The sequence below is a fragment of the Acipenser ruthenus genome, chromosome 44 (genome assembly GCF_902713425.1).
Source record: "Acipenser ruthenus chromosome 44, fAciRut3.2 maternal haplotype, whole genome shotgun sequence".
NCBI classification, from domain to species: domain Eukaryota; kingdom Metazoa; phylum Chordata; class Actinopteri; order Acipenseriformes; family Acipenseridae; genus Acipenser; species Acipenser ruthenus.
Genome location: NC_081232.1, coordinates 7,628,913 through 7,689,860, shown reverse-complemented (window position 1 = coordinate 7,689,860; position 60,948 = coordinate 7,628,913). Strand labels below are relative to the sequence as shown.

The 60,948-nt window shown below is 40.4% G+C and overlaps 2 protein-coding genes across 5 annotated transcripts; both read right to left on the bottom strand.

The window, feature by feature from the left end:
• Positions 1-14,036: 14,036 nt before the first annotated feature.
• Positions 14,037-27,781, bottom strand: LOC117967118 (uncharacterized). The gene is made up of 3 exons (XM_034914365.2): positions 27,638-27,781; positions 15,765-15,846; positions 14,037-15,309 (listed from the first exon to the last, which is right to left on the bottom strand). The coding sequence occupies exons 2-3, from the start codon at positions 15,818-15,820 to the stop codon at positions 14,202-14,204; spliced, it is 1,164 nt and encodes a 387-aa protein (XP_034770256.1). The 5' UTR covers positions 15,821-15,846; positions 27,638-27,781; the 3' UTR covers positions 14,037-14,201.
• Positions 27,782-33,532: 5,751 nt separating this feature from the next.
• LOC117398782 (erythroid membrane-associated protein-like) lies at positions 33,533-55,804 on the bottom strand. 4 transcript variants are annotated; one of them, XM_059012305.1, is made up of 27 exons: positions 55,391-55,803; positions 52,908-52,974; positions 50,970-51,011; positions 50,215-50,304; positions 48,390-48,425; positions 47,985-48,026; positions 47,546-47,572; positions 47,411-47,446; positions 45,944-46,027; positions 44,718-44,753; positions 44,462-44,488; positions 44,317-44,358; positions 43,555-43,644; positions 41,802-41,837; positions 41,367-41,393; positions 41,232-41,267; positions 39,745-39,822; positions 37,729-37,782; positions 36,504-36,539; positions 36,249-36,275; positions 36,102-36,137; positions 35,710-35,736; positions 35,559-35,594; positions 35,316-35,342; positions 34,911-34,937; positions 34,787-34,813; positions 33,533-34,480 (listed from the first exon to the last, which is right to left on the bottom strand). In XM_059012305.1, exons 2-27 carry the CDS (start codon positions 52,927-52,929, stop codon positions 33,975-33,977), a joined length of 1,554 nt encoding a protein of 517 aa, XP_058868288.1. In that variant the 5' UTR covers positions 52,930-52,974; positions 55,391-55,803; the 3' UTR covers positions 33,533-33,974. The 4 variants fall into 4 exon arrangements, with proteins under 4 accessions (XP_058868288.1, XP_058868289.1, XP_058868290.1 ...); XM_059012306.1 differs by having other exon boundaries at positions 44,317-44,352; XM_059012307.1 differs by lacking the exon at positions 37,729-37,782 and having other exon boundaries at positions 55,391-55,804.
• Between the last annotated feature and the right edge of the window lie 5,144 nt (positions 55,805-60,948).

Genomic DNA, 60,948 nt, shown 5'->3' with positions numbered 1-60,948 from the left:
TTTTGACGCACCTGCGTGTGCGTGTGTGTGCAGTAAGCATTGGCTTCTTATTTAGTGTCTGAGTTTCTAAAAGGTATAGACACTGTCGACCCAGGGGACTTTTTCGACCTGAAAAAAGAAACAAGGACCAAGGGTCACAAATGGAGATTAGATAAAGGGACATTCAGAACAGAAAATAGGAGGCACTTTTTTACACAGAGAATTGTGAGGGTCTGGAACCAACTCCCCAGTAATGCTGTTGAAGCTGACACCCTGGGATCCTTCAAGAAGCTGCTTGATGAGATTCTGGGATCAATAAGCTACTAACAACCAAACAAGCAAGATGGGCTGAATGGCCTCCTCTCGTTAGTAAACTTTCTTATGTTCTTATGTTCTTATTACCCTGTCTTCAAAGAATGAAAGGCAACATAAAGACAAAAATAAATATATACATACATATATACATACATTAACAAATATAACAAGACAAAGCATTGCCTTTGCAAACCCTAAAAACACAACTTAATACACTTTATCTTCAGTTTGCCCACAGTGTTCACTCAGCCGACTTTCTGTGGTCTGTATTTTCTAGTGTGGAACTCCACTTCAAGATCAGCTAATATTCCGGCGTCCTGACAGCACGAGATACGATTTCATTGGTCATGCTGCGTTCTTTACCAGAGGAGTGTCGGAGGCGCACCCCGCTCGGTATTTGGTTATTTCTAACCTCGAGGTATGACAGCCGTAGCACAAATAAATAACACTACAAAGTGTATTTGGGGAATCATCAGATGACTCCCCATCCCTGGCTCTCCTCTGCGCTCCGCTCGGCAAGAATCACACTGCGATCTGCTGAAAAGAAATGGAAGGGAACCAAACTCCCTGCTGCCCTAGACCTTTACCGCACTCTCCTCTCCTCCTTCTCCTCTACTCTCTCCTCTGCTAAATGTGCTTATTTCCAATCTGTAATCCAAGCCTCCACTAACAACCCACGTAAACTATTCTCTACCTTCTCCTCCCTCCTCTATCTCCCCTGATGACTTTGCCTCCTTCTTCTCTTCTAAAATCTCAGATATCCGCAAACTCTTTAACACCTCTCCCTCCCCCGCACCCCCTCCTGCTCCAACCCCTACACCCACTACATCCCCTACTTACTCGCCCTCCTTCTCCACCTTCTTGCCCCTCTCAGACTCTGACCTCTCCTCCCTGCTCCAGGGTCACAAACCCACCATGTGTGCCTTGGACCCCCTCCCCACTTACCTCTTTCAAGCTGCTGCTCCTGCTCTACTCCCCTTCATCTCCTCCTTTCTCAACACCTCTCTACTTTCTGGTATCTTTCCCTCTGCCTTCAAAAAAGCCTCTATCACTCCCCTCCTCAAAAAACCTACCCTCGACCCCACCTCCCTCCAGAGCTACCGTCCTGTCTCCCTCCTACCCTTCCTCTCCAAAACCCTCGAGCGGACTGTACACCGCCAGCTCTCTGCTTTCCTGTCCAACCACTGTCTGCTTGACCCTCTCCAATCTGGCTTCCGCTCTGCTCACTCCACTGAAACTGCCCTCCTGTCTGTCACCAACTCACTTAAGTGTGCCCGAGCTGCCTCTCTCTCCTCTGTCCTAATTCTCCTCGACCTCTCTGCTGCCTTTGACACTGTTGATCACTCTATTCTACTATCATCTCTTGCTGACCTGGGGATCTCTGGCCCTGCTCTGGCCTGGTTCTCCTCCTACCTCTCCAACCGCACTTACCAGGTAACCTGGCGTGGAGCAACCTCCACACCTCACCCTCTCTTAACTGGAGTCCCCCAAGGGTCAGTCTTGGGTCCTCTCCTGTTCTCTCTCTACACCTGCTCCCTGGGCCCCCTCATCGCATCCTATGGTTTCTCATACCATTTCTATGCTGATGATGCTCAGATTTTCCTCTCCTTCCCCTCCTCTGACTCCACCATCTCCTCCCGTATCTCTACCTGTCTGTCTGCTATTTCCTCCTGGATGCACTCGCATCACCTCAAACTCAACCTCTCTAAATCTGACCTCCTTTTCTTTTCCTCCTCCTCCCCCTCCTCTGATCTCTCTATCTCTGTTCCTCTGGAATCTACCACACTCTCTCCCTCTTCCTCAGCTAAGAACCTTGGAGTCACCCTGGACCCCTGCCTCTCTTATTCCCAGCACATCTCCACTCTGGCATGCACTTGCCGATTCTTTCTGAGCAACATCCGAAGAATCCGACCCTTCCTCACCAACTATGCTACCCAGCTCCTGGTCCAGGCCCTGGTACTCTCCCGCCTAGACTACTGCAACTCCCTCCTGGCTGGCCTCCCTGCGTCCGCCACCCGTCCGCTCCAGCTCATCCAGAACTCTGCTGCCCGCCTGGTGTTCTCTCTGCCTCGCTTCGCCCACGCTACTCCACTACTCCGCTCGCTCCACTGGCTCCCGATCACCGCTCGCATCCAGTTCAAGACTCTTGTACTAGCCTACAGATGCCTTGACCAGACTGCACCCAGCTACCTCCAGACCCTCATCTCTCCCTACACCCCCACTCGACCTCTCCGCTCTGCCTGCACTAGAAGACTAGCTCTACCTCCGCTACGCTCCCCTGCCTCCAGAGCCCGCTCCTTCTCCACCCTTGCTCCGCAGTGGTGGAACGACCTTCCTACAGATGTCAGGACTGCCCAGTCCCTGACCACATTCCGGCGCCTCCTTAAGACTCACCTCTTCAAACAGCACCTGTAGAACTCCTCTGTTTGTATCCTGGGACACTATCACCCTTCATTTAAATGCGCTTTATTTACTCTTATCTGCCCCCTATTTTACTGCATTTAATCCTGTACTTCAGAATACTGTAATCTGCCAAGTGTTTAACCTGTAGTACTTTGTATTTAATCACATCCTGATGTAACTATCACTATTTAATCATATCCTGATGTAACTATCACTATTATCTGCTGTATTATTGAATTTTGGTTTGTCACACTTGTACTTTGCTTGAACAAAAGTTATTGTATTTCTTGCTCCTATTGTATTACTTGTATTGTAACACTTGAAATGTATTTGCTTACGATTGTAAGTCGCCCTGGATAAGGGCGTCTGCTAAGAAATAAATAATAATAATAAGATGACTAAGGCATTTTCCAAGCACGCCCACCTTTCACTTCCGCTGCTCGCACTCTCTCCGGCACCTACCCTAACCTCAAGTAACCCCAGCCCTAAGGCATACTGCGGTGAAGTGAGAAAACTTTTCAAGTATTTGGATTGCGGCATGACATCACACGAGGTACATTAACATTTTACAATAAGATTATGAACCCGTTTTCTGCACTCACTGCTTTGTTTGTTTGTTTGTTTGTTTGTTTGTTTCGGCTGTTATTTCACGCACTCGGGACAGCGGCTTCTTGTTTTTTTCCCAGGCAGAGATCACACCCTGCAGCTGCTGAAACGTACCCCGAGGATCCCCTTTGATATTCCTTTTGGTGTCATAAAATTAAAGATTGTTTCGTGGGGAGATATTGGGTGGAGTAGTTACCCCTTTAAACCAGTTACCCCCCGCGCCCCCGTGCACGTCACACTGCCCCCCTCTTAAATCCTTTTGTCCCCAAAAGCTACCCAGCCCAGCCCCGTACTTTTCCATGAAATCGCTTTACTAACTGTGTGCAGATTTTTATCCAAATCTGAGACGTATGGTGACATTTTCACAGAATGTTGGTTCATATGACGTGGAATGACCCAAGTATGTGAAATCTGAGCGGTCAGCTCCTAATAGTTTCTGAGATGTGACTGTTTACACATAGGCGGGGGTACCACCACTTTTTCGGTCAGCCGATAAAATGCAAAAAACACCCACAGTGCTTTTAAAAGCTAATAACTTTTGAAATGAGTAAGCTAGAGCTGCCAAAATTCACACCAAGGTAGATGTTGTCATAAAATCCAAATATAGCTTTAAAGAATTGTAAAACATACCTTTCACGGCAGCAGTGTGGAGTAGTGGTTAGGGCTCTGGACTCGTGGGTTCAATCCCAGGTGGGGGACACTGCTGCTGTACCCTTGAGCAAGGTACTTTACCTAGATTGCTCCAGTAAAAACCCAACTGTATAAATGGGGAATTGTATGTAAAAATAATGTGTAAAATATAATGTAATTGTATGTAAAAATAATGTGATATCTTGTAACAATTGAAAGTCGCCCTGGATAAGGGCGTCTGCTAAGAAATAAATAATAATGGCTAAATGGAGGCTCAGGGGTTCATCAAGGTTTTTTTTTTTTTTTTTTTTTTTTTTAACAGATCACAAGGTCCACAAATGATATGCAATTAACACACAACAAAGACATTATTATTTTATTATTTATTTCTTAGCAGACGCTTTTATCCAGGGCGACTTACAATCATAAACAAATACATTTCAAGAATCACAGTACAAGTATTAATACAATTAAGTGCAAGATAAATACAATGACTTTGGTTCTAGCAAGTACAAGTATGACAAAATACGATTCAATAACGGAGCAGATAACAGCGTCAGTGATAGTTACATCAGGATATAATTAAATACAAAATACTACAGATTAAATAACACTTGACAGATTACAGTACTCTAAAGTACAGGATTAAATGCAGTAAAATAGGGGGCAGATAAGAGCAAGTAAAGCGCATTTAAGGAAGAGTGGTAAGTGTCCAGAGGGAAAAAAAGAGGAGTTCTACAGGTGCTGTCTGGAGAGGTGAGTCTTGAGGAGGCGCCGGAAGGTGGTCAGGGACTGGGCAGTCCTGACATCTGTAGGAAGGTCATTCCACCACTGCGGGGGCGAGGGTGGAGAAGGAGCAAGCTCTGGAGGCAGTGGAGCGTAGAGGAGGTAGAGCCAGTCTTCTAGTGCAGACGGAGCGGAGAGGTCGAGTGGGGGTGTAGGGAGAGATGAGGGTCTGGAGGTAGCTGCGTGCAGTCTGGTCAAGGCATCTGTAGGCTAGTACAAGAGTCTTGAACTGGATGAGAGCGGTGATTGCGAGCCAGTGGAGTGAGCGGAGCAGTGGAGTTGCGTGGGAGAAGCGAGGCAGAGAGAACACCAGGCGGGCAGCGGAGTTCTGGATGAGCTGGAGCGGACGGGTGGCAGACGCAGGGAGGCCAGCCAGGAGGGAGTTGCAGTAGTCTAGGTGGTAGAGTACCAAGGCCTGGACCAGGAGCTGGGTGGCGTAGTTGTTGAGGAAGGGTTAGATTCCTCGTATGTTGCTCAGGAAGAATCGGCAAGTGCGTGCCAGAGTGGAGATGTGCTGAGAATAAGAGAGGCAAGGGTCCAGGGTGACTCCGAGGCTCTTAGCTGAGGAGGAGGGAGAGAGTGTGGTAGATTCCAGAGGAACAGAGATAGAGAGATCAGAGGGGGAGGAGGAGGAGGAGGGAAAGAAAAGGAGGTCAGATTTAGAGTTTGAGGTGATGCGAGTGCATCCAGGAGGAGATAGCAGACAGACAGGTAGAGATACAGGAGGGGCTGGTGGAGTCAGAGGTGGGGAAGGAGAGGAAAATCTGAGCATCATCAGCATAGAAATGGTATGAGAAACCATAGGATGCGATGAGGGGGCCCAGGGAGCGGATGTAGAGAGAGTACAGGAGAGGACCCAAGACTGACCCTTGGGGGACTCCTGTTGAGAGAGGGCGAGGTGTGGAGGTTGTTCCACGCCAGGTTACCTGGTAAGTGCGGTTGGAGATGTAGGAGGAGAACCAGGCCAGAGCAGTGCCAGAGAGTCCCAGGTCACTGAGAGAGTATAGTAGAATAGAGTGATCGACAGTGTCAAAAGCAGCAGAGAGGTCGAGGAGAATTAGGACAGAGGAGAGAGAGGCAGCTCGGTCAGAGTTTAGTGAGTTGGTGACAGACAGGAGGGTGGTTTCAGTGGAGTGAGCAGAGCGGAAGCCGGATTGGAGAGGGTCGAGCAGAGAGTGGTTGGACAGGAAAGCAGAGAGCTGGCGGTGTACAGTCCACTCAAGGGTTTTGGAGAGGAAGGGTAGGAGGGAGACAGGACGGTAGCTCTGGAGGGAGGTGGGGTCGAGGGTAGGTTTTTTGAGGAGGGGAGTGATAGAGGCTTGTTTGAAGGCAGAGGGAAAGAGACCAGAAAGGAGAGAGGTGTTGAGAAGGGAGGAGATGAAGGGAAGTAGAGCAGGAGCAGCAGCTTGAAAGAGGTGAGTGGGGAGGGGGTCCAGGGCACACGTGGTGGGTTTGAAACCCTGGAGCAGGGAGAAGAGGTCAGAGTTTGAGAGGGGCGAGAAGGTTGAGAAGAGGGTGAGTTAGTAGGCAATGCAGTGGGTGTAGGGGTTGGAGCAGGAGGGGGTGCAGGGGAGGGAGAGGTGTTAAAGAGTTTGCGGATATCTGAGATTTTATTATTATTTTTATTATTATTATTTATTTCTTAGCAGACGCCCTTATCCAGGGCGACTTACAATCGCAAGCAAATACAAATACATTCAAGTGTTACAATATAAGTCATACAATAAGAACAAGAAATACAATAATTCTCAAGTGTGACAAACCACAATTCAATAATACAGCAGATAATAGTGAAAGTTACATCAGGATATGATTAAGTACAAAATACTACAGATTAAACACTTGGGAGATTACAATATTCTGAGGTACAGGATTAAATGCAGTAAAATAGGGGGCAGATAAGAGCAAAATAAAGCATATTTAAATGAAGGGTGATAGTGTCCCAGGATACAACAGAGGAGTTCTACAGGTGCTGTTTGAAGAGGTGAGTCTTAAGGAGGCGCCGGAATGTGGTCAGGGACTGGGCAGTCCTGACATCTGTAGGAAGGTCGTTCCACCACTGCGGAGCAAGGGTGGAGAAGGAGCGGGCTCGGGAGGCAGGGGAGCGTAGCGGAGGTAGAGCCAGTCTTCTAGTGCAGGCGGAGCGGAGAGGTCGAGTGGGGGTGTAGGGAGAGATGAGGGTCTGGAGGTAGCTGGGTGCAGTCTGATCAAGGCATCTGTAGGCTAGTACAAGAGTCTTGAACTGGATGCGAGCGGTGATCGGGAGCCATTTTAGAAGAGAAGGAGGCAAAGTCATCAGAGGAGATAGAGGAGGGAGGAGGAGGGGGGAGGGTTTAGGAGGGAGGAGAAGGTAGAGAATAGTTTACATGGATTGTTAGTGGAGGCTTGGATTACAGATAGGAAATAAGTACATTTAGCAGAGGAGAGAGAAGAGGAGAAGGAGGATAGGAGAGCGCAGTAGAGGTCTAGCGCAACAGGGAGTTTGGTTCTCTTCCATTTCTTTTCAGCAGATCGCAGTGTGGTTCTTGCTGAGCAGAGCGCAGAGGAGAGCCAGGGTTGGGGAGGGGAGGAGCGAGCAGGTCAGGAGGTGAGGGGACAGAGGGAGTTGAGGGAGGAGATGAGGGTGGAGGTAGCAGAGTCTATAGAGAGTTGTGAGAAGGAGTTGATAGGAGGGAGGTGAGAGAGATCAGTGGAGGCAAGGACAGAGGTGGAGAGAGAGAGGAGGTTACGGCGAGAGGTGACAGTGGGGGTAGGAGGAGCAGGGAGAGAGGGGAGAGACAGAGAAAAAGAGATGAAATAGTGATCAGAGAGGGAGGAGGGGCAGCATGCCCTGAAGGAGGTGAGGTCCAGTTGACGGCCAGCTTTGTGGGTAGGAGGGGATGGAGAGAGACAAAAGTCGAAGGAGTGAAGGAGAGGGAGGAATCCGGCAGAGTGGCTGGGGTTGGAGAGATGGATATTGAAGTCACCTAACAGGACAGTTGGGGTAGACAAAGAGGGGAGGGAGGAGAGTAGATAGTGGAGTTCATCTAGAAAGTGAGCGAGAGGCCCAGGGGGGCGGTACAGTACAATTAGCAGGAGTTGACAGGGAGAGGTTAGTTGGACTGCATGAAATTCAAAGGTATTAACAGAGAGTGAGGAGAGGTCGGAGGGGACAGAAAAGAGTAAGGAGGGAGAGAGGAGAAGACCAGTCCCACCTCCCCGTCCAGTGAGACGCGGGGTATGGGACAGGACGTAGAGAGAGGACAGGGCAGCAGGAGTAACAGTGTTATCAGGGGACAGCCAGGTTTCAGTGTATCCACACAGAAATATATATATATATACATACAACAGAGCAAGTGTATATCCACACAGAAATATATATAAAAGCTGAACAAAATGAATCCAGCACAAGAAAAATGAGTGAATTGTCTTGATCTCCCCCAGCGTTCAGGAAGCGGTGCAGCCGCAGAACCACCTGGGTTTGGAAAAATCCTTCCAACAAAAACCATTTCCAAATGGAAAGGCAGCTCGGAGAAATGATCCTTCTCAATCCCAGGGTGAAGCAGGAACAGCTTGGTGAGACAGTGGCCAGGAATCCACAGCCTGGATATAAAGACTTCAACAAATCTCTATTAATATTCACAAAGGTGAATTTCAAACTCTGCTAAAGGAGATGATTGTAGAATTGATTCTGATTTTTTTTATATAGATTTCTTTCCTGAGTTGTGTTCCCCCCCCCGAGCAGCAGTAGATTGAAAATACTTTTTTTTTCTAACAAGCCCACACAACAACCACACCCTTCTCTCTCCTTCTCTACACAAAAACTGACTCTCTAAGAGTCAGGTGCCTTATACTGTACCGACAAAAATACTTACTGATATGGCGTCTGTTATTTTTTTTAATTATTATTTCATAACTACATTCATAGTTATAATTAAGACTAAACTGATAAAAACCACAATCGCAAATCCTCAATAGGTGGCAACGAAGCAGTCAGTGTATTTAAAAGACGTATGGAGTTTTTTTTTTTTTTTCACTGATCACAATATACATGATTAACCAAGATGTGCAATATAATTAGCTTATGTGTAACATACATGATTAACCATTTGCGGTCCTATGTCGGACCCTGTCCGACATCATCAAAAAGACGCAAAAAACAGGTCTCGGGTCGTTTTTTTCTCCGGAAAAAGCCGAGAAAAACATTCAATGGCCGAGTGAGACCGATAAGAGCCGAGAAAAGCCGAAAAAAGGGCGGGCGTATCTGATGAATACAGATAGCCCCGACACCACAGAGATAACACAGACATAAACAAACGAGATAGCTGCTTCTGCATCCAGCACTCAAAGAATATCACAGACATTTACAGAGTTTTTTGAGATGTTATAGTAATAAAATAATGACTTGGATCGCTTTATTGAGGAGTTTGGTGATAAAACGAGTGATCAAGAGATGATTGATCGGTATGTACTATTATTGAGTTTTTTGAAAAATACAGCAAACAAGGAGGAGTGGGGCGGGGCTGGAGATGCAGTATTATTTATTTATTTATTTATTTATTTATTAACAGACGCCCTTATCCAGGGCGACTTACAATCATAAGCAAATACATTTCAAGTGTCACAGTACAAGTAATACAGTAAGAGCAAGATAAATACAATGATTTTTGTTCAAGCAGAGTACAAGTGTGACAAAATACAATAATACCGCAGATAATGGTGATAGTTACATCAGGATATGATTAAATAGTGATAGTTACATCAGGATATGATTAACTACAAAATACTACAGATTAAACACTTGGCAGATTACAGTACTCTGAAGTACAGGGTTAAATGCAGTAAAATAGGGGGCAGATAAGAGCAAGTAAAGCGCATTTAAGGAAGGGTGATAGTGTCCAGTGTAATCAGTTTATCAAGTGTGCAATATGATGTTTTTGATTCAGCCAGATATGTTTGTTGGGCCAGATGGTTAACTATTGAGTGCTATCATATAACTTTGGATGTGATTTATTATGAAATAATTTGTTCTGTATTTGAGCCAACTCTCCAAAAGGTCTATTACCTGCAGAGCACAATAAATGCTCCATTTCTACTGTCTCTCTGGGTTCTGTTCCAGCTTCTCTGCTCTGTCCTGTTTATAATTCCTCGGTATAGGATTCGAGTGGTGTTACTCATGAATCGTGCACATGTTATGTCCTAGTAGCGTTTGCTGACAATTACATATGGTGAATTGTGTATTTGCCAAGCACCCCTGATAGCTAATCGTTACACTATTATCACTTTCTATTGCTTAAAAAATGCACATTAAATGATAGAGGCATTAAAATATACAAAAACCAATACATGCTGTAGACTTTATTTTATATTGCAAAATTAAGAATAGGGCATCACACGCTCACAGACACGCACACACGCTCTCACACACACATGCACACACGCACACGCTCACACACACATGCACACGCTCACACACACGCTCACACACACATGCACACACGCATGCACACACACTCACACACGCACACAAACTCAGACAAAGAACGATCTGGAATTTTGAAGAATGTTAGCCTCTTATATGCATTATTTTCAAAGTCTATATGACTGCATACTATTTAGAATTTTGTGTGCACCCAAATAAAATTTAAATTGCCTACTAACCAATAATTCCAATATATGTGCCAAAATTGACACAGTTATCACAGTTGTGATAACGCTTCATTTATAATAACCAAGCCGCTAAAATTTCAGGATAACTGCTTGGAAGCCGTAAAGTTGCTCGCAACTCTAGTTATTATTATTATTTTTCTGCACAAACATCATCGCAGAGTTTTGAAAACGCATACGTAAGTAGATGCCTATGGCTGGACAACCAGACTGGCCGAATGAAAAATGTCATCGCCAGTGATCTCTGACCTCTCCTTAAGGTCAAACGGTGATGCATGACATCATCAACATACGCAACTGGCTATAAAACTGCCTATAATTTCTTATCAGCTGCACCAAAATGCACAAAATTTGACACAGATGTAGAGGACTATGGGATGTTGTGCCATGGTCAATATGGCGGCCTTTGGTCACATGGTGTGGCAGCCATCTTGGATTTAATGACAATTAAGCAATTTCCAAAAGTCTTCTTCTAATGAACGGTAAATACCACAGCTGTGAAATGTTGTGCATACTGAGCTAACCAATGCATTTAAATTTCACGATAACTGCTTGGAAGCCTTTATAGTTGCTACCAACTCTAGTTTGATTTTTTTGTCAATTGCACACTTTTGTATTATGTTTACAGTCTTTTAGAAAAACGTGTATTTTCAAAACTCAACATACAAGCATTGTCAGCGCAGGTAGAGAGACAGAAAGTGTTATCTTTAAGGGTTCCCGAGGAACCTTAGAGTCTTATATATGTTTTTCCATTTTAAAGGCCTTGGAGGGTCTTAAATATGACAGCTTTGCAGCTGCAGAGCATTTCTCTCTCCCTCCTCTTTGTTCTATATGCATGGTGACTGACTTGTGAATACTTTCTAGCTAAAGCATTTAACTGTAGTAATTTCTTAAAAGCCACGACTAATTTGGTGTTATATACTGCCCCTGGTAAACGTTACATAAAAGCAGTTTAGTAATACTACTTTTATATTGCAGTATATGTCAGTGGTACAATGCAGTAGACTTATGAAGCTTTGTATAATAGTAGAGGACTATGAGAAGTTGATGTTTTGGCCACATTTTGCACGTTTCATAACATGAACAGCGGTGCACATAAACACTTCAAATTATACAGGGTTGTAAAACTCTACGTGAAGTAATGCCCACAGTTGAATGAAGATGATTGATCGTATTGATTTCACGATAACTGCTTGGAAGCCGTAAAGTTGCTCGCAACTCTAGTTCTTCTTCTTCTTCTTCTTCTTCTTCTTCTTATTAATAATGCTGCATACAGTCAGTGTTATGGGTGTGTGTATTTGGCTTGGTGTGTTTAGTTATGCATACTGTTATTGTGTCTATTAAAATGCTCATCATTCATTAATGTATAGCTTTTGTTGTGCTAGTATTACAGTGTGTATTAGGCTGTGTGTATTGCTGTGTTTAGCTATCCAGGTATCTCAAATGCAACTTACACTCATCAAGGCTATAGTAATATTAACTACTGTCATTCCCTGCCACGCAGCGGCCAATGTACTGAATTGTTTGAATTTCTTCACAGAACGGATTTAAATCTAACAATCAAAGGTAAAGATAAGTGCCTCGTCTCTAAGCCTATCTCAGTGTAAAAGGAATGGTAGCTAATGTGTGTGTCTCTTCACAGCCATTATTATTATTATTATTATTATTATTAATGCTGCATACACTCCAAGTTGTTTTTTTATAACCACACATTGACATTCCTAAAAGCTGAAACACTACATCATTCATCACCCCCTTTATTTATTTTCAAAACTGTACTTGCCTGTTGAATAAATTGTAATTTAAAAATAATTAATGTATAGGTCAGAAAATATCTAGGAGATGAGCTTAATCAGCTTTGTTCTTCAGAGTAATAAGTAGTAACATGTAAGTTGTATTCCAGTTGTGAACAATGGAAGGAAGCCCTGCCTTCAGAAGGGTGCCAGGGTCCCAGGACCTGCTCCTCCAGCCCTCACCCCCTGCCTTCAGAAGGGTGCCAGGGTCCCGGGACCTGCTCCTCCAGCCCTCACCCCCTGCCTTCAGAAGGGTGCCAGGGTCCCAGGGTCCCAGGACCTGCTCCTCCAGCCCTCACCCCCTGCCTTCAGAAGGGTGCCAGGGTCCCGGGACCTGCTCCTCCAGCCCTCGCCTGAAGCTGCCGCTGTCTCTGCCGTCATTAAGGCTGCCACTGTGTCCAGCGCCTGGCCAGCAGTGTGGTGAGCCTGTGTGGGTTGGCCTGTCTGACGGAGCAGCAGGTAGATGAGTTCATTGAGCAACGGAGACAAGCAGCGCCTCACCTACCCTGCCCGTCACCAGGACAGGCTGATTCAGGGGCGATTCAAGAACACCAAGACCACCTCCTCTGACACCCCGGAAACGGACAGCCTGAAACAGTGAGCTAGTTCATGTGTAATGTCATTACAATAGGAAGAAAAAAAAAAATCAACTCGCACACCCACACACAACCCCAAAATATAAACATGTACGCATTGCTACTAAAACCTTTTACTCCTGTTGCTTGGTTGCAGGTGCCTGCTTGGACAGTGCTCGGGACCTGCCCAGTGGCCACAGACGAGCAGACTGATCCAGCTCTGCCGCCTCCACCCATCCCCCACCAAGTCCAAAGGTGTGAGGACTTCCCCGGTGGGCAGCTATCCTCGGCGGCTACTCCAAAGTCCGAGAGCTGGTGCTGGGCAGCCCGAGGCACGTGGAGAAGACCACCCTCCAGCTGTTCGACTTGAATCCGCACACCCTGTCTCGATGGTAAGTTTCGTCTCTTGACTGGACACTGATGACATTACACCTCGAAAAGCATAGTGTTGAGATGTCCATTAAAAATGACAACATCTTGATCGCTATACAGTTTGAGGTTAAAGGCTGAAAGAAAAACGCACATAATCTACACAACTACCACAAACAAGTGACTGTGTTTTTGTTGAAACATAAAACTGAGAATGTCATGCATCTGCTGTGTTTCAGACACACCAAACGCCAGAAGGGACAGGAGCAGGCTGTCCTTCAACAGGGGGTGGCACCTGTTAGCGCCAACGCAGTGGACCCAGAGCCTCAACCGCAGCCGCGCCCGCTGCTACAGGAGGGCATGACATACAGACACCAGCCGCATGTCTTTTCCATGCCCCCCAAACACCGCGGGTTCAGGCAAAGCAGGGGAAACGCCCTGGGGCCACGGTGCAGACCGCAGTCCTGGACCACTCAGCACCCCTGCGCCACATACCACGTCATCTCCTTCCACCTCTTCAGCTGCTCCCAGTTTTTACAATATCCAATGTATTATTTTAAGGCTTTGTCTCACAACTGCAACTTGCCCATATTGACTCAGGAGACGAAGGCAAGCACACCCGTCCTCCGAAACATTTCGTTTTTTTATGGCGGTGCATTGTTTCTTTTTTTCCGTTTTGTGTTCTAATGTACCACAGCAAACCTATATAACATTTCATTCAGCACAAGTTGGACTTTCCTCTGGTCAAAGCCCTTTTCTTTTCAACGTCCCATCCCTGCCTATTGGCTGAGCGTCGCAGAGCAAGCTGGGCGGCACATTCAAAATTCAAACTACACAGAGCATTTCACTTATTTGTTTTTAAACTACTGATTTTCTCTGTTGAACCGAATGCGGTTTTGCTTTTAGCCGTATTTTTATTTTCATCGGCAGACGCGCTCTGGTTAATGAGAAGAGGTTAATGTCATGTTGAATAAACTACTGTATCTCTTTGCTGGATTGTTCTGATATCGTGCAAAGACAACGAGAGTACAGATTGTAGTTCAATTGTCTCGGAAACAATGTGATGTTTAAAATTTCTCTTCAACACTGATCACGTTTCCTAATTCAAAGTGACTATTTCGTTTTGGGAGTTTGTATTAAACTGGATAAATTGAGCAGTGCAGGGGAGCGGCCCGACTTCACTGGGCTCCTCGATCACGTCTGATAACGGCACTGCCTGTGCTGGACTAGAAGCCAAGTTGGATTTCCTGCAGCAACCTACATGTTTTTTATACAGCCACAGACCGACACAGAGCCCTGCAATCACACAAAGAGCAAGAACTGCTCCTAAACCCAACCAGGTGTGTCGTTGAGCCGGAACCACGACTACCTCAGTTAGGCCCGACCCGGACAGTCTAGGAGTGGAAATGAAGCACCTGTATTCTCCAGCATCTTCCTCCCTGACTCTCCTCAGCAGCAGTGAAGCATTCCCACACTGAAGCTCATAATCAAACAGGCTGGTCCTGTTCACATACTGAGGGAGCTGATGGGCAAGCTGGTCCGTGTCCTTATTACTGTGAACGATGAGGTCCGTTTCTGCTCTTCTCCAGATCACAGCTAACTTCTCATCCCAGCCTCCCCCTGTGTCGTTGAAAGAGCAGCTCAGGATACAGTCCTGCCCCTCAGTACACTTCACTGAGCTCAGGACTCTCACATGATCTGGTGCTGTTGTGGGTTGAGCCGGAACCAGGACTACCTCAGTCAGGCCCGACCCATACAGTCTAAGAGTGAAAACAGAGCACTCGTATTCTCCAGCATCTTCCTCCCTGACTCTCCTCAGCAGCAGTGAAGTGTTCCCGCGCTGCAGCTCAGAATCAAACAGGCTGGTCCTGCTCACATACTGAGTTAGCTGATAGGCAAGCTGGTCTGTGTTGTCATGGTAACTGTGAACAATGTGGTCTGTTTCTGCTCTTCTCCAGTTCACAACTGACTTGTCATCCCAGCCTCCATCTGTGTTGTCAAAAGAGCAGCTCAGGATACAGTCCTGCCCCGCAGTACACTTCACTGAGCGCAAGACTTTCACAAACTCACTGTCGCTGCTCACACTGCCAGCAGCCAGTATGAGGACAGCCAATACCCCGGTAACAGCAGCAGCAGCAGCAGGGCCAGTGAAGCACACTCTCCTCCTTAACTGGATCCTGGACTCAGTCCTTGTCTTCAAATAGAGCCTGAACAGGAGAAGAGAAAAAAGTTCAGAAACACAAAGGAGAGAGAGAGAGAGAGAGAGAGGGAGAGAGAGAGACACACACACACACACACACACACACACATATATACAGGGCCCCCGCCCCCCCTGCCCCTCACACACACACGGTTATAAACACACACACATAGAGTTATAAACACACACACACACACACACAGGGTTACAAACACAGACACACAGGGTTCAGCACATTTATGACTCGGACACTCACTGGGACAGTTTGCTCCCAGGCTGCCTGATGTGATCCGGTGCCAATGAAACAAGTTAAATAGCGAGCAGAAACTTGAAACAGAACAGAAGACAAGAAGAGGAGAAAGTGACGCATCAAACTCAGCGCAGAGAGCAGGACGAGAAGGGCACACATTGAAGCCAAGAGAAAAGAAACCCTGGAGTACAATACTGGATCGGGGGTCTTACTGGTTCCAGGGCAGCTCAGGTGAATTCAGGGACGCTTCTTCTCCTGCAGAGTCCATCCTCTTTGCACGCTACGTCTGCATCTCTGTACCAACACACAAGAGAAATCTTAAATTCATACCACGTTACACACTGGAGTCACTAAATATTCAAAGACTCGTCTGTCTGTTTATCATTATTATTACACATCACAGCGCTCTTAGTTATAAACTATATACTCCAGAAAAGTTTCATGAAATTAAACCCACAAGGAAAGGGCCATTGTGAAAACCTACAGATTCACAACCAGAAAAACTACACTTCCCATGAGCCTCTCTTCCAGTTTCACTCCCCCCCTCCCTCCCCCATTTCTCCAGAAGGACCCAGAGCCTACAGCAAACATGCCAGCTTTGAACCTTTGTGAATACAGTACTGTGCAAAAGTTTTAGGCAGGTGTGAAAAAATGCTGTAAAGTAAGAATGCTTTCAAAAATAGACATGTTAATAGATTATATTTATCAATTAACTAAATGCAAAGTGAGTGAACAGAAGAAAAATCTAAATCAAATCCATATTTGGTGTGACCACCCTTTGCCTTCAAAACAGCATCAATTCTTCTAGGTACACTTGCACAAAGTCTGGGATTTTGTAGGCATATACTCAGGTGTATGATTAAACAATTATACCAAACAGGTGCTAATGATCATCAATTCAATATGTAGGTTGAAACACAATCATTAACTGAAACAGAAACAGCTGTGTAGGAGGAATAAAACTGGGTGAGGAACAGCCAAACTCAGCTAACAAGGTGAGGTTGCTGAAGACAGTTTACTTTCAAAAGTCATACACCATGGCAAGACTGAGCACAGCAAGAAGACACAAGGTAGTTATACTGCATCAGCAAGGTCTCTCCCAGGCAGAAATTTCAAGGCAGACAGGGGTTTCCAGATGTGCTGTCCAAGCTCTTTTGAAGAAGCACAAAGAAACGGGCAAAGTTGAGGACCGTAGACGCAGTGGTCGGCCAAGGAAACTTACTGCAGCAGATGAAAGACACATCATGCTTACTTCCCTTCGCAATCGGAAGATGTCCGGCAGTGCCATCAGCTCAGAATTGGCAGAAAACAGTGGGACCCTGGTACACCCATCTACTGTCCGGAGAAGTCTGGTCAGAAGTGGCCTTCATGGAAGACTTGCGGCCAAAAAGCCATACCTCCGACGTGGAAACAAGGCCAAGCGACTCAACTATGCACGAAAACACAGGAACTGGGCTGCAGAAAAATGGCAGCAGGTGCTCTGGACTGATGAGTCAAAATTTGAAATATTTGGCTGTAGCAGAAGGCAGTTTGTTCGCCGAAGGGCTGGAGAGCAGTACACGAATGAGTGTCTGCAGGCAACAGTGAAGCATGGTGGAGGTTCCTTGCAAGTTTGGGGCTGCATTTCTGCAAATGGAGTTGGGGATTTGGTCAGAATTAATTGTCTCCTCAATGCTGAGGAGTACAGGCAGATACTTATCCATCAAGCAATACCATCAGGGAGGCATCTGATTGGCCCCAAATTTATTCTGCAGCATGACAACGACCCCAAACATACAGCAAAAGTCATCAAGAACTATCTTCAGCGTAAAGAAGAACAAGGAGTCCTGGAAGTGATGGTATGGCCCCCACAGAGCCCTGATCTCAACATCATCGAGTCTGTCTGGGATTACATGAAGAGAGAGAAGCAACTGAGGCTGCCTAAATCCACAGAAGAACTGTGGTTAGTTCTCCAAGATGTTTGGTCCAACCTACCTGCCGAGTTCCTTCAAAAACTGTGTGCAAGTGTACCTAGAAGAATTGATGCTGTTTTGAAGGCAAAGGGTGGTCAAATATTAATTTGATGTAGATTTTTCTTCTGTTCACTCACTTTGCATTTTGTTAATTGATTAATATAAACTATTAACATGTCTATTTTTGAAAGCATTCTTACTTTACAGCATTTTTTCACACCTGCCTAAAACTTTTGCACAGTACTGTACATGCCAACACTACTTATTATAGACTAACCTGGCTGCACACACACACACAGTCGGACCCGCCTAATTGGGATTGCTGCTGAAATGGGATACAACTCGGAACGGTTCTTCCCAATGCTATTGATGTTGTTTAATTGGGACGTTGCTTTGTTTAATTGGGATGCAGTATTTTCAAATGATGAATGGAGATCGCTTTTCAGAGCAAGACAGGTGGTGCAGCACTGTGCAGGGAGTGTGTGATTACATTGTGACTTAAGAACATAAGAAAGTTTACAAATGAGAGGAAGCCATTTGGCCCAGCTTGCTCGTTTGGTTGTTTATCTGTTTATTTAGCAGACACCTTTATCCAAGGCAACTTACAGAGACTAGTGTGTGTGAACTATGCATCAGCTGGAGAGTCACTTACAACTACGTCTCACCCGAAAGACGAAGCACAATGAGGTTAAATGACTTGCTCAGGGTCACACAATGAGTCAGTGGCTGAGGTGGGATTTGAACCGGGGACCTCCTGGTTACAAGCCTGTTTCTTTAACCACACAGTTGTTAGTATCTTATTAATAGCAGAATCTCATCAAGTAGCTTCTTGAAGGATCCCAGGGTGTCAGCTTCAACAACATTACTGGGGAGTTGGTTCCAGACCCTCACAATTCTCTGTGTAAAAAAGTGCCTCCTATTTTCTGTCCTGAATGCCCCTTTATCTACTCTCCATTTGTGACCCCTGGTCCAGGTTGAAAAAGTCCCCTGGGTCGACATTGTCTATGCCTTTTAGGATTATGAATGTTTGAATCAGATCACCACGTAGTCCTCTTTGTTCAAGACTGAATAGATTCAATTCTTTTAGCATGTCTGCATACGACATGCCTTTTAAACACAGGAGAATTCTGGTTGCTCTTCTTTGCACTCTTTCTAGAGCAGCAATATCCTTTTTGTAACGAGGTGACCAGAACTGAACACAATATTCTAGATGGAGGTCTTACTAATGCATTGTAAAGTTTTAACAGTACTTCCCTTGATTTACATTCAACACTTCTCACAATATATCCAAGCATCTTGTTGACCTTTAACAGCTTCCCCACATTGTCTAGATAAAGACTTTTCTGAGTCAACATAAACTCCTAGGTCTTTTTCATAGATCCCTTCTTCAATTTCATTATCTCCCATATGATATTTATAATGCACATTTTTATTGCCTGCAGTACTTTACACTTTTCTCTATTAAATGTCATTTGCCATGTGTCTGCTCAGTTCTGAATGCTGTCTAGATCATTTTGAATGACCTTTGCTGCTGCAACAGTGTTTGCCACTCCTCCTATTTTTGTGTTGTCTGCAAATTTAACAAGTTTGCTTACTATACCAGAATCTAAATCATTTATGTAGATTAGGAATAGCAGAGGACCTAATACTGATCCCTGTGGTACACCACTGGTTACCTCGCTCCATTTTGAGGTTTCTCCTCTAATTAGTACTTTCTGTTTTCTACATGTTAACCACTCCCTAATCCATGTGCATACATTTCCTTGAATCCCTACTGCGTTCAGTTTGAGAATTAATCTTTTAAGCGTGACTCTCAAAAGCTTTCTGGAAATCTAAATAAACCATGTCGTATGCTTTGCAATTATCCATTGTCGATGTTGCAACCTCAAAAAATCAAGCAGGTTAGTTAGACACGATCTCCCTTTCCTAAAACCATTATTATAGTTTCCATATAATAGAAGTCAGGCTTATTGGTCTGTAGTTACCTGGTTTGGTTTTGTCTCCCTTTTTGTGGATCGGTATTACGTTTGCTATTTTCCAGTCTGTCGGTACAACCCCTATGTCAAGAGACTGTTGCAAGATCTTGGTTAGCGGTTTGTAAATAACTTCTTTCATTTCTTTGAGTACTATTGGGAGGATCTCATCTGGCCCAGGGGATTTGTTTATTTTAAGAGCTCCTAGTCCCTTTAACACTTCTGCCACTGTTATGCTAAAGTTATTTAAAATTGGATAGGAACAGGTCGACATGTGGGGCATGTTGTCCGTGTCCTCCTTTGTAAAAACCTGTGAAAAGTAATCATTTAATATATTTGCTATTTTTTTTTCTTCATCTATGATTTTGCCATTTGTGTCTCTGACATTTAACCTCCTCTTTGAATGTTCTCTTACTGTTATAATATTGGAAAAACATTTTGGAATTGGTTTTAGCTCCCTTAGCAATATTGATTTCTACCCAGGTACTCTTTTTGTGTACTAACATCACATCGAAATGTAAATAACGAAGCAGAAAAGGAAATGTCCTAGCAGAAAAGGAAATGGACAGAGTGAAATGTAAAAAACAAGTGGCAAAAGAGAAATGAATAAATGAATGAATAAATAAAAAGGGAAATAAATAAATAAATGGATATTTATTTATTCCTGTATTTATTTCTTTTGAATTTTGGCATGGAATATCCTCCATAGGAACGGGCCAAAATGAAATAATCAGATATGCTTCACACTCTATGCGAGTGCTGACTGCATTAGCAAGAATGTCCACAGAGGGCGCTTATGATCTGTTTCTTAATGATACAATTCCAGTAACTGCAGGCTCGGAGTCAAAATTCAGACACACCCCACCGACCCCCCACCCCCACATTACCCCGTCTACAAACCAGACCACAGGATGGGGTAAAAGCCGGAACGGCCCAGAACGAGCCGGAACGGCACTTTAATGAATTCAATTGCTTTAAAAAAACAGCATAGAAGCTGCACAGAGTATGAAAATGACACACACAGTACAACTAAGTGAGGACCTCATAACACTATTGAAAAAACCCACCGAACCGACCTTTAACTGCCCGTTCAAGGTTATAAAACGGTGCATTTATTTTGTTTGTTTATGATCTTTTTTCTCTCTCTCTCTCTCTCTCTCTCTCTCTCTCATTGCTGGTAGCCCCTAACTGTAACAGTTATATGTGATTAAAAAATAAAAATAACATTATATATATATATATATATATATATATATATATATATATATATATAGCTGCAACAGTAAAACAACGTTTATTTTTTGCACAATTTTTTTGTTCTTACTTACAATGATAAAAAAATTATTTAAATGTATTTAACATATTCATATAGGTACATAGGCTATATTTGATACAAAATGGATACAATGCAATTCAATGCAAAGGCAAGCAAACACACTATGTTACAATTAGGTAGTTTACAACATGTAAGGAAAAACAAGCAAACAAAGCAAAACTGTTTAGATTTTAATATTACGCAGGGTGACTTCAAATACAGAAACCTTGATGCATTCTGCATTTTCTTCAAAAAAATGAATTTGTTTTAACATTGTGTGTCATATTCATAAATAAATAAAATAAACAGAATAAACAAACTAACATGTTTGTGTTTAATTTGGGAACCTCCTGTCTGAATACGAGAGAGAAATGAAACAGTGTATTCTTGCTCTAAATGAGTTGCTGCTATATTAAACTGTGTAACAGTGTAATGCCTGAGAAAGAACGACTGAACCCTTGAAACAATGCATCGAATTGAAGTATTTGGCTGAAACGCTGTAACTAACAGATAGCACTAGGTTTGTGCAATATGAGAATTGAAATGAAATTGTGTTTTAAATAAATTTGACTATTTTACATCCCTGGCATTTTTATTGTGTGTTTGTGTTGTACTTGGTCAAGACCTTATCCTCTGGCCCAAATGAAAGAACCTGGTGCCAACAACCTAAAATCTTTAACTTCATCTGAAGGAACACTCTAAAAAGTAAAGGTTCAAGTAAGAACCTTTTAGAGTTCCTGGGGTTGATACTGTGAAGATGCTTCAAAGAACCTTTTTACTGGGGTTCCCTGAGGAACCTTACAAACAAGGAGCTTTTAAGAACCTTAAGGTTCTACTTGGAACCTTTTATGTTTATTTACAAACTCACATACACACTATATATATATATATATATATATTATATATATCACACACACACAGACACACATACACAGTGCCTTTCAAAAGTATTCAGACCCCTGACCAATTCTCTCATATTACTGAATTACAAATGGTACTTTGAAATTTCTTTCTGTTTGATATTTTATTTTAAAACACTGAGACTCAAAATCAATTATTGTAAGGTGACATTGGTTTTATGTTGGGAAATATTTTAAAGAAAAATAAAAAAACTGAAATATCTTGCTTGCATAAGTATTCAACCCCTGTGCTGTGGAAGCTCCCAGTTCACACCGATGAAAGAAATTGACCTAACGAGGACACAATTACCTTACCATTGGCCTCCACCTGTGAACCATTAATGTTGCTGTCACATTTTCTGGATAAAAACCCCACTGTTGAAGGATCATTGGTCAGGCTGTGAATCTGAAGGAAAATGAAGACCAAAGAGCATTCTACAGAAGTTAGAGATAAAGTAATACAAATGCATAGATTAGGGAAAGGGTACAAAATAATATCCAAGTGTTTGGATATCCCAGTGAGCACAGCTGGATCAATAATCAGGAAGTGGAAGCTGCATCACACCACCCAGGCACTGCCAAGAAAAGGCCGTCCCTCAAAACTCAGCGCTCAAACAAGAAGGAGACTTGTGAGAGAGGCCAACAATCACTTTGAAGGAGCTACAGAGTTCAGTGGCTGGGAGTGGAGTAATGGTGCACCAGTCAACCATATCAAGAGCTCTGCATAACACTGGCCTGTGTGGGAGGGTGGCAAGAAAGAAGCCGTTACTCAAAAAGTACCATCTGAAAGCACATCTGGAGTTTGCAAGAAAGCATGAGAGTGACCCAGCTGCGATGTGGGAAAAGGTTTTGTGGTCAGATGAGACCAAGATAGAGCTTTTTGGCCAAAACTCAAAGCGCTATGTGTGGCGCAAACCTAACACTGCCCATGCCTCAAGACACATCATCCCTACAGAGAAGTATGGTGGTGGCAGCATCATGCTGTGGGGATGCTTCTCATCAGCAGGGACTGGGCATCTTGTTAAAATTGAAGGAAGAATGAATGGAGCAAAATACAGGGAAATACTGCTTCAGTCCACTAAAAAACTGAAGCTTGGGAAATTCACCTTTCAGCAGGACAATGATCCCAAGCACAAGGACAAAGCAACATTGGAGTGGCTCAAGAACAAAAAGGTGAATGTCCTACAGTGGCCCAGTCAAAGTCCTGATCTCAATCCTATTGAGAATCTGTGGCACTATTTGAAAATTGCGGTCCACAAGCGTCATCCAACCAACCTGAACAACCTGGAGCAAATCTGCCAAGAACAATGTGCCAAAATCACTCCGACACTGTGTGCAAAGCTGGTACAAACTTACCCCAAAAGACTTAAAGCTGTTATGCAGACACGCATATTCATGACTGTATATGCAGACATGCATATTAATGCATAATTTGTCTGGTTAAATAACACGCATGCACACACTAGGAATGACTGGTGGGCCGCTAGTCTATGTTTGATTTATAATTATTATTAATATTTTTTTCCCCCCCATTACATGCTGAGAATGATGCTGTTATTAACTTGGCAGTCTCGCTCTCTCGCGCGCACACATCACCACACCAGTCATCTCTTGATCCAATATCGCAAAATCTAAGGGGGCCACTCCCTGATTGGACTTGCCTGGATTTTCTTAGAACTGGATTGGTCAACCAGATTTCGTCTTTCGTTTGAACCTCTTGTATTGATAGTGGATGAGTGTCAGTGTAGAAAATGGAGAGAAAAAGAAAAGATGGGGCTGAAAAGATTAGAGACAAACAGCAACGGTCTCTCGAGGCAGATGCCGCGAAGCGCACAAAAATGACGGACATGTTCTGTAGGCCGGCTGGTAGTAGGGAGAGCGAGGGGCGTCAGGATGCCAGTATTAATCAGCCGACTCAGCCTAGGGAGCCCACTGAAGAAAATGACGCTGTGGCAGGGTCGAGCACAGTAGGTATAAGCAGTAGAGTTTATGGTTGCATTAAAATAGATTAAAGACTGGGCTGCGCCTTGTACCTAATAACGCCTTGGCTGTGACGATATACACGATATATCACTGCCTCTCGGACCTTATTGCTTTTATAAAACAGCTACACCAATATTTGTAACGTTAGTCACTTTTTGAGATCTAGTCAGCTATGTATAGTTATGCTAAACTCCGCTTGCAAATCGACTAGCCATCCTATGCTAGCTAGCTAGCTAGCTGGGTTACTAAAATAAACATTAGCTCAAACATTTCCGAGGTCACGTCTCTCTCTCGCTCCACCATTTAGCTGGCTACCCCTGATATAACCTGAAACAAAATCATGGCAAGCCGAGCTGATGGTGGTATTAGCCAATTTTTATTTGTAAAACTATAGCATGACATGCCATTTAGCTATAGTATTGCCCCCTACTGGACACTCGCAGCGTAGATTTCACATTGCATGTATTGTATCACACTAACAAAATCCCAAATTTTAAAGCAATCGTTCGCATGAATTTGATTGGGTTTGATACTTCGGTCGATGTTGATTAGGTTGTTGTGCAAAAATATAATTTATGGAACAGTGAGAAGGCCTAACAGCGGCCTATGGTTGAATATAACATGGCTGGATCGCTGACCAATCAGAGAGCAGGACCGGAACTATCCGTTTTATAAATCAAACAAGCTATGTTCTTATGAGTATTCTTCCAAATTATAATACATTTTGCTAAATGTATTAATTAAATGGATTGCTGTTGTCCTTTTGTGCATATTAAAGCAGATGCAGCTGAGCTTGAGGAGCGAGAAAGGGACAGAATGTATGCTGTTGCAGAGTCCAGTGCAGAGAGAACAACAGCTGAGGAAAGAGAAGGAGAGACAGAGACAAGATGCAGGCATATGAAGTGAATGCAGGGGGGTCAGCTGGTAGCTTTGATTACTTCACACGCCCTCAGTCCAAAGAGCTGGACACATGTTTTTGTTATCACCCAAACACAGTGCGACAGACTGAAGATGTCAGCTTGGGATGGGTACATGGTCAACACAACAAGTGAGATGCCTGAGGAGGATGGAAACAGTGGAGCATGTGAAGAAGAGCTGGAGCTAGAGAACAAAACGTGCACTTCATGCAAAAACTGTGCAATGTGTTGCTATTTGATTCTATCCCCATAAAATTTATTGACTGATGCCCATCATGTAATTGGTTTGGGCTACAAATTCCTCCTGACTTTGTCAGTAACCACTTGGAAGGGTTCATGCCAATGTATACAGAGAAAGAGATACTGAGGGCCCTAGACAGTGATGGAGTTATTGACAGGATTGCGCAGAAGAGTGCACTGCTGCGACCTCTGCTGGCGACGTAAGGTAGGACAGTCTTATTAACTTTGGATTTGGGTGAAGTAGTTGACTGTATTTTGAGATATAATTGGGCGTTCTGGAACCCTATTGTAATTTTGGGTTGGTATTGGCGTTGACTGCTGCTAATGGTTTCTAGAATTGCTAATTATGAGCCGGTGTGTTTAGAATTTACAGGTTTTTTTTTTTTTTATTAGGCCCATTGAGAGACCGCAATCTGTGTGAGGTCGGTGATAGTTTATAGAACTGATAAATAAGATATGTGTTTATACTTTACAGTTTATTATTAGTTCTGCTGAGGTTGGTATTGGCGTGCGGAGAATGGCTTCTTTCTACTTGATAAATGCCCATGTTTATTATTTGCTTACAGTAAATACCAATACTAAATACTAGCCTACCAACTGAGGGCAATGTTGTGTTTAAAATAATCTGATATGCAATTAGATCTTAGACCACCGATTACTGTAAACAGAAGATTGTAATTGCATAGAGCAGAGCCATCAATGAAATAATCCGTGGTGCGTAAACTGGACAAACTGGCGAAAGAATTTAGCTCGGATACAATGTTGCATTCACTGACCGCAAAGCGGTGGCAGACAGAGAGACGTGCGAAGACAAAGAATAATGAACAGAAAAATATTTCGTAGACGGAAAAATCTCTGATATTTTCAATAGGATATTATTTGTGACTTCTAGATCATGAAGCCATGGTAATGCAACTGTCATAGTCTATACTTTGCCATACCTAAATCGCCCCTAATATGTTTGAAAACCTGGTAGTAGCTATAGCCTACAATGTACAAAGAAGTTTTACCCTAACAATTTAAAACTCTTTTTTTTACCGATGCTTCATCATGACGGCGCGCTGCGTGCGCTGACTCCATTATTATTTCGGTATGTTGATTTTGACATAAATGTGGGCCGGTGGACCCGAACTTCCGGACGATTTTTGGTCCCAGTCCGCCCCTGGGTTGTATCTTACATTAAAGGCTAATGAAACCCCAATCTCATCATGCCCAACAGATACCACGTTAAAAATGAGATCCAGTTTAACAATCCGACCTACATCTCACTCGTTTACATTGCAATCTTAATATCACACAGTTACTACTGCTGCTTTTGCATCTCACTCTAAAAACAAACAGTCTCATCAACACCACAAGCTTGTTAAAGTGAACAAACAACAATTTATATGTGGTTACAAAGTCAACATCTTAAAAGTACACACACACATTTCTTATTATGACTAAAATATGTACATCTAATAATATGGATGAATTATCTCTCTATTAGTGATGCATGGACCAAGAAGAAGCGCATGGGAACCCAAGAGCAAGCTGATGTTCTCTAACCCCTATATTCTCATCATTCAGTCTACAACAACATCCAGTGTACCATAAACTTACCAACACAAGCTTGAATGGTTGTGGATGCAAAGCACATTCAGCAGTTTACAGAAGTCATGACATTTTGGAGAAATGAGTACAGAGTTCTCAGCACACTGCATGGACTATTAAACTGATTATTATAAAATACAAATACAGAATCTTACACGTGGTTTCAAACAGCACCAGATAAACGGTTCCACATCCAAGACATAGAGGTGTTTTTGCTAAATTTTGTTTTCCCCGAGAGTATAACACATAGCTGAAATTTGATTCTAGTGCTTAATCACAAAAAAACAATATCCGGTCAACAACATGATATTCTCTGTCGTCACTGAATTTGTAGGCAAATGCAGTGTTCCGATCCAGTACAGTATTAAAGTACTAATCAGTGGCCCTTTGCAGGTGTTGGCTGAAAAGTGTAGTTTGTATATACAGTAAAAATCAACGACCATACCCTCGGCTGAATACCCATTCTTGAAATTGCAGTAGATCAATTCATATTAACCCATTTCATGCAGCGAATGGGCAATTGAAGGTCGGACATTTTTTGTAAGTATGTTACTCACTGTATTATGCGTCTTTTTCATCTCCTGTGCAGCTTCTGGACAGCTTTATTAATCAAGCTGTTTGCTGCACACAATGGGAAATGAAAGGTCGGTTCGGTGGGTATTTTCAATAGTGTTCTGATGTCCTCACTTAGTTGTATTGTGTGTATCATTTTCATACTCTGTGCGGCTTCGGAACGCCGTGTTCCGGGCGGTTTTGTCTATACAGCTGTTTAATGCACGGAACGGGCAGTTAAAGGTCGGTTCGGTGGGTTTTCTCAATAGTGTTATCATGTCCTCACTTAGTTGTATTGTGTGTATAATTTTCGTCGTCTTTGCACCTTCGGAACACAGTGTTCCGGGAGCCTTTTGGTGAGAAAAAGAGGGTTCTGGCCCGGAACGGGTTAATGACAGCGCGTTACTAATCGGTTCTGATTGCTAAAATATTCTCCTCACGTGTGTGCAACTTTCTATGGTGCTTTTTAAAGCAATTGAATTAATTAAAGTACTGTTTCGGGCCGTTTCGTCTCGTTCCGGCTTTTAACCCATCCCCCAGACCACCGCAAGAATGAAAGCCAAGATAAATACAGAACTAAATAAACACATACATTAAATAAATATAACAAGACAAAGCATTGCCTTTGCAAACACTAAAATACATCTTTCAAACACTTTACCTTCCACGCGTGTCTGCATTGCTCACACAGCCTGTGGGTCTGTGTTTGGTGTCCCTTCCCCTCCTACAGACGAGTCTGCGCTCCTCAGCGCTAGAGGAGCCATTTCATTGGTTATCCGTTCTTTACCCGCGCGGCTTTGGCAGCGTCAGCTTATTTCCAAAAGACTTGACAACGCCCAAGCAAAACTCCCTGTAAAAAAACTGAAATGAAATGAGATTGGATCTAGCGCTGACAGGCGAAGCAGACTCGTCTAAAGTAGAGGGAGTGACACCAAACACACCCACAGAAAGTCGGCTGTGTGAACGCTGCGGACAAGCGTGGAAAGGTAACGTGTTTTAAAGTTGTGTTTTAGTGTTTGCAAAGGGAATGCTTTGTCTCGTTATATTTATTAATGTATGTGTTTATTCATTTATTTCTGTCTTTATCCTGCCCTTGTTTTCTTGCGGCGGTCTGGCTTTCAAGACAGAATAATGCTCGTGGTAAATACCCTTCGATTGTAAAATCTGTTTTAAATACATGATTTCTTTATAAATGCAAAAAGCAAAATGTGTTTTGTTTAGCCTGATTTGATTACATTTTATATATAAAATGCGTTTTGTAATTTCGCTTTTGTGTTTTCTAAATTTTGGATGTCGCATATAATATTAAGGTGAGCAGACTAACTTTTGGACGGGACAGTCCTTCTTTTGGAACACTGGTCCCAGTGTCCCGGAACCTTGGGACGCTCATTTTGTCCCGTTGTTTTCATAGAGCATCGTCGCGCCGGTAACAGAATATTGTATTTTCATGCAGGCTGTTGTGTTGCCATACCTAACTTAATACAGTACAGTGACACTTGGTGTGACTAAAGGCGAGGTTGAACGAGCAGTAGAATTGAAAAGAGACTGTACAGCGCCGTGGAAATCTGGAGAATTACTGAACCACAACCAATCAGAGCATTGCGGGCGGGTTTAACCACTGACTGCTGCTAAAACTGACGACTGTGCTCGTCTGAATCAACAAATGTCACGAAGGACAATTAAGTCAAAGGTAAATATAATTATTTTAATTGCTAAAGGTAGCCAACTACGCCACCTGGTGGAATATATGGGCACCAGGTCCCGAAATATGAATATACTTTCGTGATTAGATCTAATATTTAATAAACTTATCCAAATCCTTCTTTGCAGGTTCTTTTTTGTATCCCAGGCCCACACAACACACAAGATACATAAATAGGCTTTTAGTACAGAAAAAACTTCAGTTACAACACAGTATTATTCCTTATTCTTGCTCATCTGGTTAACACGGGATAGCATACTTAGTACACATTTTAAACACATCATTCAATAACGAGGGTATAGCAACTAAAAAGATAAAATCAATATTTGGCAGAACAATTGAATAAAATCCACTAAATCGTAATGCAACTACTTGTCCAACGCGACCAGCTAGAAATCTGGGTATGCAAGAAAAATCAATCTCACGAATCTCTGTCCCGGTTCCGTTGATAGCTGAGAAAGCTCCAACTCGTTACACCCGTGCCTACAGAGAGCTCTAGAAAGAATAGTCCATGTTCAACACAGCTCACTCTAGCCTCCAGGAACGCGCACAGATTCTCCCGTACAGCAATAACAATTCCAGCTGGCAGCAACGCTGATCCCGGCACACACTCTAGCCCCAGAACATCAGTCTTCAGCACAACGGGTTATAAACACAGATTTTAGTCCCTACACAGATTTACTGCATAGTCAAACTTCACTCAATTGATCTATCAAAAACAGAAAGAAAAAGACAAACAGTCTCGGCTCATTCCAAGCAATTCCACCCGGTTTATCACGGGAAGGGGTATAACAGTCACAGTATTGAAATCTCAAAAATAACCTCTGTCAGCGTCTTAAGCAGCCAAACATGAGCACCAATACGGCTTTTTTTGTATTGTACTTCCCTGTGTGCTGCCGGAGTCGCGTCTCTCTCAATCTTCCTACTCTTTCATCCACGAAACGTTGTTCTTTTCTTTCTACAGCTCTGTTCCCACACTCTTGTCCACCTGCTCCCCTACTTAATCCATCAATATCGGGTCGATCTTGCGGGTCTTTATTCCTCTTCCCTTGTCACGGTTCATTCATTTATTTCTCTCGTTTGTGAGTCAAAGCGCTCTTTTTATTGTCTGTGACGGATAGATTAGAGCAGGTGAAAACACCGGAGATGATTACTGTGGGAGTCGGGAGTCAGGGATCCCAGACTGGTCTCAGGTGTGGTGTTCAAGCATAATAACAATTCGCGAATACAACAAAATCAAACCACACAGTGAAAAAAAAAGAAACTTCACACACAAAAATTATAACAATAAAAATCAAACACATCATAATAATAAAAATCAAACACATTAATAATAACCGTAAATATATTATTATTTGTTTATTTAGCAGACGCCTTTATCCAAGGCGACTTACAGAGACTAGGGTGTGTGAACTATGCATCAGCTGCAGAGTCACTTACAATTACATCTCACCCAGAAAGACGGAGCACAAGGAGGTGAAGTGACTTGCTCAGGGTCACACAAAGAGTCAGTGGCTGAGCCGGGATTTAAACCGGGGACCTCCTGGTTACAAGCCCTTTTCTTTAACCACTGAACCACACAGCCTCCAAAAAGAAATATTTATTGCACACAATAATAATAACACTTGCTCCACCCCCACCATGTAAACAACTTGGTCATTCATGACATATATTTATATATAGCTTCACTGGCGTTTCCCCCATTTAAAAAGTGCAATATGGCAAAGTATAGGCTATGACAGTTGCATTACCATGGCTTCATGATCTAGAAGTCACAAATAATATCCTATTGAAAATATCAGAGATTTTTCCGTCTACGAAATATTTTTCTGTTCATTATTCTTTGTCTCCGCACGTCTCTCTGTCTGCCACCGCTTTGTGTTCAGTGAATGCAACATTGTATCAGAGCTAAATTCTTTCGCCAGTTTGTCCAATTTACACACCACGGATTATTTCATTGATGGCTCTGCTCTATGCAATTACAATTTTCTGTTTACAGTAATCGGTGGTCTAAGATCTAATTGCATATCAGATTATTTTAAACACAACATTGCCCTCAGTTGGTAGGATAGTATTTAGTATTGGTATTTACTGTAAGCAAATAATAAACATGGGCATTTATCAAGTAAAAATAAGCCATTCTCCGCACGCCAATACCAACCTCAGTAGAACTAATAATAAACTGTAAAGTATAAACACATATCTTATTTATCAGTTCTATAAACTATCACCGACCTCACACAGATTGCGGTCTCTCAATAGGCCTAATAAAAAAAAACTGTAAATTCTAAACACATCGGCTCATATTTAGCAATTCTAGAAACCATTAGCAGCAGTCACCGCCAATACCAACCCAAAATTACAATAGGGTTCCAGAACCCCCAATTATATCTCAAAATACAGTCAACTACTTCACCCAAATCCAAAGTTAATGAGACTGTCCTACCTTACGTCGCCAGCAGAGGTCGCAGCAGTGCACTCTTCTGCGCAATCCTGTCAATAACTCCATCACTGTCTAGGGCCCTCAGTATCTCTTTCTCTGTAGACATTAACATGAACCCTTCCAAGTGGTCTTGTGCTTCTCAGTCTATTCTTGACAAACTTCAGAGTAGAGAAACACCTTTCACATGCTACTTGCGTTACTGACAAAGTCAGGAGGAATTTGTAGCCCAAACCAATTACATGATAGGCATCAGTCAATAAATTGTACCGGGATAGAATCAAATAGCAACACATGGCACAGTTTTTGCATGAAGTGCACGTTTTGTTCTCTAGCTCCAGCTCTTCTTCACATGCTCCACTGTTTCCATCCTCCTCAGGCATCTCACTTGTTGTTCTGACCCTGTATCCATCCCAAGCTGACATCTTCAGTCTGTCACACTGTGTTTGGGTGATAACAAAAAAATGTGTCCAGCTCTTTGGACTGAGGGCGTGTGAAGTAATCAAAGCTACCAGCTGACCCCCCTGCATTCACTTCATATGCCTGCATCTTCTTGCTCTCCTTCTCTTTCCTCAGCTGTTGTTCTCTCTGCACTGGACCCTGCAACAGCATCCATTCTCTCCCTCTCTCGCGCCTCAAGCTCAGCAGCATCTGACACTGCTGCTGTGCCCTTGTGCAAGGTACTTTACCTAGATTGCTCCAGTAAAAACCCAACTGTATAAATGGGTAATTCTATGTAAAAATAATGTGTAAAAAATAATGTAATTGTATGTAAAAAAAAAAAAAAAAGTTATATTTTGTAACAATTGTAAGTCGCCCTTGGATAAGGGCGTCTGCTAAGAAATAAATAATAATACACTGTGAGTGTCCAGTAGGGGGCAATACTATAGCCAAATAGTATGTCATGCTATAGTTATACAAATAAAAATTGGCTAATACCACCATCAGCTCGGCTTGCCATGATTTTGTTTCAGTTTCTATCAGGGGTAACCAGCTAAATGGTGGAGAGAAAGAGAGACGTGACCTCGGAAATGTTTGAGCTAATGTTTTTTTAGGAACCCAGCTAGCATAGCATAGCTATACATAGCTGACTAGATCGCAAAAAGTGACCAACGTCACAAATATTGGTGTAGCTGTTTTATAAAAGCAATAAGGTACGAGAGGCAGTGATATATCGTGTATATAGTCACAGCTAGGGCGTTATTAGGTACGAGGCGCAGCCAAGTCTTTAATCTATTTTAATGCATCCATAAACTCTACTGCTTGTACCTGCTGTGCTCGACCCTGCCACAGTGTTAATCATCCGCTGAGGGGTCTGATTAATACTGGCATCCTGACGTTCCTTGCTCTCCCTACTACCAGCCGGCCTACAGAACATGTCCGTCATTTTTGTGCGCTTCGCGGCATCTGCCTCGAGAGACCGTTGCCGTTTGTCTCTAATCTTTTCTGCCCCACCTTTTCTTTTTCTCTCCATTTTCACTCATCCACTATCAATACAAGAGGTTCAAACGAAAGACGAAATCTGGCTGACCAATCCCTTTCTAAGAAAATCCGGGCAAGTCCAATCAGGGAGTGGCCACTCCTTGCCCCCCCTTAGATATTGCGATATTGGATCTACCCAAGAGATGACTGGTGTGGTGATGTATGCGCGCGAGAGAGCGAGTTAATAACAGCGTAATTCTCAGCATGTAATGGGAAAAAATAATAATTATAAATCAAACAGAGACCAGCGGCCCACGCAGGTCCAAACACACCGGCCCACCGGGGATTCTCCTGCACTTCCCGATGGCCAGTCTGCGCCTGTTATTTAGGGTGCTGCTGTATTTAAAACACACAGAACAGTAGAAACAGAAACAAGAAACAAAACACAACCTGCTATAGTTATACACTGTATCACACAGCTATATGTAGCACAGAATACAGTGCTTTAATATGTAACAGAACCTTCACCCACAGTCAATCATGGACGCAATACAATACACTGATGAAACCTTGACTTGAAGTTTTATTTTAAATACCCACTACAAGGCTTCTTTAAAACCCGTGTTCTTTTCTCTCACCAGCACACATTCTTCCCCTATAGACTCTTCTTTTCATAACCTGAATACAAAATATCTAATAATAACGAAACTCCAATACCTTCCTGTATTCTGTCAGAGACAGACAGACAGCAGTTTGTAAATATTTTGTTCCCATCCTTTCCATAGACAACATTTCTTAATTGTAGTGATTTGGGTACAGATTAATTACCAGGGTACAGATTAATTATCATTGTATTTTTAAAATGTGTCTTTTCCTTATGTGTTTTTTCAACAGAAATTAAAAACACATTTTTACAATACTAATTATAATATTTCCATGTTTGAATTTAAAATGAAATAATAGCATCAGGCCGGGAAAAAAATCAGTACACATTTATGTATATATATTTTTAATAAAGTTGGTAAAATAATACATTGAAAAAAATGTAAAAGAAGATTAGCATCAATATAGCACAAGTCAGAACATTAATCTCAGCCAGCAATAATATCCAGGTGATATTCCAGCTTCAGTGTAAATATCATCTACATGGAAAAGCGAGCATTCATCCGTGTGGCTTTTCTATACAAACCAATACCACTCTTAAGCCAGCAAATCTAATATGAATATGCAAGCAGGATATCTGATTGAGGAAATACGAGTCTAAATATTTGAAATAAAATCGTGGTGTCAATGTGTTGTTAAAATATCTATGTCCTTCAATTAGAATCCACAGCACATAACTGTGTGTGTGTATATATATATATATATATATATATATATATATATATATATATATATATATATATATATAGTGTAGCAGGTTTCTTGTCAGGACTACACATTCTTCACTTTTGTATTGATTACCAAGGGTCCTTTATCATGTGACCCTGGGCTGAAAATGGGGTAGACCTGCCCAGGGAATGAGCCTTCTAAAGTATGGATGTGAAATCTGGTCTCTGCATTGTAAAATGACAGCCTCCCTCCCCCGTGATCCAGATACACCCCCCACATCTTGCACATCTTCTCCAGTTTTAAGATCTGATCCCCTGACTGGCTCACAGCTGTACAGATCTTCCCTTGAGCCAGCGTCACAAGCCAGTAGCCCTCCCCTGGTTTCTGAGGTATGCTCTTCTCATGAGGGTGTGTGGAGACCCCCAGGACCCAGTAGCCCTTCTCCCCCACCTCCACCTCCCAGTAGTGCCTCCCTGAGGTGAACCCCTCCCTGCCCAGCACACTGGGCCACTGATCTGCTGATCTCTCCCCTGTGAATTTCACTCGTGAGCCGTCTTCAGAGACTGTGAGGCTGGGGCTGGCTGTGTCGGGGTCTAGAGTCACATTGACTGGGGTAAAGGAATGAGAAGAGTGTGTTATTGAGAATCACAGGAAAAGCAGAGAATCTGATTATTGATGCTTTCTCTCTCTCACGATGATGAACAACAACACTTTCATTCTTTGATCATAACAACTGTATTTAGACAGATTTTAATGCTTGTAACTGGAAACAAACATTTAATATTATTTTTTTCTTCTATATATTAAATTAGAAATTGCAAGCGATGCTACATTTAATATTTTTTTAAACACATTTAAAACTAAATGTGTTCAATGAGAATTTTGAGAATATGATTTATTCAATGCAAACTTACCACAAGCTTCAATTAATTTTTTCCAATCTGAAATAAACGAATAGAAGAATGAATCAAGTGTAAGATAATGACTCTGTGGATTCTGATTACTGTAAGTGTATTAATGCAGATTAAAATGATATACCTCTGTCAACGGCATAGACACACATGTCTGTTTGAGAGAAGAGAATATATTTAAGGGTGGGAGGAAATTGCCACAATAAAATTATAATTAGTGTTCAAACAAACCCTTAATGGGACTCTTCTAATCTGCACACAACTTGGTACAGAGGGTTTGATCCCCCCCATTAAATAATTCACATCTAAACTAATCAATTAAACCTGACATCGATAGCAGCTGCTCTTTTCAATACACCCAATGAACCAGTTTTGAAAGATGATTTATTATTCATAATGAAAAAATAATAAAAAGAGAGAGAGTCCAGGAGTTTATTAATATTGAAGTGAACCAATGACACGTGTTGAATTCACTTATATGAGATAGAAAGATATAGATCCTCGATAGAAAAAACACAACACATATTCTTACTGGTATTCCTTCGAAGTTCTTTAAAATCTAGGAATGAAACACACAGAAACCATTTCATTAAGTGCAGAAGCATTCCCCCCATTTCAGTTTTCAATGTAATGAAACCACAACAGAGTTCTGAACTATTTAATATTCTCCCTACAATTGGTTTTCCGTGTTACTTTAATAAAATAATAACGTGTTTCTGATCAATTGCATTTGAAATTGTTCAGACTGCCTTTATATGATTTATAATGATCTTACCTGCTTCAACCTTCCCTTTCTCCTGTTTTAAAGACTCTAAAAGATAGAAAATGAAAAGTTGAGTTTGTATTTCCGCTCATGAACTCATGTGATGCAATACAATGGTTTAATTTAATAAAAAAGTACAATGAGATGAATGTATTAATCTTGCCATCATTCTTCTGAAGATTTTCCTTTTCTAAAAGACACAAACAAAGACAGCTTGGTTAGTTTTACTAGTTTAGAACAGTTGAGATTCATCATTAAGGGTGATATGACTAGATTTCATTGTATTAGTTACATTATTAATATACGTAGAAGACCATAAATGGTGAAAAAGCTCAATCGCATTGTCCAATGGATGATTTTGTCTTTGTTTCATTAGCGGTACAGCATTACCTCATTTCAGTTTTAAATGTAGTTCAATCACAACAGAGACGTGTGTTTGTAACTCTTTAATAATCTCCAAACAGACTGCAGAGCATTTAGAATTAGAACTGCTAGGGTTTCTGATGAAGGGAGATTGAAATGGAATTTCTTTCTGCAAATTATTTATGCACGTACCTTTTCCCAGTCTTTCATTCTTGCCTTTCAAACTGTCTAAAACAGAAAAGAGTGAAAAGTTGAGTTTGTATTTTAGCTCGTGAACTCATGTGATTCAATACAATAGTTTAATAAAAAATAATATTGAGATGAAAGTATTAATCTTGCCAAAATTCTTCTGAAGATCCTCCTTTTCTAAAAGACACAAACAAAGACAGCTTGGTTAGTTTTACTAGTTTAGAACAGTTGAGATTCATCATTAAGGGTTATATGACTAGATTTCATTGCATTGGTTACATTATTAATATATGTAAAGCCCAAATATAGGTTTTTCCAATGCATTATTTTGTTGTGATTTTATTAGCGATACAGCATTCCACCATTTTTGTTACACTTTCTTTCTGCAAATTATTAAACACTTACCTCTTATCAGTCTCTTGATCTCTCTTTTCACACGGGCTAAAACAGAAAACAAGGACAGGTTTGTGTTCTGGTGTTCACTCAATTTTTGCTTCTCATCAGTTTTTGCTTCTTTTTGTACTGCGCATGCTCGCCACTGTTTTTCCACTTACTTGCTTGAATATCAAAGCTTTTCAGACCATCAGGCGGGTTTTTGTGACGGAGTTTCAGTTTTCCGACTGTTTGTCAAGTTCCGAACAAACAAATGACCAGGAAGGATGAGAACAGTCTCAAAACCACAATTCTGACAGTATGAGGAATGTTATGCAAATGAAGCGGCTACCGAAATAACATGAAAAATAAATAAACAAACACATAAATAAATGAATAAATATAGAAATAAATAAATACAAACTATAATTTAATACAGTATATATTTTTTCCTCTGTCCTGATGTACTTTGCTTTATTATTGTGTTCTGTGAAATGTATCTCCTCTTGTTTCTCAGTGTCTCCTTAAACACGCTCCGCCTTTACACCTTTCAATCCCACCTGTCAGGTGACTGAAATCGTGAAATGACGTAAAAGCTGTCATTAACATAGAGGTTTCTCATTTAAATACTGATTAGTTGTTCCGCCGCCTTTATGTAAATAACACCCATTCCACCTGTCGGAAAACAGCAGAAGAGTTTTTCATTTTATGATGGAAACAGCGTTCGGGTTAAGAGTCGGGTTCAAACAGACGGAGTCAGCGAGTTTCGGACTGTCGGGAGACATGTTAGATATTCAGAGAAACTCTGACAAAACAGCTGCGAGTTTCATGAGATACGGAGAAACAAGAGAAGATACATTTAATAGAACACAATGATAAAATAAAGTACGTCAAGACAGAGATAAAACCAAATAAAGTTAGATAACTCCTATGTTAATGTAGCCAAACGTACACTGTATTAAATTATAGTTTTGGTTATGGATGATATTTTATGCCAAAATGAAAAATAAATAAATTAATGCATAAATAAATAAACAAATAAATACATGTTGAAATAAATAAATATACAGACATGTATGTATTTATTTATAGATCTGTTTATGTATTAATTTATGTATCTGTGTATTTATTTTTCATGTTAATTCGGTACATTATCCCTTTCGTCATCTAAACTCTCTAGCAGCGCATTGAGCTACTCATGGTGAGGACACAGTCATGACAGAATATAAATCATAAGAATATAGAAAGAATACAATACCTTTACAAAAAGCAAAACAGAGGATTACGAATAAACCCTTTTCAAAAGAGTCTCCTGTAACACAAGAAAGAGGAGAAATCCATAAATGAACAAACCTGTGAAAGCGCGCTGTGTGTGCTGGGTGAGAGAGGCTCTGGATGAAGGGATGCGAGTTAATACAGAATCACATTGCGCCTCTATGATGCAAGTCTATGGAGCTGGATATAGAAGCGGAGATAAAAGACACTTCCGTTCAAATGGACCGGAGATGCTAATTTTCAGGTTCCTCTGTGTGTGCGTGTGCGTGTGCGTGTGCGTGTGTGTGAGTGCGGTGCTGCGGTGTCTGGAGCGTTACGTTTCCTTCCCCCGCGACTCCGGAACAGGGCGAGCATTTCGTGGCCAAATCTTATCAAGTCTTGTCCACTGTTTCCTTTTTGTTTCCGCGATTTCTTTTGTGTTCTATGATTCTTCGGGTGACGATCGCATAATCAGCTCGTGGTTGTCTAATCTGCACTGTCACGCCACACACAGCCACAGGCTAGCTAAGAAGACACGAGTCTTTTTTTCTCTCTGGTAATTCGTGATCTGGTGTTTTTAATGTATTTACATTTTGTTTAAAGAAGTTAATTCGCGTGTTTGTAACTCTTTAATATTCTCCAAACAAACTAAAGAGCATTTAGAATTAGAACTGCTAGGGTTTCTGATAAATGGAAACTTTCTGTCTGCAGATTATTTATACACTTAACTTTTTCCAGTCTCTTGGTCTTTTTTTTAAACAAGCCAAAACAGAAAACAAGGACAGGTTTGTGTTCCGGTGTTCACTCAATCGTTGCTTCTCGTCAGTTTTTGCTTCTTTTTGTACTGCGCATGCTCGCCACTGTCCTTCCACTTGCTTGAATATCAAAGCTTTTCAGACCGTCGGGCGGGCTTTTGTGGCGGAGTTTCAGTTTTCTGACTGTTTGTCAAGTTCCGAGCAAACATAAGAAATGACCAGGAAGGATGAGAACAGTCTCAAAACCACGATTCTGACAGTATGAGGAATGTTATGCAAATGAAACAGCTACCGGAATAACATGAAAAATAAATAAACAAACACATAAATAAATGAACAAATTTATAAATAAATAAATACAAACTATAATTTAATAAAGTATATATATATATATATATATATATATATATATATATATATATATATATATATGTGTGTGTGTGTGTGTGTGTGTGTGTGTTTTCTATCTGTCCTGATGTACTTTGCTTTATTATTGTTTTCTGTGAAATGTATCTCCTCTTGTTTCTCAGAGTCTCCTTAAACACGCTCCGCCTTTACACCTTTCGATCCCACCTGTCAGGTGACTGAAATCGTGAAACGACGTAAAAGCTGTCATTAACATAGCGGTTTCTCATTTAAATACTGATTAGTTGTTCCGCCGCCTTTATGTAAATAACACCCATTCCGCCTGTCAGAAAATAGCAGAAGAGTTTTTCATTTTATGATCGAAACAGCGTTCGGGTTAAGAGTCGAGTTCAAACAGACGGAGTCAGTGAGTTTCGGACTGTCGGGAGACACGTTAGATATTCAGGGAAACTCTGACAAAACAGCTGCGAGTTTCATGAGATACGGAGAAACAAGAGAAGATACATTTAATAGAACACAATGATAAAATAAATTACGTCAAGACAGAGATAAAACCAAATAAAGTTAGAGAACTCCTATTTTAATGTAGAAAAACGTATACTGTATTAATTTATGGTTTTGAATGATATTTTATGCCAAAATGAAAAATAAATAAATTAATACATAAATAAATAAACAAATAAATACATGTCGAAATAAATAAATATACAGACATGTATGTATTTATTTATAGATCTGTTTATGTATTAATTTATGTATTCGTGTATTTATTTTTCATGTTAATTCGGTACATTATCCCTTTCATCCTCTAAACTCTCTAGCAGCGCATTGAGCTACTCATGGTGAGGACACAGTCATGACAGAATATAAATCTTAAGAATATAGAAAGAATACAATACCTATATCATAAGTAGAACAAACAAAAATCCACACGGCAGCAGCTACGGCAACGTAGAAACCCACTTCAGAAGAGGCTTCTGTAAACACAAGAAAGAGGAGAAATCCATAAATGAACAAACCTGTGAAAGCGCGCTGTGTGTGCTGGGTGAGAGAGGCTCTGGATGAAGGGCTGCGAGTTAATACAGAATCACATTGCGCCTCTATGATGCAAGTCTATGGAAGCTGGATATTGAAGCGGAGATAAAAGACACTTCCGTTCAAATGGACCGGAGAAGCTAATTTTCAGGTTCCTCTGTGTGTGTGTGTGTGTGTGTGTATGTGTGTGTGTGTGTGTGCGTGAGTGCGTGTGTGTGTGTGTGTGTGTGTGTGCGTGTGTGTGTGCGTGTGCGCGGTGCTGCGGTGTCTGGAGCGAGCATTTCGTGGCCAAATCATATCAAGTATTGTCCACTGTTTCTTTTTTGTTTCCGCGATTTATTTTGTGTTCTATGATTCTTCGGGTGATGATCACAACACCATGTAACAATTTTTTTTGTTGTTTTGGTTCCTGGGTAGTAAATGTTATTTCCTAATTGCTTATGCCTCAAAAGTATAGAAAATGGCTATTATTCCCCACAAACTTTGCTTTTGTGACCAGGACAGTGATATTTTGAAATTTACCTATTTTCCAGAACATTCCAGATAGATTCAGTGCTGAGTAAACTTGGAGTAACTTCTAGAACTTTCTAGAACTTTCCAGTAATATAAATAGTAGTATAAATACAGGGGCCTTAAGCCCACCAGTTCAGTTTAGTTCCAGCTGCCTATGTGGATACATATCTGCATTTTTCTGAGATGGCATCAAGAGGCTGCAAGCATCCTGCAGACACATTTTGCTATGTCTGCGGACAATTTATCAAGACAAGAGCGAAAAAGTACTCCGTGGAAGCATCTGCTAAGATGTGTGAGGCCTACAAGGCATATTTCGGCATGCCTGTCGGGGATCAAGACAAACCCTGGGCACCTCATTTCACCTACAAGCACTACAAAAAAACTCAGGAAGGTAAGATGGACAATTGTTGCTCGGAATTTTGTGTTATAAAATTTGTTAATTTTTAAAATTGTAAAAGTTTTTAATTTTAAAATGTTTTACAATTTTCAATGTTATTGAAAAAATATATCATATATGAAAAATGTTGCGAGAATCTCTTACACATTAGTCATGGGTGAAATAAATGTATTTTTGCAGGATGGTACAGAGGGGAAAAGAGAGCAAAGAAGTTCGCTACAGGCTAGCTAAAGAGACACAAGTCTTTTTTTCTTTCGGTAATTTGTGTTCTGATGTTTTTAATGTATTTACATTTTGTTTAAAGAAGTTAATTCGTGTGTTTGTAACTCTTTAATATTCTCCAAACAAACTGCAGAGCATTTAGAATTAGAAATGCTAGGGTTTCTGATAAAGGGAGATTGAAATGGAAACTTTCTTTCTGCAGATTATTTATACACTTACCTTTTCCCAGTCTCTCATTCTTGCTTTTTAAAATTTCTACAACAGAATAGAGTGAAAAGTTTAGTTTGTGTTCTGGCTTATAATTTAAGTAATTTAATAAAAATAATATTATTATGATGAATGTATTAATCTTGCCATAATTCTTCTGAAGAGCCTCCTTTTCTAAAAGACACAAACAAAGACAGCTTGGTTAGTTTTACAAATTTGGAAAAGTTATTTGATAATTTAGCAGACGCCTTTATCCAAGGCGACTTATAGAGACTAGGGTGTGTGAACTATGCATCAGCTGCAGAGTCACTTGCAACTACGTCTCACCCAAAAGATGGAGCACAAGGAGGTTAAGTGACTTGCTCAGGGTCACACAATGAGTCAGTGGCTGAGATGGGATTTGAACCCGGGACCTCCTGGTTACAAGCCCTTTTCTTTAACCACTGAACCACACAGCCTCCTTGAAGTTGAGATTCAAACATAGGCGTTGCCCAATGCATTCTTTTTTTGTAATTTAATTAGCGATACAGCATTCCATCATTTTTGTTAAATTTTCTTTCTGCAGATTATCTATACACTTACCTTTTCCCAGTCTCTCGTTCTCTCTTTTTAAAATGCCTAAAACAGAAAACAATGAAAGTTTAGTTTGTATTTTAGCTCATGAACTCATGTAATTCAATAAAATATTTTAAAAAATAATATTTGACATATATAACATATATAATCTTGACAATTCTTCTGAAGACCCTCCTTTTCTAAAATACACAAACAAAGACAGCTATGTTAGTTTTACTAGTTTGGAACAGTTGAGATTCATCATGAAGAGTGATGTGACTAGATTTCACTGCATTAGTTACATTATTAATATACTTAGAAGACCAAATATGGTCCCAATGCTCAAACACGTTGTCCAACAGATGATTTTGCCTTGATTTCATTTGCGGTATAGCATTCCCTCATTTCAGTTTTAAATGTATTTCAATCACAACAGAGACGTGTGTTTGCAACTATTTAATATTCTCCAAACAAACTGTAGAGCATTTAGAATTAGAACTGCTAGGGTTTCTGATAAAGGGAGATTGAAATGGAAACTTTCCTTCTACAGATTATTTAAACACTTGCCTCTTCATCTCTCTTTTTAAACTAGCCAAAACAGAAAACAAGGACAGGTTTGTGTTCCGGTGTTCACTCATTTTTTGCTTCTCATCAGTTTTTGCTTCTTTTTGTACTGCGCATGCTCGCCACTGTCTTTCCACTTACTTGCTTGAATATCAAAGCTTTTCAGACCGTCGCGCGGGCTTTTGTGGCTGGAGTTTCAGTTTTCCGACTGTTTGTCAAGTTCCGAGCAAACATAAGAAATGGCCAGGAAGGATGAGAACAGTCACAAAACCACGATTCTGACAATATGAGGAATGTTATGCAAATGAAGCGGGGACAGAAATAACATGAAAAATAAATAAACGAACACATAAATAAATGAACAAATATAGAAATAAATAAATAGAAACTATAATTTAATACAGTATATTTTTTTTCTCTGTCCTGATGTACTTTGTTTTATTATTGTGTTCTGTGAAATGTATCTCCTCTTCTTTCTCAGTGTCTCCTTAAACACGCTCCGCCTTTACACCTTTCGATCCCACCTGTCAGGTGACTGAAATCGTGAAATGACGTAAAAGCTGTCATTAACATAGAGGTTTCTTATTTAAATACTGATTAGTTGTTCCGCCGCCTTTATGTAAATAACACCCATTCCACCTGTCGGAAAACAGCAGAAGAGTTTTTCATTTTATCATGGAAACAGCGTTCGGGTTAAGAGTCGGGTTCAAACAGACGGAGCCAGCGAGTTTCGGACTGTCGGGAGAGACGTTAGATATTCAGAGCCACTCTGATAAAACAGCTGCGAGTTTCATAATATACAGAGAAACAAGAGAAGATACATTTAATAGAACACAATGATAAAATAAAGTACGTCAAGACAGAGAGAAAACAAAATAAAGTTAGGTAACTCTTATTTTAATGTAGCCAAACTCTATTAAATTATAGTTTTGGTTATGGATGATATTTTATGCCAAAATGAAAAATAAATAAATTAATGCATAAATAAATAAACAAATAAATACATGTCGAAATAAATAAATATACAGACATGTATGTATTTATTTATAGATCTCTTTATGTATTAATTTATGTATTCGTGTATTTATTTTTCATGTTAATTCGGTACATTATCCCTTTCCTCCTCTAAACTCTCTAGCAGCGCATTGAGCTACTCATGGTGAGGACACAGTCATGACAGACTATAAATCATAAGAATATAGAAAGAATACATTACCTGTATAACAAGCAAAATAGAGGATTACTACCAGTAAAATCCCCACAGCAGCAGCTAACGCAAAGTATAAACCCGCTTCAAAACAGTCTTCTATAAACACAAGAAAGAGGAGAAATCCATAAATGAACAAACCTGTGAAGCGCGCTGTGTGTGCTGGGTGAGAGAGGCTCTGGATGAAGGGCTGCGAGTTAATACAGAATCACATTGCGCCTCTATGATGCAAGTCTATGGAAGCTGGATATTGAAGCGGAGATAAAAGACACTTCCGTTCAAATGGACCGGAGAAGCTAATTTTCAGGTTCCTCTGTGTGTGCGTGCGTGCGTGTGTGTGTGTGTGTGCGTGTGTGTGCGTGCGTGCGTGCGTGCGTGTGTGTGCGTGTGCGTGTGCGTGTGCGTGTGCGTGCGTGCGGTGCTGCGGTGTCTGGAGCAAGCATTTCGTGGCCAAATCATATCAAGTCTTGTCCACTGTTTCCTTTTTGTTTCCGCGATTTCTTTTGTGTTCTATGATTCTTCGGGTGACGATCGCATGATCAGCTCGTGGTTGTCTAATCTGCACTGTCACGCCACACACAGCTGCAGGCTAGCTAAAGAGACACGAGACTTTTTTTCTCTCTGGTATTTCGTGTTCTGGTGTTTTTAATGTATTTACATTTTGTTTAAAGAAGTTAATTCGTGTGTTTGTAACTCTTTAATATTCTCCAAACAAACTGCAGAGCATTTTGTTAAACTTTCTTTCTTCAAATGATTGATTTATACACTTACCTTTACCCAGTCTCTCGTTCTCTCCACTTACAATGCCTAAAACTGAAAACAATGAAAATTTTAGTTTGTATTTTAGCTCATGAACTCATGTAATTCGATACAATATTTAAGAAAAAGAATATTGAGATGAATGTATTAATCTTGCCATTTTGCTTCTGAAGATCCTCCTTTTCTAAAAGACACAAACAAAGACAGCTTGGTTAGTTTTACTAGTTTAGAACAGTTGAGATTCATCATTAAGGGTGATATGACTAGATTTCATTGCATTGGTTACATTATTAATATACTTAGAAAGCCAAATATGGGAGTTGCCCAGTGCATTACTTTGTCATAATTTCATTAGCGATACAGCATTCCATCATTTCTGTTACACTTTCTTTCTGCAAATTAATTACACTTACCTCTTGTCAGTCTCTCGTTCTCTATTTTCAAAAGGGCTAAAACAGAAAACAAGGACAGGTTTGTGTTCTGGAGTTCACTCAATTTTTGATAATCGTCAGTTTTAGCTTCTTTTTGTACTGCGCATGCTCGCCACTGTCTTTCCACTTAATTGCTTGAATATCAAAGCTTTTCAGATCGTCCGGCGGGTTTTTGTGGCGGAGTTTCAGTTTTCCGACTGTTTGTCAAGTTCCGAGCAAACATAAGAAATGGCCAGGAAGGATGAGAACAGTTTCAAAACCACGATTCTGACAATATGAGGAATGTTATGCAAATGAAGCGGGGACCGAAATAACATGAAAAATAAATAAACGAACACATAAATAAATGAACAAATATAGAAATAAATAAATACAAACTATAATTTAATACAGTATATATTTTTTCTCTGTCCTGATGTACTTTGCTTTATTATTGTTTTCTGTGAAATGTATCTCCTCTTGTTTCTCAGAGTCTCCTTAAACACGCTCCGCCTTTACACCTTTCGATCCCACCTGTCAGGTGACTGAAATCGTGACATGACGTAAAAGCTGACATTAACATAGAGGTTTCTCATTTAAATACTGATTAGTTGTTCCGCCGCCTTTCTGTAAATAACACCCATTCCGCCTGTCAGAAAATAGCAGAAAAGTTTTTCATTTTATGATGGAAACAGCGTTCGGGTTAAGAGTCGGGTTCAAACAGACGGAGCCAGCGAGTTTCGGACTGTCGGGAGACACGTCAGATATTCAGGGAAACTCTGACAAAACAGCCGCGAGTTTCATGAGCTACGAAGAAACAAGAGAAGATACATTTAAGAGAACACAATGATAAAATAAAGTACATCAGGACAGAGAGAAAACAAAATAAAAGCTAGAAAAGTCCTATTTTAATGTAGCCAAACCTACACTGTATTAAATTATAGTTTTGGTTATGGATGATATTTTATGCCAAAATGAAAAATAAATAAATGAATGCATAAATAAATGAACAAATACATGTCAAAATAAATAAATATACAGACATGTATGTATTTATTTCTAGATTTGTTTATGTATTAATTTATGTATTCGTGTATTTATTTTTCATGTTAATTCGGTACATTATCCCTTTCCTCTTCTAAACTCTCTAGCAGCGCATTGAGCTACTCATGGTGAGGACACAGTCATGACAGAATATAAATCATAAGAATATAGAAAGAATACATTACCTATATAATAAACACAACAAAGGATTAATTCCACTGAAATCCCCATAACTACCACAACGCAGAAACCCACTTCAGAAGAGTCTTCTATAAACACAAGAAAGAGGAGAAATCCATAAATGAACAAACCTGTGAAAGCGCGCTGTGTGTGCTGAGTGAGAGAGGCTCACATTGCGCCTCTATGATGCAAGTCTATGGAAGCTGGATATAGAAGCGGAGATAAAAGACACTTCCGTTCAAATGGACCGGAGATGCTAATTTTCAGGTTCCTGTGTGTGTGTGTGTGTGTGTGTGTGTGTGTGTGTGTGTGTGTGTGTGTGTGTGTGTGTGTGTGTGTGTGTGTGTGTGTGTGTGCGTGTGCGTGTGCGTGCGCGTGCGTGCGGTGCTGCGGTGTCTGGAGCGAGCATTTCGTGGCCAAATCATATCAAGTTTTGACCACTGTTTCCTTTTTGTTTCCGCGATTTCTTTTGTGTTCTATGATTCTTCGGGTGATGATCACAACACCATGTAACAATATTTTTTTTTTTTTTTTGGTTCCTGGGTAGTAAGTTTTATTTCCTAATTGCTTATGCCGCAAAAGTATAGAAAATGGCTATTATTCCCCACAAACTTTGCTTTTGTGACCAGGACAGTGATATTTTGAAATTTACCTATTTTCCAGAACATTCCAGATAGATTCAGTGCTGAGTAAACTTGGAGTAACTGCTAGAACTTTCCAGTAATATAAATAGTAGTATAAATACAGGGGCCTTAAGCCCACCAGTTCAGTTTAGTTCCAGCTGCCTAAGTGGATACATATCTGCATTTTTCTGAGATGGCATCAAGAGGCTGCAAGCATCCGGCAGACGCATTTTGCTATGTCTGCGGACAATTTATCAAGACAAGAGCGAAAAAGTACTCCGTGGAAGCATCTGCTAAGATGTGTGAGGCCTACAAGGCATATTTCGGCATGCCTGTCGGGGATCAAGACAAACCCTGGGCACCTCATTTCACCTGCAAGCACTACAAAAAAACTCAGGAAGGTAAGATGGACAATTGTTGCTCGGAATTTTGTGTTATAAAATTTGTTAATTTTTAAAATTGTAAAAGTTTTTAATTTTAAAATGTTTTACAATTTTCAATGTTATTGAAAAAATATATCATATATGAAAAATGTTGCGAGAATCTCTTACACATTAGTCATGGGTGAAATAAATGTATTTTTGCAGGATGGTACAGAGGGGAAAAGAGAGCAAAGAAGTTCGCTACAGGCTAGCTAAAGAGACACGAGTCTTTTTTTTCTTTCGGTAATTCGTGTTCTGATGTTTTTAATGTATTTACATTTTGTTTAAAGAAGTTAATTCGTGTGTTTGTAACTCTTTAATATTCTCCAAACACACTGCAGAGCATTTAGAATTAGAACTGCTAGGGTTTCTGATAAAGGGAGATTGAAATGGAAACTTTCTTTCTGCAGATTATTTATACACTTACCTTTTCCCAGTCTCTCATTCTTGCTTTTTAAAATTTCTACAACAGAATAGAGTGAAAAGTTTAGTTTGTGTTCTGGCTTATAATTTAAGTAATTTAATAAAAATAATATTATTATGATGAATGTATTAATCTTGCCATAATTCTTCTGAAGAGCATCCTTTTCTAAAAGACACAAACAAAGACAGCTTGGTTAGTTTTACAAATTTGGAACAGTTATTTGTTTATTTAGCAGACGCCTTTATCCAAGGCGACTTACAGAGACTAGGGTGTGTGAACTATGCATCAGCTGCAGAGTCACTTACAACTACGTCTCACCCAAAAGATGGAGCACAAGGAGGTTAAGTGACTTGCTCAGGGTCACACAATGAGTCAGTGGCTGAGGTGGGATTTGAACCGGGGACCTCCTGGTTACAAGCCCTTTTCTTTAACCACTGGACCACACAGCCTCCTTGAAGTTGAGATTCAAACATAGGCGTTGCCCAATGCATTCTTTTGTTGTAATTTAATTAGCGATACAGCATTCCATCATTTTTGTTAAACTTTCTTTCTTCAAATGATTTATTTATACACTTACCTTTTCCCAGTGTCTCTTTCTCTCTTTTTAAACTGCCTAAAACTGAAAACAATGAAAAGTTTAGTTTGTATTTTAGCTCATGAACTCATGTAATTCAATACAATATTTTAAAAAATAATATTTGACATATATAACATATATAATCTCGACAATTCTTCTGAAGACCCTCCTTTTCTAAAATACACAAACAAAGACAGCTATGTTAGTTTTACTAGTTTGGAACAGTTGAGATTCATCATTAACGGTGATATGACTAGATTTCATTGCATTAGTTACATTATTAATATACTTAGAAGACCAAACATAGGCGTTGCCCAATGCATTCTTTTTTTGTAATTTAATTAGTGATACAGCATTCCATCATTTTTGTTAAATTTTCTTTCTGCAGATTATTTATACACTTACCTTTTCCCAGTCTCTCGTTCTCTCTTTTTAAAATGCCTAAAACAGAAAACAATGAAAAGTTTAGTTTGTATTTTAGCTCATGAACTCATGTAATTCAATAAAATATTTTAAAAAATAATATTTGACATTAATATATATATATATATATATATATATATATATATATATATATATATATATATATATATATATATTAATTAAACATATATAATCTTGACAATTCTTCTGAAGACCCTCCTTTTCTAAAGTACACAAACAAAGACAGCTATGTTAGTTTTGTTAGTTTGGAACAGTTGAGATTCATCATGAAGAGTGATGTGACTAGATTTCACTGCATTAGTTACATTATTAATATACTTATAAGACCAAAAATGGTCCCAATGCTCAAACACGTTGTCCAATGGACGATATTGCCTCCATTTCATTTGCGGTACAGCATTCCCTCATTTCAGTTTTAAATGTAGTTCAATCACAACAGGGACGTGTGTTTGTAACTCTTTAATATTCTCCAAACAAACTGCAGAGCATTTAGAATTAGAACTGCTAGGGTTTCTGATAAAGGGAGATTGAAATGGAAACTTTCCTTCTACAGATTATTTAAACACTTACCTCTTCATCTCTCTTTTTAAACGAGCCAAAACAGAAAACAAGGACAGGTTTGTGTTCCGGTGTTCACTCATTTTTTGATTCTCGTCAGTTTTTGCTTCTTTTTGTACTGCGCATGCTCGCCACTGTCTTTCCACTTACTCGCTTGAATATCAAAGCTTTTCAGATCGTCGGGCGGGCTTTTGTGGCGGAGTTTCAGTTTTCCGACTGTTTGTCAAGTTCCGAGCAAACATAAGAAATGGCCAGGAAGGATGAGAACAGTCTCAAAACCACGATTCTGACAGTATGAGGAATGTTATGCAAATGAAGCGGCTACCGAAATAACATGAAAAATAAATAAACGAACACATAAATAAATGAACAAATATAGAAATAAATAAATACAAACTATAATTTAATACAGTATATATTTTTTTCTCTGTCCTGATGTACTTTGCTTTATTATTGTGTTCTGTGAAATGTATCTTCTCTTGTTTCTCAGTGTCTCCTTAAACACGCTCCGCCTTTACACCTTTCGATCCCACCTGTCAGGTGACTGAAATCGTGAAATGACGTAAAAGCTGTCATTAACATAGAGGTTTCTCATTTAAATACTGATTAGTTGTTCCGCCGCCTTTATGTAAATAACACCCATTCCTCCTGTCGGAAAACAGCAGAAGAGTTTTTCATTTTATGATGGAAACAGCGTTCGGGTTAAGAGTCGGGTTCAAACAGACGGAGCTAGTGAGTTTCGGACTGTCGGGAGACACGTTAGATATTCAGGGAAACTCTGACAAAACAGCCGCGAGTTTCATGATATACAGAGAAACAAGAGAAGATACATTTAATATAACACAATAAAATAAAGTACGTCAAGACAGAGAGAAAACCAAATAAAGTTAGGTAACTCTCATTTTAATGTAGCCAAACGTACACTGTATTAAATTATAGTTTTGGTTATGGATGATATTTTATGCCAAAATGAAAAATAAATAAATTAATGCATAAATAAATAAACAAATAAATACATGTCGAAATAAATAAATATACAGACATGTATGTATTTATTTATAGATTTGTTTATGTATTAATTGATGTATTCGTGTATTTATTTTTCATGTTAATTCGCTACATTATCCCTTTCCTCCTCTAAACTCTCTAGCAGCGCATTGAGCTACTCATGGTGAGGACCCAGTCATGACAGAATATAAATCATAAGAATATAGAAAGAATACATTACCTGTATAACAAGTAAAATAGAGGATTACTGCCACTAAAATCCCCACAGCAGCAGCTAACGCAACGTATAAACCCGCTTCAAAAGAGTCTTCTGTAAACACAAGAAAGAGGAGAAATCCATAAATGAACAAACCTGTGAAGCGCGCTGTGTGTGCTGGGTGAGAGAGGCTCTGGATGAAGGGCTGCGAGTTAATACAGAATCACATTGCGCCTCTATGATGCAAGTCTATGGAAGCTGGATATAGAAGCGGAGATAAAAGCCACTTCCGTTCAAATGGACCGGAGAAGCTAATTTTCAGGTTCCTCTGTGTGTGTGTGTGTGTGTGTGAGAGAGTGTGTGTGTGTGTGTGTGTGTGTGTGTGTGTGTGTGTGTGTGTGCGTGTGCGCGCGTGCCTGCGTGCGGTGCTGCGTGGTCTGCAGCGAGCATTTCATGGCCAAATCATATCAAGTCTTGACCACTGTTTCCTTTTTGTTTCCGTGATTTCTTTTGTGTTCTATGATTCTTCGGGTGACGATCGCATGATCAGCTCGTGGTTGTCTAATCTGCACTGTCACGCCACACACAGCTACAGGTTAGCTAAAGAGACACGAGTCTTTTTTTTCTCTGTGGTAATTCGTGTTCTGGTGTTTTTAATGTATTTACATTTTGTTTAAAGAAGTTAATTCGTGTGTTTGTAACTCTTTAATATTCTCCAAACAAACTGCAGAGCATTTTGTTAAACTTTCTTTCTTCAAATGATTGATTTATAAGCTTACCTTTTCTCAGTCTCTCGTAAGCTCCACTTACAATGCCTAAAACTGAAAACAATGAAAAGTTTAGTTTGTATTTTAGCTCATGAACTCATGTAATTCGATACAATATTTAAGAAAAAGAATATTGAGATGAATGTATTCATCTTGCCATTTTGCTTCTGAAGATCCTCGTTTTCTAAAAGACACAAACTAGTTTAGAACAGTTGAGATTTATCATGAAGAGTGATATGACTAGATTTCATTGCATTAGTTACATTATTAATATACTTAGAAGACCAAAAATGGTCCCAATGCTCAAACGCGTTGTCCAATGCTTGATTTTGCCTTCATTTCATTAGCGGTACAGCATTCCCTCATTTCATTTTTAAATGTAGTTCAATCACAAGAGAGACGTGTGTTTGTAACTCTTTAATATTCTCCAAACAAACTGCAGAGCATTTAGAATTAGAACTGCTAGGGTTTCTGATAAAGGGAGATTGAAATGGATTTTCTTTCTGAACGCATTGGAGAAGATGCCAGCCCAGATACCAGCAGTGCCATCAACAATGAGGATCCACCAGGTGATTACTCTTGCTCCAAGAGAGCTGGTATATCGTGATGTCAGCTGCATGTGGTCAACACAGAAGCAACTCGACTGCAAGTGCGTCAACACAAAGCATTTCAGTTTCAGCAGGAAGGTTCCAACTGCTGCGCCACAGACAGCCAGTGAAGGAAAGCCACAACCAGTGAAGGAAATCCAGTGGGGAAGTCCAGGGCTGCTTGGGCAGTGGTGTATGCTCAGATACGATGAAGACCTATATCCAGGCATCATCCTTAACACAGATGAAATGCATGTCCAAGTAAAGTGTATGCATCGCGTTGGATCAAACAGATTCTTCTGGCCTGTTCATGATGACATCCTCTGGTACCTGTTTGATGATGTCCTTGAAATCATTCCACCCCCACAGCCTGTGACATCATGCCACGTAGAGATCTTGAAAGAGGCGTGGGACAGACTTTCGGGATGACGCCATGAAGCAAGCCACACACACACCAAAAGTATGTACCTACCTGTGAGACCAGCACCATAGTGCTCCTGAGTGTCTCCATGTCCATGTGCAGACAATGTTTTTATGATTCTGATGACCTGTTCTAACTTGTTGACCTGTTATTAATGACTGCTATGTTTTTGTTTGTTTTTTTTTTTTTTTACTGCAGTTGGGTTAATAAAACTCAGTTTAATTCAAATTGATCTTTCTATTGTCCTCATTACATGGTTATATATATAAGAAATACAATGTTTATAGAACATCTTTGAGTGAATTTGAGAGTAAACAAAACCAATTTATATGGAAGCCCTATTTGTCTCTTCAACCCCGTTACCCTAGTCTCAACCCGGTTACATGACAATTTTGTGATAAAATGTTGGAAGGGTTATGGAATATGAATTCAATGTTTGTTGATTTTAGTTCAAATTCTGAAGTGAAACCATACTTTTGATAAAAAATGATGAGGCCGCTGACACACAAAGTGTCAATTTGAGGCATTAGTATAGCAAAAGTGTGAGATTTTATATGAATTTTATATTTGCAATTATTGAATTCATTTGAGGGACATATGATTAATAAGAAAATGTTGATTTTATTACAAGAATCTTTTAAAATCATATTCAGACAACTTCCATAGTGTCCGTAACGGGGTTGAAGACAAATGGTGTCCATATCACAAGAAAATGGCTGATAATAATAGGGCTTTGATGCCTGAGATGGGAAAATATGTTTTCTTGGAGGTTAAACATGTCCTTCATGTCGTGGGGAGTTCAGAATAATTATTTATTTTGGTAAAAAAATAAAATGTCAAAGTCCAAAACGTACCGCTTTGGTGGAATGACCCAATAATAATAATAATAATAATAATAATAATAATAATAATAATAATAATAATAATAATAATAATAATTACCTAAACTGTGTTGTGTCGCCATAGACTTTCACTTTATATAGGGTGGCAGGTTGCACAGAAACCGGACCTGGTTAGTGACAAAAAATAAATAAATCTCTGTATATTTCAGAACACCAATAATATATTCAACATGCATCTCATTGGCGGTTTAGAAATGAGTATTTCAGTTCAACTATCACAAACTGTCCCCTCTCTCTCTCTCTCTCGTTCTTCTCGTTGCCTCAGCCTCCAGTGAAAGGTTTTGTTCTTTTCGGGAGTGTCTCAAAACGTCAGTTTTCTTATTGTTTTTAGCTAGGCGAACAAAAAGAGGAATTTCTGTGGGACCGGAAAATTATACATGTACTATCTTTGTGGGGATATTTTCTCAAATGTTGTCCCCACATTGATATTAATACATAGACTTTATGAAGAACAATTAGTTCATTCTATATAGAGGGGGATGCAACGCGTTTGGCCGGAGCTGTATATTGTATTCTCGGAGGATTTATGAACCCTAAACATATGGATAGAGAGCTCTTATTATTCATCCAAATATTAGCATATAACTTCTCGTTCATTATAGTGACACTCTCCGCTCGCTCCTCCCTCTCAACTCATGTAATGCATCGTCTATAATACATCTTTGTTAATCTATTAACACAACACTGTGATGATGGTGCTGTTGCCAGCGTGTGAATTACATGGGGTGTATCATTATACACAGAGTATAGGACAGATAGATAACGTGAGGATGTGAGGTTCTGATTCATAGTGGTTGTTTTATAATGAAGCGTTTGCATCCTCCCCACTGCTCTGCTCAACATCCCCTCGGCTACTAGCGGGGGAAGGGAGCGGTGAAAGAGAACACGAAAGTGAAAGTATTGCCGAATCTACAAAACAACAAAACCCGAGCCTACAGTCACACGAACAAGGTTATATTCTGCGATACTTCGTCGTGCTGTAGTGCGGGCTTCATTTAACACTATATACAGTGTGCAAATACACGTGCCAGGGCAAAAATATTTCCTTCACCCTATATATAGAATTAACTAACTTTGCTTCAGAAAATACTACTATTATGGCTTCCGGCAGACTTTTGCGATGTCGTTTTGTAGTTTCTTTACATGAGATGTTAAAAAAAGAGCTAAATGATGTCCATATAGTTGTTTTTTTTTTAAAATGGCCTCAGTCCTAAGATTCTAGTTGATTCAAAACCTATGTATAGTTGTAAGCTATTTTTAGCGCCGTGGTTCATAGACACATCCCTTCACATTGCTGACAATAAACACGTGCATTCTTAATGCACCTTGTTGTTATTTGGTCATATATATATATATATATATATATATATATATATATATATATATATATATATATATATATATATATATATATATGATGTTGTATCGGTAGGATTTTAACTGGCACTCAGTCGGCTGGTTTCACTGGCGTTTCCCCCATTTAAAAAGTGCAATAGCTGCACAAAACAAGTTCTTCCTATAAATACTCACTACCCTTTCTGTGCAGGTCGGTAACATGTGAGAGTTCCTGTTTGTTCAGCCCTGGTGTAAAATGGCAGCGCTAGTTTGAGATTTTCCTGTAATATTAGTAATATAGAAACTCCACAAACTGCCGCTCGATTTTTCTTCCACTCTCGTAAAAAGAACCGCCAGAAACAGCAGAAGACTCTCCATTGTATTATGGGGTTGGTTTTTACAGGGATATTAATAGTAGGCTATTGTTTATATATATTTATGTATTTAATGCACCATCATGTAATGAAAATAAACTACTAAATGATATTGCAAATAATAGTAGTACAGTAGTATTTCATGTTAGATTTAGAAAGATCACGTTTTTCACTTTGTCAGCTTTTCATTAAGCATATGGGAAAACTACAAAGCGGTGTGTAATTCAATATGTTAACATAACAATGATTGTGTATCCAGGCGCTGTCAAACACTTCCTTTCACACAATGATCTGAACTTTCGCATTTCATATTTTACACCAAAAAGCTGGAAAAAAGGCATAGCAATTTTATGTATTTTTTAAAAGCCTTTTAAAAACTTTAAAAGAACCCTAAAGTTTCACAATATATACCACAGTATGAATTATTCTATTAGTCGTCACTTTGGTGGCGGGCGAGTGTGACCAAATAATAACAAGGCGCATTCAGAATACACCATTTAAAAAAAACAACTAGATGAACATCATTTAGGTCTTTTATTTAACATCTCATGTAGTCAAAGAAACTACAAAACGACATCGCAAAAGTCTGCCAGAAGCCATAATAGTAGTATTTTCTGAAGCAAAGTTAGTTAATTCTACATATATAGGGTAATGGAAATATTTTTGCCTGGCAGGTTGGTTGGGCGTGTCCGAACACCATGAGTGCACATTCTGAATTAAAGGCAACAAAGAAAACGTATAACAGAAAAAAAGGCGACAAAATAGTTAAACAAACAACCAAACAGATAAATAAACAGAAACAATGCACACTTACCGTCCCTTGTGATTGATAAACTATCACGAACCGACAATAATGTGCTGTTAAAGTCTTCTTCTGAACACCCAATATTGTATGTATTTGCACAATATAGTGTTATATGAAGCCCGCACTACAGCATGACGACGGATCGCAGAATATAACCTTGTTCGTGTGACTGTAGGCTCGGGTTTTGTTGTTTTGTAGAATCTGGCAATACTTTCGCTTTCGTTTTCTCTTTCACCGCTCCCTTCCGCCGCCGGTAGCCGAGGGGATTTTGAGCAGAGCAGTGGGGAGGATGCAAACACTTCATTATAAAACAAGCCCTATGAATCAGAACCTCACATCCCGTTATCTATCTGTCCTGTACTCTGTGTATAATGATACACCCCATGCAATTCACACGCTGGCAACAGCACCATCAACACAGTGTTGCGTTAATAGACTAACAAAGATGTATAATAGACGATGCGTTACATGAGTTGAGAGGGAGGAGCGAGCGGAGAGTGTCACTATAATGAACGAGAAGTTATATGCTGATATTTGGATGAATAATAAGAGCTCTCGATCCATATGTTTAGGATTCATAAATCCTCCGAGAATACAATATACAGCTCCGGCCAAACGCGTTGCATTCCCCTCTATATAGAATGAACTAATTGTGCTTCATAAAGTCTATGTATTAATATCAATGACCTGGAAAACAAAATAAAACTCCTTTCCAAACTGGATTATAATCTCTGTCTGTTTCATTCACGCACTGCATCACTCCTGCACTTGTACCCAATCAACCACTTTGCCACACGATGTGAGAGATATTGGAAGTGTCTGTTTCTTCTCCTGTCTGGATTATAATCTCTGTCTGTTTCATTCACGCACTGCATCACTCCTGCACCTGTACCCAATCAACCACTTTGCCACACGATGTGAGAGATATTGGAAGTGTCTGTTTCTTCTCCTGTCTGGATTATAATCTCTGTCTGTTTCATTCACGCACTGCATCACTCCTGCACCTGTACCCAATCAACCACTTTGCCACACGATGTGAGAGATATTGGAAGTGTCTGTTTCTTCTCCTGTCTGGATTATAATCTCTGTCTGTTTCATTCACGCACTGCATCACTCCTGCACCTGTACCCAATCAACCACTTTGCCACACGATGTGAGATATTGGAAGTGTCTGTTTCTTCTCCTGTCTGGATTATAATCTCTGTCTGTTTCATTCATGCACTGCATCACTCCTGCACCTGTACCCAATCAACCACTTTGCCACACGATGTGAGAGATATTGGAAGTGTCTGTTTCTTCTCCTGTCTGGATTATAATCTCTGTCTGTTTCATTCACGCACTGCATCACTCCTGCACCTGTACCCAATCAACCACTTTGCCACACGATGTGAGAGATATTGGAAGTGTCTGTTTCTTCTCCTGTCTGGATTATAATCTCTGTTTCATTCATGCACTGCATCACTCCTGCACCTGAACCCAATCAACCACTTTGCCACACGATGTGAGAGATATTGGAAGTGTTTGTTTCTTCTCCTGTCTGTTTGTTTGTTTGTTAAGTGGATCTTGTGAGATTACCGGCAGCTCATGCAGAACTTCAATCAGTAACTCTGCCCTGGTAAAAAAAAAAAAAAAAAAAAAAAAAAATTAGCCCTGGTAATGTCTTCAGTGCTATCAATCTACAGCAGTATGTATTGTGAGTGATGTGGTGCATATTAATCTCAGTAAAGCAGACAAACATTTCAACAACTGTGTTTCTATGTTTAGAGGCTGCAGTGGCGAAATAACTAGACTCTCAGACTCTACTGGCCTGGGATCCTATCGGATGTGAATAAACCTACAGCCTATCACGTGATGCGGCACTTATGGAATCCCCAGTGCTGTAAAATGCTCTAAAACAAATCCAGGTCTTGTTTATCCTAACAGGGTATATGTAGGTTGATCAAATTAAAGTGGTACTAAATTTATCCGACTTTGTAGTCTACTGTAGTCTAAACCAAGCAATGATACTTGCAATCTTACCAGTGTCTGAGGAAAGTCATTTCAACCTATACATTATTTTGATAATGGGTTTGAAGGAAACTGTCAACGACGCTTAAAGTGTAAAATCTCAATTTTATTTACAGTATTCAAACTTTTTTTTAGGTAAGTGAAAAAATGTTTTTCTGTACAAACTCCACGTGTAATAGTCATTAATCAGAAGCTTAATTAACATCAAATAACATTCGATTTTAGAATAAACTAAATTTTGCTGTTATACACTATTTTATTTATCCTGTGCCAAAAATAAACCTCTCATCTCTGTTCTTAACTAATAGCTTGTATTGGTAAATATAGTTGTATTTGATGCAATATAAGCGATCATTCTCTAACTGTGTTCACCACCAGCTGAACAAAGTACTTTATTTATTTATACGGTACAATTTTTATAACAAACAGCTGCAGCACGTTCTTTTGAGCAAATTATAGATATTAATAATATAATAATTTCTACTGTGGTATATATTGTGCAACTGTAGGGTTCTTTTAAAGTTTTTTAAAGTCTTTTAAAAAATACATTAAATTGCTATGTCGCCTTTTTTCAGCTTTTTGGTGTAAAACATGAAATGCTAAAGTTCAGATCATTGTGTGAAAGGAAGTGTTTGACAGCGCCTGGATACACAATCATTACACAACAGAAGCACATCGGCTCCGTGTGCAGGACGGCAGTTTTTCTTTTTAATGTGGTGGTGGGAACGCAAAGGGTCTTGTGCAGGGCTAGTTGTTTTAAAATATTTAATTTATATATTTTTTAAAAAAGTCCCCACCCCCCCCCCACCTCATCAGGGCCCCCTTTGGGGCGTTGGGCCCCCTTCGAGGCGGTGGGCCCCGGGGAAATGTTCCCGTCTTCCCCGCCCTCTAGGTGGGCCTGGTTATAAATTATAATTAATATCAATAACGTTAACATTAGCGGTTAAGATATATGAATTACGCTGCTAGTTTGATTTACTGAACATCAGGGCTTAAGAAATAAACCCCATATAAACATCTTTAGAGAAAGGGTGACACGTTCTAAAAACTAACAGGCGTGTTGAGGAGAGCACGCGCATCTGCTGTGGGACCGCGTGCGACTCCATGAAGGGTGAAGCTATGAAGTTAGTACAGCTCTGGCCAAAAGTTTTGCATCACTAGAGAATGAATTGAGCTCATGAAGTCCAATGAAACCGTGTGAATAATGTTATGTTAAAATATTGAATTACACACCGCTTTGTAGTTTTCCCATATGCTTAATGAAAAGCTGACAAAGTGAAAAACGTGATCTTTCTAAATCTAACACGAAATACTGCTGTTCTACTATTATTTGCAATATCATTATGTAGTTTATTTTCATTACATGATGGTGCATTAAATACATAAATATATATAAACAGTAGCCTACTATTAATATCCCTGTAAAAACCAATCCCATAATACAATGGAGAGTCTCCTGCTGTTTCTGGCGGTTCTTTTTACGAGAGTGGAAGAAAAATCGAGTGGCAGTTATTATTATTATTTATTTCTTAGCAGACGCCCTTATCCAGGGCGACTTACAATTGTTACAAGATATCATTATTTTTTACATACAATTACCCATTTATACAGTTGGGTTTTTACTGGAGCAATCTAGGTAAAGTACCTTGCTCAAGGGTACAGCAGCAGTGTCCCCCCACCACCTGGGATTGAACACGACCCTCCGGTCAAGAGTCCAGAGCCCTAACCACTACTCCACACTGCTGCCCAGTTTGTGGAGTTTCTATATTACTAATATTACCCTGGGCTGAACAAACAGGAAAACACATGTTACCCACCTGCATAGAAAGGGTAAGTATTTATAGGAAGAACTTGTTTTGTGCAGCTATTGCACTTTTTAAATAGGAGAAACGCCAGTGAAACCAACCGACTGAGTGCCAGTTAAAATCCTACCGATACAACAGCACAATACAAACTGAATCAAAAGATCGCCTTTCACTCTGGGTAAGGAGGGGTGGATCAGACACAGAAACCCCGTCATTTCAACAGCATAGCAAGCACATGTGTGAAAAGAGAGCCCTCAGTGTCCTGTTGCGTGGGATCTACACTTTTAAAAAGGGTTGGGGGTGGGCGGTTGCAGTTGGGGTCGGGGTTTGCGGGGTGGGGCGTTGGCATTGGGGGTTGAAGTTGAGTGTGGGGTTCGGGTTGGGGTTGGAGTTGAGGTTGGTGGGGGTTGGACTTGAGGTTGGTGGGGGTTGGACTTGAGGTTGGTGGGGGTTGGGGTTTGAGGCTGGGGGTGGGGTGGGGTGGGGGGGGGTCAGCGTTGGGGGTTGGGTAATGTGTAGTTATAATATGGATGTATATGATTGATGTTTTAGATGGTTTTTCTGCTGGTTGATTTTCTCCTGCTTGATTTTTATAATAGAAACTCAACACACAAGGTGCAGTAGTTTTACGATACCTGCACTTTCAAGTGCCCCCTCAAGCACAGGTGTCGTGTTATTGCATTCAAAAACTTGTGCAATTTAACAAAAAACCAAAACAAAAGAAACTCTTTCCCTCCTCCCTGCATCCCTCCATCCCTCTCTCCCCCAGCTCTGACTTCCTGCCCAACATTGAGTCCTGCTTTCAGGAGGTCTACAAGATGCTTGATGTGAGTTCAGCTGCATGGTCTTGTATTGTTCAGGGGCTTGTTGAATTATTATAGACATACTTTGAGTCTGTCTGTTCTGTTTTGTATCTCTGTATTCACTCTGTGCATGTCTCTGCCTGTCCAGGGATGGGAATCAGACTCTAATTGCACAGCAGTGTCACCCATTCCAGGTTTTACTACCAGCTTGATCAGCCCCAGTGTGTCTAGGTAACAAGACACCCACCACACGATGTATTAACCTCTTAGAAATCACAAAATAAATGCCCCCCCCCCTCCTCCCTCAGCAGCCCACCCCTCTGGTTCTTTGGTGCCGACCTGATCTGTATGTTTAATTTGTGCTCCAGTTTCCCCATGAGAATGTGCGCAAAGCTGCCTACGATGCCATGGGCCAGTTCTGCAGAACTCTGCACAAGGTGTGGAAGGAGAACCCCACAGAACTCACCAGAGAAAGTATGACTCTCTCTTCCCTCTGTCTGACTCTCTCTCTCTGTCAGCCCTTCACAGGCTCCTCTCTGTGGTGTTCCCTGCCTCTGTATTCTCTCTCTCTCTCTCTCTCTCTCTCTCTCTCTCTCTCTCTCTCTCTCTCTCTCTCTCTCTCTCTCTCTCTCTCTCTCTCTGCCCTTCAGCAGCTTCTCTCCATGGTGTTCCCTGCCTCTGTATTGACTCTCTCTCTCTCTCTCTCTCTCTCTCTCTCTCTCTCTCTCTCTCTCTCTCTCTCAAATTCAAATTCAAATTCAAATTCAAATTCAAATTGGCTTTATTGGCATGACAATAAAAATAATTGTGTTGCCAAAGCACATACATGGCATAACCAACTCAAATATACAGACAAAGAATTTTTCTTAATACTAACAGTATCCCTCCTCCCTCTATATTAATACAGTAAACAGAATCCCTCCCTTCCCCTCTATATCAAACAGTACCCCCT

Bases quoted from the DNA above. Each gene is read 5' to 3' on its own strand.
- LOC117967118 (XM_034914365.2), bottom strand. From the start codon at position 15,820: ATGGACTCTGCAGGAGAAGAAGCGTCCCTGAATTCACCTGAGCTGCCC. The intron at 15,310-15,764 runs GTAAGACCCCCG...TCTCCTGTTCAG, and splicing joins CCTGAGCTGCCCTGGAACCA to GCTCTATTTGAAGACAAGGA.
- LOC117398782 (XM_059012305.1), bottom strand. From the start codon at position 52,929: ATGGCGACACAACACAGTTTAG. The intron at 48,027-48,389 runs GTAAGTGTATAA...CATTGTTTTCAG, and splicing joins GAACGAGAGACTGGGAAAAG to TTTTAGGCAGTTTAAAAAGA. The intron at 37,783-39,744 runs GTATTGTATTCT...CTTGTGTTACAG, and splicing joins TTGTTCTACTTATGATATAG to GAGACTCTTTTGAAAAGGGT.